This window comes from Ailuropoda melanoleuca, chromosome 1, assembly GCF_002007445.2.
Source record: "Ailuropoda melanoleuca isolate Jingjing chromosome 1, ASM200744v2, whole genome shotgun sequence".
In the NCBI taxonomy this organism is placed as follows: domain Eukaryota; kingdom Metazoa; phylum Chordata; class Mammalia; order Carnivora; family Ursidae; genus Ailuropoda; species Ailuropoda melanoleuca.
Window position 1 is genome coordinate 89,378,798 of NC_048218.1, and position 72,089 is coordinate 89,450,886.

Consider the following 72,089-nt stretch of genomic DNA (forward strand, 5'->3'; position numbering starts at 1 on the left):
ATGGCCCTTGCTTGCACGGTTCCTTCTGTATTTCCCACCACATCCTGTTTCCATCTACCCATCACATCTCACATTTTAGAGACAGCTTAGAGACCATCATCCATCAGAAGCGTTTGCCGGCCCCTCAGAATGGACCACTTCCTAGTACCTTATCCCACTACACAGCATGTACTTCTGAGGCAATGTCTATAAAATTGTATTACATTGTGTTTACTAATTGGTTTCTTTCAAATATGGTGAATTTTTAAAATATATAAAATGCAAAGAGGAGAATAACAAGCATTTATATTCCTTCCATCCACAATTAATCACTTAAAAATTTATTGATCTTAATCTTTTCGGTTTTTGTATTTTTAAAGAAAATCACTTCTGTTTAAAATGCATTATGCTTGGGGCATGTGGGTGGCCCAGTCGGTTAAGCCTCAGACTCTTGCTTTCCATGGTCGCTGGGCGTGGAGCCTTCTTGAGGTTCTCTCTCTCCCTTTGCCCCTTCCCCCAATAAATAAATAAATAAATAAATAAATAAATAAATAAATAAAATGAATTATGCTTATTTAAATAATTCAAAGTGTTAAGAATCAGGAAAATGAATGTTAAGAAAACTCAGAACCTGATCACTCAGAAATATACTTCATAATTATTATTCAAGTCATCATAAAAAAGCATATGTACAGATAGGATGAGGAAGCCAGTTTGGCTGAGATTTTATTAAAAGGAACCATACTGTAGATAAGAGTTAAGTGATTTTAGCAAGAGAAAAAGAAACTAAAGAACATCTGAAGGAACTATTTTACCAAGCAAGTTGGTCTTCATAGTAACAGCTATTATGTAAAAGACTACCAAGTTTGCAAAGTAAGTTTACAAAAGGCATTAATATGCTGGACTCAGACTGGTTTTCTTTCCCAAAACACATTAAGTTTCAGACAGTTTTCATTAACTTCCAGCTATGGAACATGAAAACTCTAATGCCTTTATAATTCTATCTTTTCCTTCTACCCTCCTATTCATTAACTATACTATTAATTTTATATTGTCCAGGTTTACATAATATTTTTAAAAACTTTTATTCTGGTATAATTTCAAACATACAGAAAAGAAGTAAAAGCAGTACAAAGAATTCTCATTTACCTTATACCTAGATTCCTCAAATATTGCATTTTACCATGTTTGCTTTATCATTCATTTTATATGTCTATATTTTTCTCCTGAAATGTTTGAAAGAAAGCTGGACATAATCTCTCTCTACCTCTAAATTCTTCAGTGTGCATTTCCTAAAAGTAGTGACATTCTCTTATATAAATGCAGTGCAACTATCAAAATCAAGAAATTAACATGGTTAAAGTAGTGTTATCTAATGTCCAGACTTGGTTCAGACATTATCAATTATTCCATTAATGTCTTTTATCTGATCCAGGACCAATCCAGGATCATTTATTGCCTTTAGTTGTTATGTCATTTTACTCTCCTTTAATCTTTAACAGACCTTCAGTCTTTGTCTTTCATGATCCTAATCTTTTTGAAGCTCACAGGCCATTTATTCTGCAGCCCATCCTACAGTGGTTGTGTGTGTTAATGGGTTACACACAAGATTTTCCAAGGCTTTGCCTTCCTGGGTTTTTTTTGCGGTTTAGGAATGGCTGGATTTCCCCACGTTCTTTCACCTGTGAGATAACACTTTGGCTCTTTGGGAGCTTGGGGGGAGGGGGGTTACGTTTTTTTCTCCTAGACCAGTGGTTCTCAATCCTGGCTGCACATTGGGATCACCTAGGTAGCTTTAGAGATGGGAAGTCGTCTTTGTAGCCTGACAGGAGTGGGGATAGAGCTCAGCTGAGGTAGACTGGAACTCTGTTGGAATGCCTGGGCTTCATATACTATATACCACAGCTCACTCTGTCTATTTGTGCCAGAGGGCGCCCTGTCCTTTGGACTCTTCCTCCAAGTGAGCGTGTAGTGCAGAGTCTTTATTTTCTTCAGAAGCATCCAGCCCAGCCTAGTGTCTCAATTCTACTTGTTTCTTCCCAAATGCTGTTTTTATTACCCTCCAGTAACAATAAAAAAAGGATATGGACAGTGAAAATAATAAAAGGATATGGACACACAGTTGCTTCTCCCAACTTTGAGGGTATCCATAATTCAGTACTTTGTTGGTCTACCTATATTGCTCAGAGCCTTAGTAAGTCTTCCTGTTCCATTCCAGAATCATATTTCTTTCCATGAGTGCCAATTTTATTGCATGAGTTTATGCTCATTTCCTTATCTGGTTACTGTTGATTATTTTATTGTTGAAGTTTACACTTTCCCGTATTGTAAGGTGTTGGGAAAGTAGAGTCTGCACTGCAATTTCAACCCATCATCTTAAAGCAGAACAGCACTTATTTATAATGTGTCTTTTCTAATGGACTACAAGTCCCAGAAAGGCAGGTCTGTTTTAGTTGACTTAGGGCATGGCAGAATGCCTGGTACATGATAAGCATTCAATGAATGTGCTGTGAGTGATTTTTCAAAATATAATAAGAAAACAAACAGGGGAGCATCAAAATGTTATTCATTTAATCAAAACCTGGACTTTTCATTCAAGGTGCTATTATTATGTGTTTGAACATCAAGTACACAGTACATAATTGTATGCATTATCTAATTATTTCTGACCTCATCTCAGCATATACTAAATATCAGTAAAATCTTACTCTTTCCAAACCTCTCTTCCAACTGTTTATTTCCCAGACCAATGGATACAAAGTAGGATTGAACAGACTCACTAATTTACCGAACATCCTTTTTCTCCCACTTTGTTGGTAATTATAGGCACATCCTCTTATTCTGACCAGAAAGATCCCTTAGAATTCACAATACCATCACCACTTTCTAAAACAAATCAAAACACCTTTCGTGCCTAAAGATTACATAAACAGCCAACTCCTTTATTTTTGTAAAAATTTCTTTCCCAGCAATGTAAAAAACAGGTATTTTTCTCCCTCTGTACCCCAGTGTCCCTTCGTAAAGCATTACTCATTGTTACGGGATGCTCCTCTACGAATAAACAAAACTACTTGTTCTTTTCCTATATAGTTCTGCAGGGAAAAAAAAAAAAAAGATGCTCTTTAGATTTTATTAATGGACATGCAGATGGCGTGAGCCCAGAGCGACACTCATCCATGATCAAAGCAGCTTATAGCACTTCTGTCCCTTGGTCTTGACAAGTTTGCCTGGCTAACAGTTATCCTACTGTTCTGTCATGTATTAACTAATTTTTTTTTCTTATTACTCAGCCCTGAAACTTTTATTTTTCTATCTGGCAGTTTTAAAAGATATTACTTTCTTATATGCATTCAGAATCTTTTAACAAGGAAGGCTTGTTAAAATTAAATAAATATATAAACATGAGGTTTCTAGAAAAAGAGAGATGGATGCCAAACAACTCGAGATAAGTATTTTAAACTATTTAAAAACTTTAAAAGGGGTTTATTCATCCAATCCCTGGCCATAGAAAATAGTTTCAAGGAGGATAAGACACCAAAGCGGAGGACACCTGTTAAACGTATTGAGCCATAATATTTGTGCACAAATGAATGAACAGACTTAACTGATGAATTAATTTACATTTCAAAAAACCTTTCTAATATTGCTTACAATGACACTATTCAACAGGTGAAAATGAAGGATGGAAAAAATTAGAACGGAGTAAAATAAAATATAAAAGATAGGTTAGGATTTGTGGAAAGCTAAATAATGGCCTGGCAAATATGCCCACACTCTAGAGCCCTGAGCCTGTGCGTATGCTACCTCATGTGGCAGATTCTGCAGATGTGATGAATCGCCAGAGTTTGAGATGAGAATATTCTGGATCATCCTGGTGTGCCCAGTATAATCACAAGGGTCCTTTTAGAGGGAGGCAAGAGGACAGTGTAATCAATGTCTAGGTTGGAGGGATGCAGCCATGAGTCAAAGAATGCCAAGAGTTTCTACAAGCTAGAAGCAGCAAAGAATGGATTCCCCTCCTAGGACCTGCAGTAGAACCAGTCCTGTCAACACCTTGACTTCAGGCTAGTGAGACGGATTTGGACTTCTGACCTCTGGAACTGTAAGATAACAAACTTGTGTTGTTGCTACAAAGTTTCTGGTAATTCGTTACAGCAGCAGTAGGAAAGTAATGCAGGATTTTTAAGCCATTCCATAAGGACCTATAAAATATCGTAGAAATAAGCTGCAAAGGTTGTATGATAAAGTCAAAAGTAGGATGCTTTCTTTGTTGCTTTCTTAAAATATGTGATGAAACAATTGCTCAGCATCATGCTGCAAGGTTTCAGTGGTGTCCAAGTTTTAGAACTGTTTCATGTTTCTGTTTAAAGTTCCGTGTGTTGATACACATGAGCGTGAAATTCTCCATAGCCCTCTGCAACATAAATTAATTTTGTGGTTGTTTTTTTCCTTCAATAGCAGCTCTGATGTAATTACATCTTATTGGCTTTATAAAATAAAGCTCCCTGATTGTGAAAGCAGAGACGTCATTGGACATGTTAGTCTCTGTGATCAAGATATCTGCTACATCAAGGAAAAGCCACCAAGTCCCAGAGAGTTTCCGCACCTGAAAATTAAACCAATTTGTTTTGCAAATCTGTGTTACGCAAATTACAAAATCAATCACTAAATAGAGGTGTCTTAACAAAGGATTTTCTAAAAGGATTAAGGATTCTCTACAGAGGTCAGTTCCTCAAACGTCCTCCAATACAAATGCATACATTTAACAGTCTATGGTGAGACTGGTTATTTAACTAATGCCATTCTATAGAATATATCTTGAAATATTTGACATGGGAGAATGTTCTAGACAATATCATAATATAATTTTCTTTCTTTCTTAAAAGAGTATAGATTTCATGTTTCTAGAATTTCCTGAGCGCATGTCACGGTTAAGTGCACACGCTCTGAAGCCAGACTGCCTGGATTGAATTCCAGCTCTGCCACTAGTGACCTGAGGTTAATTACATAATCTCTCTCTGTTTCATCAGGACAATGGGAAAAATAATAATACCCACTTCATTTGATTGTTTTGAGGGTTAAATAAGTTATATCATGTAAAATATTTATTGATAGAACAAGGTCTTGTGTTGGGGCCCCTGGGTGGCTCAGTCGGTTAAGGGTTAAGCGTCTTCCCTCCTCTCTGGTCCTGGGATCCCCACCCCCCTGCTCAGCAGGACAGTCTGCTTCTCCCTCTCCCTGTGCAATCCACTACCACCCCCCCTTCTCTTCCTCTCTCAAATGAATAAATAAAATATTTAAAAGGAAAAAATGAGGCTTTGTGGCAGTAAGCCCTCAGTTAGCTATTATTATTAAAGTCAGGAATATGAAGTAACTGTCAATCAATCTTATATATACAGATGTAGCTACCATTATGTAATCAGCAAATATTTATTAGGGTCCACTATTTTCTAGGCAGTAAAATGTCAGCATCATTTATTATAAAATGAATCTCTTTTAGCCAAACTTTTAGCAGCTATCTGCAGCAGAAATTTTAGCAGTCAGAAAAGGATATTTTTTTTTCTTTTTTACATACATTTTCTTTTCTTTTAGCCATCAAAGAAAAGTTAGCCAAAAAGTCAACTCTTCAGCCACATTCACCTGCAAAGGATACAGCATGTTCAACAAGAACATCACATTCAAATGTAGGCATATGATCAGCTTCCTAGAGAAAACCTGCACCATTGTAGTGGGTATTTATTTGCAACTGGGTTGCAAGGAAAAGTCTGGAAGTTGAAACAAAATGTGTAATGGTTAATTTTCTTTATATCAACCTAAATTTGATTCTATCACCCCAGCTGGGTTTCATTATCTGTCATTCTGAGACACATACCCCCATATTGGTCATGACAGGGTGCCAGGGTCTTATACTCCACTCCACACTATTTGCTATGAATTACTCATGGTCTAAACCAGAACAGTCCACTGATGTCCTCTGGCTCTGCTGTTTCCTCGACATGCTTGGGCTGCAGGGACTTCTACCCAAAAAACCCGCAGGCTATATAGACCTGTATAGACAGGTATATCCATTCCTTTCTGAATTTTACACACACACCCCCATCATACTGCAATCAGGTGGAGAACAATAAAACAATACAACAATGCGGGAATGAGATGATGACTGGGACGGAGACTTCTCTCTTCTAATATAAACTGTCTTCTCTTCCTTTCAGTGCTAGAATTCTCCATATTTAGCTAACATGCACACAACTAACCAGACAATACATGTGCTAGGTTCTTCAGAGTTGGTATGACTGTGTTACATCCTGACCAATGGGAAGTGAAGGAGAAGTTATAAAACTAATAAAACTTGATCAAGATTTTCAAAGAATAAAAAAAAAGATGTAAATTACCAATATTATAAATGAAAAGGGAAATCATTACTTACTCCCACACATTAAAGGGGCTTAAATAATTTCATGCATATAAATTTAATCACTTAAATAAAATGGATCAATTCCTTGAAAACCCAAAACTCAAATGTCACCCAAGATGAAATAGATAACACAAAATATCCTATAACTGTTAAAACAATTGATGTCTTAACAATTAAAAGTCTTCCAAAAAAGAAATCTCCAGGCCCAGCTAGTTTCACTGGTGAATCTGTGTTCTGACTATGGTGGTGTTTTCACAAATCTATACAAATACTAAAATTCACAAAGCTATAGATGTTTAAAATTCATGGAGATGAATACAGTGGCTCACATACAAGTTAGAAATTTATTTATCTCATTTCTCTGCAGAGCATGTAAGCATCTTGTCTCTATGTTATCCAGGGACCAAATTCTCTTTTTTGTTGCTCTGTGAAACCCTAGGATTTGGGAATATACGATCACTTCCTGCTCGTGAGGTTTTGGAAACTAAAGATTAGTAGTAAAGGGTCAGTTTGGCTATGGGTGAAGAGGTAGAGAAATGGAAAAGGATATTTCAGCTGGGAAAATACTGAGCCAGGATACAGAAATAAGACAGGGGCTAACAACAACAACAAAAAAAATCCAAGAAATTAATATAATGTTTTTAGTATATGCAGATTTTCATAATAAGACAGTTTCTCTTCATGGATTCTAAAACTGACTTTTTACTATTCACTTACATAGCAAAAGGTTCATAATCAAAATCCCAAGTGTGGACATATACACAATTACCTATTAGCTTTTATAATTTGCAGTTTCCGTATATTTGGAACAGTTTTAGAACAAGATGATTGGCCTTAAATAAAATCTGGGTATAATTTATCTTTGATGCCTCTGACCTCCTTTTTTCAAACCATTGTTCTCCCCTTCCACCTCCAAAGTCTATCCTGTGTCTCATTTCTTCTCTCACCTTATAGTTAGCTAATTTTGCTAAGCATCAGTAGACTACATTTTAAGATGTTATTTCTCCGAGGAATATTTGCATTTCAGTAAGTTTCTCTTGTAGGTTAAATCCTCAAGACCCAAAGGAATAAATTTTTAAAGATGGAAATGACAGGTCAAGGGGGTAAAGAATTCAGGGACCTGGTTTAGCCTTGTAAGCTTTCATGTCTACATGCTTTTTCAGGGAAATCCTTTCATTAGTTTCACATAGGAATGAAGTAAAGGAGACAAATAAGGAAATACCCAAAGCCGAAACTAGTTATATAAGCTATTTCTTGATATTTTTCCTAAAAGTTATTACTCAAGCAGTTTTACTTTCCCATTAGTAGGGGGAAAGGTGAAACAATTTGCATATAATCTGTATTACTTCATTAACTATAACTGCAAGGTTTGAATTGTAAACTAAGTGTGAACATTGTGAAAGAGTACTTAAAGTATAAAAGAGTGCATCTACATGTTTCTATCTACATTTATCATAATGACATTCATATAATCAACAAATTCTGTTTAATGTAAATATATTATATAATTTTCCTGTATAGCAATTGGATGATTAAATTCAGTTATGACCTTTTTACTGAAAAAATTATAGGACCTTGTAAAACTAGAACCAAATTAGATATATATATCTGCTACAGTGTATTATATATTTAAAAATCATGTGTTCATGACATTTGAAATTCCATGTAATAAGAGTCTGTATATATTTTTTATATACACACACACATGCACACATATGTGTACGTGTGTGTGTGGGTATATATGTATCTATCCTCCCTAAAATGTAAAAGACTATACAAATACACTGCAGTGCTTTTATTACAATTAAGATATTTATCATAATTTTAATTTATGGGATTAATAAAGGGATAAAAATTCACAAAGTAAAATCTTGGAAAACAATTTAACCTTATGGTAAATTTTAGGTTTTCCTCTATCAAAACAAGGTCATGAGCCTATCTGCAATATATTGACCCGCTTACCTACACTGACATGAACCAACCTCTCCACCTTTAATCACTGAACCATTCATATCAGTAATCCTCACACTAGTGATTTCATTTTGTTCTCAGCCCTATCTCCATGTCCTACCCCCTCAGAACTTCTTCCACTGAGTTACATTTGGAGTGGTATCTTTACTTGATACTCGCGTTCAGGAGAACCTAGAGCAGTGGAAGGAATGCCCTGTGGCAGAGTCCCAAGTCCTTGAAGGGCAATGATTGGAGACCTGAGCTGGGGCAAGGACAAACATAAATAAGCTACACATTAAAAGTCCAGCAGTACAACATCCTGACCTTGTGGCTTCCAAGACCTTGGGGCTGACAGATAAAGAGCCTCAGGGGTGAAGCATGCCCCTCCTCTTCCACTTCTGGCCCAGGGTAAACCCTAAACTCAATATAATGCATCTGCTTTGCAGTTACAGCTCCCTGCCCCTTTCCCCAACACACGCACCCCCGTGGAGAAAGGCTGCCATGACAGTTGGGCACAAACCTTGTACAGTCAAAAACTTCCCCTCCCAACTCATAGGGGGCAGTTTCCCAAAAGATTGAAAGCAGTCACCATTAGAGACCACCCCACTGTCACGGCATCTTCCAGCCCACAGAGACCCAATAATATCCCTTCTAAAACAACAGAGGGCCCAATTCCACCTTGCGGAAACTGCCTGCTCTCCCACCCTGAGTGTAGTTTTTGCTTTGATAAGTTGCTTTGTGCTTCCTACTTTCCTTCTGGCTGTCTTTATTAGAGCCTGGATCCTCATGTATATCTTTTCATGGGGAATCTAAGAACGACACCTCCATTCACACAACAAGCAAATTCTCCCACTGGTAAGACTTTTAAACTAGGGACTTTGCCCTTTCTTTTGATTATACAATGGAAAGAAGAGGCATTAATGCTTGCTTGGGATTTATCCTCATCCATGATTCTGGGTTTTTTTTGTATGAGCACATTTATTTAAAGGGAAAATAATTTGCTTCTGTATCGACTTCTGAAACTAGAACCAAAGTCCTTAACTGGGCTAAATTGCTTCATACACAGGGTTAGGCACACTGACTCATGTAAGCCTCTTAGGCAGGGGCATACTATGGTACTCCATCAAACTGAGAGTCTTTAAATATCCATCGACATGTATTTACAGATAAGACAGCACCAGAGCAAAGGATGGAGAAGAAAGAGCACCTTCTTAGTGCTTAGCCTCTCCCGTATTTTCCTGAAAAACTTAGCTTTGGTGAAAAATTCTCACACCATTATTCAGCAAATTAAAACCTTTCTGGTTACCCAGGTTCATCTTCCTCAGAGGCAGTGTATTATCTACTGTAATTCAAGCACACAGCTTGGCTCTCACCTTCAGCGGCAAGCAGCTCATCAAAATATTTTCGCATGTTTGCATTCTCCCTGTCCAGACCACTTCCAATAAACAGAATTGTGTCCATTTCATAAGATTTCCATCGGAGTCGTTTCCATTCTTGTAACACCCCTGGAAGCTGCTCAAGAACGTTAGATAGTACCTGTACTTATCAGCACCTCCTCTGCCTTCTCCGTTAACTTCTCTGTGTTGTGTGGTTTGCGGAATACAACCTCAAATCATTGCATTCCGCATATATGTATATAAAACATACATTGTAATACACAAAATATCAATTTAATCTATGAAATATAATTTACTGTTTAGCATCTCTCATTCAGGTCTGTGATTTAGGAGACACAAAATAACAATAAAACCTGGTTATTGCCTTCAATATAGAGTCCACCGTATGTGCTCTTCCAAAAGTAAATTATATTGGGGAAATTTATTCTTTAAAAGTAACAGTGGATATGCTTTAAATCCACCATGTTCTAGAATATGTTTTGAACTTCTGGGTCTCAGAGGAACTGTGAGTTTTGTCCCTAGTTATACACAGAGAGTGAGAGAACCGGGGCAATGAAATGGGCTGCATAGATGAAAAAGGACTGTCCCTCTTCAATATATTTACATAAGGGAGAAATATTTTTTTATTAGTCCCTCTTCAATATATTTAGATAAGGAGGAATAACAAAATAAAACAAACAATTGAAATAGCACAAAGGCCCTCAGCTTATTAGTTTTTCAGAAGCTTGTTTTTGTAGATGACATGGTATTCTGTTTGGAATACAGCCCCGAACCACCACATTCCATTATAATTAACTGGGCTGCATGTGACTATTCTACTGATGGGCTGATTTTGAGATGAAAATTTTGGAGGAATCACATCAAATGCTAGAGAATGCACACACATTTAGTATAAAAGAATTGTAATTAAACTTCAGTCATCCTCTCCTACAGAGAACTTTGAATTAGAGTCAAAATTGGTTTCTATTATGTTTAAGTCTATCAGAGACACCGGGGGAAGATCATTAAGACACTAGAGCAAAATGAAATCTGTGGGCAAATGTTCTATTTATTATAAAGTGTGGGTGAATTCAAAGCTGTCCATAGGGTGGGTGCTGAGGGCAACCGCCAGGAAGGGTGCACATGTAGTCTACAGTGATTCTCACCAACATAACCCTGCCATAAGAGTAGAGACTCTGGGACATTTAGATAAGAAGTTCCTCCGTGGAGGGCACAGGTACTGTAGAAGTACCTATGAAGAATCAAGAAAAACACGGAGTCTCTTTGGAGTTAAACTTAAGTTTGCTCTACCTCTCTCCCTTTTTCCCACTTAGATTCAGATTAAGTTATCAAAGTCACCCATATCTTTACAAAAAGTTCCTTCCCTCTTATCCTCTCTGAAGCAGTTTCATGGAGGAAAAGGAAGGAAGCACCTACCTCTCTCATGCTAAGTTGGGATGAATGAGCCAATCTTCCTATCACTACGATTCACTCTTGTCAAACACCATGAGCAGAGCAGAAGGATATCTGATGAAAAATGCCAAATTAAGAGTCAAGTTCAACTGAGCACAAGCAGAATAAATAAAAGAAAATAATAACAGACACATCATAATTAAATTGCTCAAAGTTTTTCCTCTTCTCTGTCCTATGCACTTATAGATGAAATTATCTATAAAAGTTTTTTGTTGTCATAGTTGTCATTTTGTTGCTAAGCAAATACAACTTAGATGACATCCAAGACTGACCCACCCTTTCTTAACTATTCTGTAAACCACACTTTCTCATTATGAAAGCAAAACGTGCAGGCAATCTCTAACTTGCCATTCAGTTGTATTTTAAAACATATTTTTAGGTGACTAAATGAATGCATTTTGTCAGATTCATATCTATTTCCATGGTGATATATTCTCAGGTTAATTAGAGAAATACACATTTAACTCATAATTTACAAGAATTATAGAAAAATTATAGGACATATATGTAACAAGAATTCCCTAGAAACTACAGTTACTGATTTTTCAAGAAATGCCTGAAACATGTCCCATGTTTGCTGTAGTGGGATAGGAAGTTTTCCTTCCAACTCCACCCCTACTTCTTTGGCTTTTAGAACAGAGACTCCATCAGCTTCAAGCCAGTGCAGAAATTCTGAGAGCTGGAATTGAGGAAAGGTTGGAACTGAAGCCCATCGGTGCTACAGTTTCTTGGAAACATTTCAATTGCCATTTGACACACATCTTCTTTGTTTTTTCTTGTCAGCCACAAAGATGGCTTAGCCTATAAGATTTCCGATAACATTGCCTTTGGATTCTGACTCAAGTCTACTTAGAGTACCACACAGTTTTGCGTCTTTCTTCCTATTTGACTTTTTGTAAAACAGATTCAAAAGGACTTCCTAAGGTGTTTTGTTTCCTTTGAGTTTTGTCTACTTAAATCAATTTTTACTGCAACTTATAATGCAGAAACAAGCAGAATTTCCTCTTACGAGTCTCTCTGATTTTTTCTTTTCCTGTAGACTCAGTTGTCTTTACACACAGTATTACAGCAGCTTGCTTAATCAGCTCTGAGTGATGGGGCAAATATTTTTGATTAATGATAATTTAATTACCAATGTTCTTACATAATTTTTAAAATGAAGTATAATAAACTTAAGTTTCATCCTCTAATAAATGTATTTCCTTACATTCTGATGTGTTTCTGTAAAGTGGGAAAGAATGTGATGGGATTGCATATATATAAATTGGGAACTGAACAGTATCTATAGTCTACCTTATCAGTGCAAACACGGGTCATATGATCTCAGTGACAATGTGTAAAATTGTTAAGAAACACCTCTGTGCATGGTGCACTGGGTGTTATACGCAAGTAACGAATCATGGAACTTTACATCAAAAACTGGGGATGCACTGTATGGTGACTACCATAATATAATAAAAATATAATAATAAAAAAGAAAAAAAAAAGAAACACCTCTGTGGAAAATATGGAATCTTTATAGACAGAACGAACTAACATCCTTTGAGTTTAATAGAAATACCAGGTCTCGTGCGCTCTTGGGCATCTGACAAGACATCTTAAGGTAAAGTCTGAGGTAATACATTAAGTGGCATGTGCCTGGGCTCAGTATTGAGGTAGGAATGGAGGAGAAATGGAAAAACATGTTTTCTTCTTTCACCACTTCACTCTGAAATCCTGCCTTCTTACAGTTTGTCTTAGTATCAGAAGCAAGAGAAGAAGTTGGATCCATCCATTTTCCCATAGTAGTAGGGGTGAAGTTGGTTCATCAAATAAATACAGAAAGGGAGAAAGAACACAAAGAGTAGGAACATGAAGTGAAGTTAAAGGATTTTCCTATGTTCCTAGAAATATGGGAGGGATGTAAAGTTTAGAGCCTACCTTTTTATCATCTCCCGTATTCAGGGTTACCATGAGGACTAGATGGAAGCAATGCGCAGATCAGTCAGCTTTTTTTGGAAAGAGCCACATAGTAAATATTTTAAGGTTTACAGGTCATATGGCCCCTGTCACAGCTACTTGACTTGAGGGTCATAGTTTGTTGATGCTTGCTACAATGGACAAAGCACTGGATTTAGTTTACTGCTAACTAATGTAATCTAACCTCCTGAGTAAGTTTACTTAATCCTCCTCAAAGTTTTTTTTCCCTCAGCTTCGTCATATATAAAATGGGCATTAAACTAGCTCCATAATAATGTATGTATGCCTGTTACACATATATGCATTTATAGCATACATATGATAGATTTATATTGTATTTATCAGGGTAAATATTGTAATAGACAAACCTTGATGCTTAGTGGCATAACAAAATTTCTCACTCCCGCGAAATCCAAAACTGATGCTCTTTGTGGGTGGTTTGTTGGGACAGCCCACCTACAAGCTGTGATTCAGGAACCCATTTCCATTGTTCGGCTCCACCATTCAAAGACACATCAGTGTCATGCAGCCAGCAGTTCTTAGGGAAGAGAATACCGGGGATCAAATGTCCTACACTTACCTATCTCAGCCTGGAGGTGCACACATTCTATTGGTCATGAGGATGCAAAGGAAAGTGCCAGAAAAATGAAGTCCCCTAAGGGGCAGCCATTGTCCAGCAACAACTGCACACTATGGCAGCGATGAACAAATCGTTAGAAGTCAGCCAGCAATATCTGGCACAATTACAAACACAAAATATGAAAAAAAAAATGTGTGTATGTGTTGGGGGGGGTGGTCCTACAAAAGTATTGGTTATAGGCATTTGCAGATGTTTTCCAGAACAATTAAGTCAGACTGCTCTGGAAACTGGATAAGAATGAATAAATATGTTTATTAATGAAGTAACAGACACATCAAAAATTTGAGCACCTGCTTAAATTTTCTACAGTAAATCAGTAGTAGAATTCAGGTTCAGGGCTTTGGGCTTAAGCCACGGATTCAGTTTTCTTTTCTTTTTTTATGAACTCACATATATAATAAATTCAAATTTCCACAAGCAGCTGGTGCTTCACACCTACAAACGTATAACAATGAGGGTTTCCTCCCAAAGTCCAAATGCAATTCTAGTTAGGCGAAGAAAGTTTCAGAGTCTGGAGATGAGCCAAAGCAAAAGAATTAAGCATAGTTAAGCAGATTTTCAAACATAGAAAGCAGTTGAATTTCTTCTTAGGGATTCATAAGTATAAGGAGATCATTAGAAGAAGATTTAAAACAGTATTGCCGCCTCGCCTTTGATGCTGTGGAACCACCTATCTTTGATGCTTATGCTGGCCCTTATGCTCAGTCACTACAATTAGCTTTAAGCACTATTACAAACCAAGGGAAGCTGTTCGTTTGTTTATTCTTTCTGAATACTGAACACAGCACACACTCAGTTCTCAACAAAGTAATTATTTAAAAGTGAGATTATCATCAAGGAAGCCTACCAAACAAATAAAACAACTCTTTGAAGAGGACTCTTTCACTCAATATATATAGTGTTTCCATGTGCCAAAAATGGCGTTGGGACAACATATGCCATGGCAACCAGATCCAATAACCAGAAGCCCTACCGTTACAGAGCTTGGAGTCCAGTAGGGAAGTGGAACATGAACAAGGAGAGAGAGATACAGGTATAATCCAAAATAGTAAGAGTGAGAAGGAAACAGGCAGAAAATACTACATAAAGGGAATATCCACTTCTAAAGGGTACACAGGAAAGTCTGAAAGACATTTAACCTGAGACTTAAGGAAAAGAAAGAACCAGCCAAGTTAAGCCCCAGGGGAACAGAATTCCAGGGGAGGAAAAAAAGAAAAAGAAAAAAGAAACTCATAAAAAATAGCAGTGAGAAAGATCTACAGCAGGAAAAACCTGGCTTGTATGAAAACAGAGATGAAGCCAGAGCGACTCCATTTGATGAACTAAAGGAGAGAGGCACCACAGGAGATAAGCAGGGGCCGAATCGTGGAAGGCCTTCAAGCTGAGGCATGCACTTGGAATTTTATTCTAAACTGCATGGGAGAAACCATAACCATGGCGGGTTTTAAAGCAGAACAAAGATCTCTCTCTCTCTCTCTCTCTCTTTTTAAGATTTATTTACTCATCCTAGAGAGAGGGAGAGACAGAAAGAGAGAGAGGGAGAGTGCCTAGGTGCACAAGTACGTGTGGGGGGAGAGGCAGAAGGAGAGGGAAAGAGAAACCTCAGCAGACTTCCCTCTCAGAGGGCCTTCAGCCCCCACACAGGGCTCCATCTCAGGACCCGAGGTCAGGGCTCCATCTCAGGACACGACCCCAGCCCAAACCAAGAGTCCTACATCCCTAACTGACTGCACCACCCAGGCAACCCAAGCAGAACCAAGACCTTCATCTGATTTCCTAAGAGAGAATTCTGGCTGTTGAGTAGAGAACATATTAGGGTCCGGGCAGAAGGAGAGGAGAAGGTAAAAATAGAGGCCCAAGAGAAGAAATTAATGAAACAAAATTCAGAATGAACTTTAATTTTGTTTTATTTAAAATGGGCAAATCTTGGGGCACCTGGGTGGCACAGCAGTTAAGCGTCTGCCTTCGGCTCAAGGGAGTGATCCCGGCGTGATGGGATCGAGCCCCACATCAGGCTCCTCTGCTATGAGCCTGCTTCTTCCTCTCCCACTCCCCCTGCTTGTGTTCCCTCTCTCGCTGGCTGTCTCTATGTGTCAAATAAATAAATAAAATCTTTTAAAAAAATAAAATAAAATGGGCAAATCTTAATTTTTTCCTGATGTGGGACTGAATAGCTATTTAAATACAAACCAATCAATATGGTCTGAAAGTTGAAGAAAATTTTTATGTAAATTATAGTATCCATAAAACTTGGAGAGTGTTGCTCTAGCTCTGTAAGGGTATTTTACACACACACGTATGTGTGCTATAAGCTTTTGATATCTTATATTCCTATGTACACACACTTCACAAATATGCAAACATATATGCATGCACAGTTTAAAACAGTATACAATGTATTTGAAGATATTTCTTTAGAACGGTTTTCCCAGAGTTGGTGAACAGGAACTATATTGGTGGTAGGGACATGGCTTTGGATAATATTAGAGATGTCATTTGATAATAAGACATAGTAAAAATAATATTCATTTAAATAGCAAGGGCATAATTTCCTTTCCTTTTGACCTAACAATGCCAAAGAGGAAGACTGAGTTTAAGGTTAAATTTTATTTAGCATCTTTCTAATGTGAATTAATCTTTTCCATTTAAAAAGTCAGATCTCAAGCTCCCATACTTTAGCAGACAGTGATACCTAGCTAGAATTTAATTATTTTTCCTTGCTTCTGTTGTATTTGTGGTTATAGTAAGCTATGCATGAAAAGATATACTGTTTTTACATTTCACTAAGAGGATACAGTTTTTAGTATTTAAATAAAATGCATTTCAATAAAAATGTAAATTAATTTTAAGAAAAAAATAGTAAAGATATAGTGGTTTCCAAGACTTTGCAAAAATTATAAAGGTAGTTTACAAATGACTGAAGTTTGGGAAACACTGCTTTAGAATAAAGTTTGTTTCAAAGATGAGAAATGACCCTTAAAGTAATAAAAATTATGAAACTATCTATAAAAGAGACTAGAAAAACTTTCCAGAACATTGCTGACATCTCAGCAGGTCTTATAATTGTTAACAAGCCTAGTGAGGATCAAATTAAAGTGGCAATTGTCCAAAAGCCATTCAAGTCAATATCTAGCCTTCGCTTTCATATAGGAGTTATTAAAATGATGAAGAAGATGATAATCTTATTCAATTTTCTATGACCTTTGTAGAAAGAATAAGGAATAAATAAGCAACACATATATAGGATTTATAAATGGGCAACTGCTTTGCAGATCTTTCTTTCCAATCAAGAAAAAACAATTTCAAAAATGCCAACCAAATATAATAGCCTCATGAAGGTATGGATGATTAAATCTTTATATGATATCAGATATTTGATTGACTTGGAAATAAAAAGTAAATGCATTTCCTCAAGGTACTTCAAAATCTTCAGGATTATGACATGAGAAATCGATCTGGATTCTTCTGCAAGATTTTGCTATTTATTAAACATAGTTATCCCAGAAGAAAATGTAATTTTATGTGAAACAAAACATGTCAAACTTTGTATTGCATTAAGTATTTATTTTGGTCCTCTATTACCCTTACTGAGACATTTATTTTCCTTAAAATACAGCAGAATCAGATCATCTCCTAGGAGCCCATCTAGCTCTGTTATTCAATCACTTTATTAGTCCATTCATTCGTTCATTCATTCATTTTTTCAGCAAACATTTATTAAGTGCTTATTTTATACCCATCACAGTGCTTCATGTTGGAAATAAATGGCAAATAAAACATGTCCTTGCCCCCAAAGCATTTAGAGTCTAGTAGAGGGAGAGAACCATGTAAACTGTCATGATGCAGAATCAGTAGCTTTATAAGATGGTTCTTAACATGCTTTCTCTCCCCTTGGAGCATGCTCTGCAATGACTGCCTTAAATACAGCCATAGAAGGCCATAAATAGGGAAGGTCCTTTTAAGACTAGACCAGGGGCACATGGCTGGCTCAGTCAGTAAAGCATGTGGCTCTTGATCTTAGGGTTATACATTAGAGCCCCAGGTGGGGTGTAGGGTGCAGAAATTATTTAAAAATTAAATTAAAAAAAAAAAAAAAGGAATAGACCAAACTAATTGATCCAGTCCTCTTCCAGGGCAGCGGTTCTTTGTTATGCCTTTCTAGAAGGGTGCTGCCTATTATGACCTCTGTGTTTTGTTTCCCATTCACACTTTTATTGCAACAATCACACTAATTTTCCATCATTTTATGGGGACTATTTGGAGAATAAATACCTTTACCAATTATCCATGTGTAGGAAACCATAAGGATCCAAAATTAGAATTGACTTGGAAGACTTACATATTATTCAGAGATTTTTAATTTAGCACTGGATAAGACTTCAGTTGTCTGCTTTTTTGGACAGGATGAGGACATTCGATATAGACATGAACATTTTGAGCACATAAATTAAGATAGATGGATATATATAGTAAACATGGAATAGTCAACTAGTCAGGTAGTAGTGGAAATATATAATTTTCAGATATCAGAAAACTTTCTATATTTTAATCTCTGTCACTCTCAGTCCACGTTCTCCTGTTGGAGGTAAGTCTGCCCCATCCACTGGTTGGAATACATCACTTGGTCCTAATTTGTTATCACATTTGCTTAATCCTTATGACCGGATGAGAATGGGACCTAAGTGAGGCCAACCAGGATGAATCTCAGAATGAAAGCTATTGAAAGAGACTTGCATTCTTTTCCACTGGCCCTGAAATTATGGAAAACTGTAAGAAATAGCAGCCATTTTGTGACAATGAGGAAAAATCATGTCAGAGAATTAAGTCAACACAAATACAGTAAAAGAGCTAAGCCATATGAAGAAATGGAGAGAACTGAGACCCAGTGAAAAACAAAGTTATCTTAAAATCAGCTGGGAACTAAATTAATACTGTCTTCAATATTCTCCTCTCACTACTGATTTTATAGGGTCTCCAAAATATAGAGCAATATTTTCTAAAACTCCTTCTGATCTATGGTTCCTCCTTTTTTTTTTTTTTTAATTAACTGGCTATAGTTAGCTCCTAAAGATTAAGATGTCAGTCACTTAAACTTAAAAAATTATTATTTGAAACACCCATTTTTCTGTCACATTTAGCCACCCAGTAAATATTAGTTTTTTCTCTCTCCTTCCAATCAGGTGTGATAAAATAATTCATGTTTCAGTGAAAATTTCTTACTGAAGCCTTTGAAAAATACTAGTGGACTTTGTAAACAATGTAGTAGACTAAATAACCTGAAAGAATTTCCAATACAAAATGTCTAAGAATGTTGGATTTAATGGAACAAACATCTTTTAAATTCATAACTGAGCAAACAAGAAAGCAATGGAATTTTAAGAGTCAAAAAACTGGTGGTTGGGGAGATTATGAAAACTAGAATGATCAACTATATTAGTTGATGTCAATAACTGAGAGGCCTTACAGAGACAGGAAATATGACATAGGGTCCACACAAGTTGGGTTATTGGAACTAAAGCCCTCACATACAGCTTAATCCTCGAAGGCCACACCCTCAAGAAGAGTGACCTAAAAATAAATAAAAATAAATAAAAATCCATCTGTCAACAAAGGTTTCCAAAAAAGAAAAGAAGAGAAAAGGAAAAAAAAACTTCTCTATCTTTACCTAGGATCTGCATAAGGTGAAAAATATTGTTTCCCCTTGCATAGGTCTGAATTTAACTACTTATGTGATCCAGATAACCTCATAATATAAAGAAGTTCCAAGTTAGTAGAAATCAATTGCATCTGGGGGGAAAAAAAGACACATGTTTTCTTTTTAGGACACATCTTAGAATAACCCTCAGAGGATTCTCATGGATAACTCACCAAATGTGAACTTTCCTTTAAAATTCCATAACTTATGAAGAAATAAGCAATTTTGAGTAAGAATCCACAAAACTGAAAAACAGCTGAAATAGGCCTCTAAGAATAGCAGATCATAGAATTCTCAGATTTAAAATATGCTATAGGTTTGTTTAAAATGCATAAAGTATTTAAAATGTTATGAAAAGATTATAAAAGAGCATGATACCATTAAAAATAATACATAGCAGATTTGAAGGAAATAAAACAGAAATTTCAGAAATGAAAAATATTACATTGAACATAAAAACTCAACTAGCAGGTTAAACAGAAGAACAGACAGAGGTGAAAAGAGAAATAGCAAGTTGGCAGATAGCTCTAAAGAGGTTAACCAGAATGTAGCAGAAAAAATAAAGAGATGGAAAATACGAACAAAAGTAAGAGATCTGGAAAACAGAATAACAGGGTTCAACACTCATCTAAATGATATTAAAGTAAAGGAATAGGAAGAATGGATAAAAGGCAAAATTAGAAGAAATCATGAGATAGAATTTTTCAAAATGATAAAGTTACGAATCATCTACTCATAAAATACATTATTAATGTAGATAAAAATAAATATAAACCTAGAGGTATAATGATAAACTTCAGGATACCAAGGAGAAAAGAGAAGATCCTAGTGGTTGTAGTTAAAAAACAGGAAACAGTGNGGGCGCCTGGGTGGCACAGCGGTTAAGCGTCTGCCTTCGGCTCAGGGCGTGATCCCGGCGTTATGGGATCGAGCCCCACATCAGGCTCCTCTGCTATGAGCCTGCTTCTTCCTCTCCCACTCCCCCTGCTTGTGTTCCCTCTCTCGCTGGCTGTCTCTATCTCTGTCGAATAAATAAATAAAATCTTTAAAAAAAATAAAAATAAAAAACAGGAAACATATAAAGGAATGACAGGTAGATCAAAAACCAAGAAAAATAGAAGACAGTTGAATGGTATCTTGAAAGTGTTGAGTGAATATAATTATCAACCTAGAATTTTATATCTGATGAAATTGTCTTGGCAAACAATTGTAAAATAAAGATATTTCCAGGTAGAAAAAAAAATCTTGGAAAAATTTAGATACAACAGACCTTCGACAATTTAACATCTATACAACACATTGCAGAAAGAAGGAAACTGAATCAAGGGCTAAAATTACAAAAATTAACTGGTAAACGTAAATAAACATGCAAAAAATGGACTGAATTAAACAAAAATAATAATAGTAATTACTTTAAGTGTTATGAACCAAGATAGAACTAAAAAATGGCACCAGTCATATGTAAGATAGAGAAATCAGAAATGAAGTGTTGTAAGATCCCCGAACAATTTTAGAAGTAGAGAAGTAGAGATTAACTGGTTAACTGAATAACTTTGAGTCTGTTAAGTATCATTTAAAATATTAAGGATAGTCACTAAAGGACTAAAAAGAAAGTATAAAAATATGAAACCCTGTACAGGGAAGGAAATGGGATAAAAACAAGACAAACATGATATATCAAAAGATAAGAAAGTAAAGCAACTCACAGAAAAAGAAAGATAAACAGAAAACCCACAATACGTCACGACTGACATTACATGGCAGAAACTGCAAGAACATATTTTTAAAAATTGCCTACAAAACATACCTGTAAAACTTAATGGCAAATAGGCTGCAATTAAAATGTTGAAAATTATATATACAAGGAAATTCCTAGTCAAAAATAAGCTTTTGTGGGAAAAAAAAGTAAGTTTTTGTGTAAGCTAGTGTGGCTTTATAGATGTTAAAGATTCTGAGATCAAAATAATTTTTATGAATATAGAGATTTACTTCATAATTTAAAAAAATGCATCTTGCCAGGAATATCTTAGAATTCTAAATATGAATGCAATTTATTTCTCAAAACTATTAAAACAAAATGACAGAATTTTACAGAAGACAAATCCACAATCACGTATGAAAGTCTGGAACTCTTCTTTTGGAAAATGAGAGCTCAAGCAAAAAAAAAAAAAAAATAGAGAGAGATTTGAACAATTGATAAGCCTGATATATTAGTCTGCCTGCTCAGGTCACCGTAACAAAATACCGTAGTCTGAGTAGCTTAAACAGAAATTTATTTCTCACGGTTCTGAGGACTGGCAAATCAAAGGTCAAAGCGCCAGCAGCTATGCTTCATTCTGAGACCTTTACTCGTTTCTGTGGTCGGCCACCATCTCACTATGGGCTCACATGACTTCTTTGTGCACATGTGGAGAGAGAGAGAGAAAGAGAGAAGCATCTCTTCCTTTTCTCATAAGGCCAGTAGTTCTATGGAATTAGGCCCCACCCTTATGACCTCACATAACCTTAATTACCTCCTAAGGACCCTATCTCCAAATATAGTCACATTGGGGGGGGGGTTAAACCTTCAACATAAGAATTTTGGAAGGGCAAAACTTAGTCTACAGCACTTGATATATAGAACCTTGAATTCAGCAATTAGAGAATACACAAGAACATAGAAAACAGTTATAAAAAATATCCAACACATTAGGCTATTAAACAATGCTCAATAAATTTAACAAATCTGTATTATTCATACCACATTCTCTAATCAAAGTGCAATTAAGTTAGAAATCAGTAATAAAAAGAAAAATAAAATAAAAATTTCTATACCTTCTTGGCATTAGAGAACAAATTTTTAAATTACTCCTGGGTCAAAATATTAATAATTACAAAGGAAATTAGGAAAACTTTGAATTTGAAAGAGTATGAAAACATAGGTGTTCTGTGTGTGATATGATATAAATATCTCCTCTGAAACTTCGATTTCTGCAAAATCACCCACTAAAAATAACGGTGTGTCAGGAGAAAGATAGATCTAGAAATAAAACACCTAAAATTTATACATTTTGTAAAATAACAACCTTAATAAAATAATAAATTACACAGTTAAAAAGATAGGCTTAGCCTCAAATAAATACTATATGAAACCTTATTTTTTAAAATAGGCAAATATATGATGATATAAGGAAACATGAGCTAAATTATAGCAAAGGGGAAATGCACAAAAATGAGGAAAAATCACACAATACGTAATTCCAAGAGGAAACATTTGACTAAAGTAAGCCCAGGGGAGGAACATGAAATGAACAGGTAGCATGTACAGTACCGTGTTCACCCACAGCTGGCAACAGTCAGCAGTATGAATGCACTTTCCATTTTAGTACTTTCTGTTTTACTGCTATTACTTTTGGTGAGATAAAATGTTAGCATGTTGACATTTTAAAAATGTATAATCAAAGCAACGTGTGCATTATGCTGTCATCATTCTCTTATTTGCAAATCACACATGAATTCTTTTTTTTTTAGGTTTATTTATTTGAGAGAGAGAGAGAAAAAGAGAGAGAGGTCATGGGAGCAAGGGAAGGGGCAGAGGGAAAGGGAGAGAAAGAATCCTCAAGCAGACTCCCTGCTTGCTCAGAGCCCAACTCGGGGCTCGTTCCAGGACCCTGAGATCATGAGCCAAAGGTAGACACTTAACCGACTGAGCCACCCAGGCACCCCATGAACTAATTCTTACTATAGAAACCTTTGTTAGACAGAAGAGTCTTATCTAAAGCACAACTTCACTCTTAGAGGGGAATTAATAGGCTTAGCTATTTTTATTAGAAAACATGCTGAAATTTAGTCATTATCTTTACAAGCAGGGTCCAATCAGGAGAAAAAAAATCAGAGGAAGTTTTATACCATTTTGATTTAAAGAATTATTAATTATGATAGGAGAGTTACTGTAAAGATAGAGAACCCTAAAGGAGAACAATCCTATTCCTAAGGGAGAGTGTCCAATGAAAGACAAATTTGAAAGTGTGGTTCAAATCTTATTAAAGGAGGTGTGGTTGTAACCAATTAGATAACAAAGAAATTTGCCAGATTGCAGAGCCAGAGCTGGTCCCCACTTGCCAGAAAAGCAGGAACACCCCTTTGGAACACAGACAAATTGAGCAGGTGGCAGATTGAGCTCGGTTACCACTGCGGATTTGAGAGATAGAGTGTTGTGCTCACATCAGGAGGGGTACAGGAAATAAACCTCTAAGATGTAAGCAAGCTGGGATGACAGGCAGGCAATGGGAGATTGGTGGAGAGTGGAAAGGGTACACGTAGGAAGTGGGGACTGCTTATGTTGCTACTGAACAAGGAGCTGGGTAGGCCTCTCTTTGTAGGAACTTAGTGCTCTTCTTGCATGCAGCTTGAACTGAATGATTCTGGGCCAGCTCCTGGGGATGAAGGTTGGGTAGCCGTTCCACTAAATGGCAAGCCCATAGAGACCCCCAGCACAGTGCCAGCAGGATGAAGGAGAGGGTACAGGGAGCAGGAATCTTGGCTGAGGCACCATGTTGTCATGGTGTCCAGTCCAAGCTGTATTTTTGCTGCCCAAATTAAGTGCTACAGAAAGAGCACAGCAGGCAAATGCTGGAGAAAGCTGATCCCTACAAGTACCTAGCACTAGGTACTTGCAGACCAAGCAGCAGGGAGGGGGAAAAAAAACAGAAACAAACAAACAAAAAACAAAAACAAAACACAACTTCCAGGAATCTGATGAACAAGCCATTTTGGAAGCAGGAATGCCCCTTAAGATTTTTCTGGCAGGCAAAGGAGAAATATTTATAAGGCCAAGCTCCTTTTTTAAAAAGCATGAATTTGGAGTTGAGAGGCAATAAATGAATGACCATCATATCACCCATCTTGCAAAACTAAAACAAAGAGAGAGAAATAAATCCAAAGAACATAGAAGAAAGAAAACAATCACGAAAGAAGGCAAATTTAAAGAAATAAAAAATTCAATGAAAGAATCAATACACCAAAAGAACAGACTCTTGAAAAGACAAGTAAAAGAGACAAAACTGTCAGGATTGATCAAGAAAAAAATTTGTGAAGTCTCATAAAAAAGTTAGGATTAATAAGGAATATGTAGGTAGAATTACAGCAGAGGCATACAAATAAAATAGCACTGTAACTAAATTTAAGCCAATAAATTTGAAAACTTGGGGGGGAACCCTACCATCTAAACTAATTTGAGAAAAAAGAAAAAAATTCTAAAAACAACGATGATCATTAAATTGAATCAGTAGATACATATCTACCTTCCAACCCACACAAATAACAAAAAAACAATATCAAAAGGGCACAGACTAGTAATTCTATTGGCATGTCTACCAAACTCACAAAAAAAAAAAGAAAGAAAAGAAAACCACCCAAGTAATTTTATAAAATTAATATAAGTAGGAGTCAAAATCAGTAAAAAACAGTATAAGAAACAGTTATAAGCCAATTTCACTTTTGATACAGAGTGAGGTTAGGACAAGATGGCTTGATTTCAGCTTAAAGACTGCCAAGAGTGACGACCAAAATCTAATACATGCTGACCTTCATTTCAGTTTCCTGTTGACCCAGCGAACAAGTAAAACACAAAATATTTGAGACAAAGACACAAGTGAGAAAGATGATACAGCTTTCCAGTTCTTGGCTAGTTTCTTAGCAAGGTTCTTCCTAAGTTTTGTTTTCAATGAAGAGAGGCAGGAAGAGAAACCCACAACATCAAAGGAGCCCAAGTCATTAGCTCCCTTCCATTTATGCACTTAAAAAAATGAGAGGGGTCATATCATCATTCAAGAGTCTATCTACTTAACTATATTAAGCAGTTCTTTTTTACATGACAGTGATACAATTTTGTGTCAATGCATTGTGTTTTCATTGACTTATTGGGTCCAAAAAGGCTTGACCATAGCCTATTACAAATATGCACAAAACTCCTAAAAATATATATCTGCACATTGAAATTTGCAATGTATTTAAAAAATAAATCATGACCAGGATGGGTATATCTTAAAAGTGTTAGGGATGATGCAACATTAAAAGCTCTCATAATGCAATACGATACACTAATAAAGGACAAAAAGTATATTTTTTTGTCCATGCAAAAACAACCACATCCTTTTAAATCAACTCCAATTTAAGATTTCTTAAAAACCTTATCAATCAGAAATAGAAGAGAATTTCCATTACCCAAGTAAAAATGAATGTGCAAAGACTATGGTTTGGTTAATCTAATACAAAATTCCAACCCCTTTTCCAATGCTGTCTTTCGTTATATAAGCTGGAAAGCTTAACACTTACCTTCCCAGTCTGCCTTGAGAGAGTTTTAACGTAGGTAGCTGAACTTACAGAAAGCATTTTGAGAGCATGAGGAAAAGGTCTACAACTAGGTTTATTTTTACATAAGAAAAGATAACTTCTATGTGTTTGAGATACTAGATTCTTGTCACATTTTCTGTCACCTTACAAATGAACACATTCACAAGAGATCCAGATTATCTGACAAAAACCTATAATGATTTCCATAATTAATGTTGAAATTCTAGAAACATTGCCTTTAAAAATTAAAATTAAGACAAAGATGCCTGCCATTACTGCTTCTATTTAGCAGCATATTGACTGTTCTTGTCAGTCCAGGATGACAAGAACAAGAGCTAAGATCTATGAGATTTGGGAGAAAAAAAAATTAAAACTGTAATTACCACAGAAAAACACTGATGGGATACACAGGCAAATTATTACAATTAATGAGGGGTGTTAGACCAGAATACTGGATAGAAGATTCATACACAAAATTCAGTTGAATTTCTATAATCCAGCAACAGTAAAATGAGATTTTTAAAAGTAACAGTAACGGGATGCCTGGGTGGCTCAGTCAGGTAAGCGTCTGCCTTCGGTTCAGGTCGTGATCCTGGGGTCCTGGGATCCAGTCCAGCATCGGGCTCCTTGCTCAGCAGGGAGCCTGCTTCTCCCTCTGCTTGTGCTCCCTCTCTTCTCTGGCAAATGAATAAATAAAATCTTAAAAAAATAAAATTAAAATAAACGTAACAGAAACTCTCAGTAAACTAGGAATAGAGGGGAACTTCCTAAACTTGATTAAGTACACCTGCAAAAAACGTATAGCTAACATCATACTAAATGGTGAGAAATTTGAAACTTTCCCATTAAGATCAGGAATAAAGCAAGTATGTCTCCTCTCATGATACTTTTGAGCATTATAATGAATGACCTAGCTAATGCAATAAGATAAGAAAGGGAAACAAAAGGTATACAGATGGAGAAGAGAAAACAAACCTGTCTTGGTTGATGACAGAACTGTCTATGTAGAGAACCCAAAAGAACCAAGAGAGAAACTACTGAAATTAATGAGTGATTACATCAAGGCTGTAAGATACAAGGTCAATTTACGAAAGTCAATCACTTGCCTACATACCAGCAATGAACAAGTGGAATTTGAAATTTAAAACATGATACCATGCACATTACCCCCCGCAAAATGAAATAGTTATAAATCTAACAAAATTTGTATATATGAGAAAAGCTATAAAACTGTGAAGATATTAAAGAAGAACTAAATAAGTGGAGAGATATTGCATGTTCATAGATAAGAAGACTCAATATTGTAAAGATGTTGGTTCTCTTCAACTTGATCTTCAGAGTCAATGAAATCTGACTCAAATCCCATTGGTTATTTTATGGATATTGAAAACTGAGATTGAAGTTTATGTGGAAAGGCGAAAACCCATAATAGCCAACACAGTATTGAAGGAAAAGAATGATGTTGGAGGACTGACATTACCTGACTTCAACACTTACTATAAAGCTATAGGAATCAGGACAGTGTAGTAGTGGTTAAAAAAAAAAAATGACAAATAAGTCATTGAAACAGAATAGATAGCTGAGGAAAAGATCCACATAAATATAGTCAACTGATCTTTGACAAAGGATCAAAAGTAATACAACGGAGCAAAGAGTCTTTTCAACAAATGTTGCTGGAACAATTGGACGTTCACATGTAAAAAAAAAAAAAAGAATCTAAACATAGACCTTACATCCTTCATAAAAAATAAATTCAACATGGATCAGACCTAAATGTAAAACAAAAAGCTATAAAACTCATAAATGATAGCATAAGGAAAAAAAACTAGGTGACATTGGGCATGGTGATGACTTAGTAGATACAACAAAGTCATGATCTATGAAGGAAATAATTGATAAGCTGGACTTTATTAAAACAAAAAAATTGTGCTGTGCAAAAGACAACATCAAAAGAGTGAGAAGACAAGCCACAGACTGGGAAAAAAAATATTTGCAAAAGACACATCTTCTGAAGGTCTGTTATACAAAATATACAAAGAACTCTTAAAACTCAATAATAAGAAAACAAACAACGTGATTTAAAAATGACCCAAAAATCTGAAAGGACATCTCACTAGATAATATATACACATGGAAAAAAAATCACAGGAAAAAAAATCCTCAGACCAAATACAAATGAAAACAACAAGACACTAGACATCTATTAGAATGACCAATAACCGCAACAGTGACAGCAAGTACTCGTGAGTTTGTGAAGCAACAAGAACTCACATTTATTGCTGGTTGCTGGTAGGAATGCAAAATTGCCTCTTTGGAGACCATTTGACAGTTTTTTACAAAACTAAACATACTCATAGCATATAATCCAGCAATCATACTCCTTGATACTTATCAAAAGGAGTTAAAAATGTATGTCCACACCAAAAACTGCACATGGATGTTGCTAGCAACTTTATGTATAATTGCCAGCGGCACCTGGGTGGCACAGCGGTTGAGTGTCTGCCTTCGGCTCAGGGCGTGATCCCGGCATTCTGGGATCGAGCCCCACATCAGGCTCCTCTGCTATGAGCCTGCTTCTTCCTCTCCCACTCCCCCTGCTTGTGTTCCCTCTCTCGCTGGCTGTCTCTATCTCTGTTGAATGAATAAAAAACTTTAAAAAAAAATTTATAGTTGCCAAAACTTGGAAGCAACCAAGATGCCCTTCATTCAGTAAGTGAATGGCTAAATAAATTGTGATGCATCCAGACGATGGAGTCTTATTTAGCCCTAAAAAGAAATGAGGGGTGCCTGGGTGGCACAGCGGTTAAGCGTCTGCCCTCAGCTCAGGGCGTGATCCCGGCATTACAGGATCGAGCCCCACATCAGGCTCCTCTGCTGAGCCTGCTTCTTCCTCTCCCACTCCCCCTGCTTGTATTCCCTTTCTCACTGGCTGTCTCTATCTCTGTCGAATAAATAAAATCTTTAAAAATATATATATATAAAATATAAATAAAAAGAAATGAGCTATCAAGCCATGAAGACATGCATAAAATAAATGTGCATTACTAAATGAAAGAGACCAATCTAAAAAGGCTATACACTATATAGTTCCAAATATTTGACATTCTGGAGAAGGTAAAACTACAGAGACAGTAAAAGGATCAGTAGTTGCCAGGGACTTATGGGAGAGGGAGGGATAAATAGTTGGAACAAAGGATCTTTAGGGCAGTGAAACTACTCTGTCGGATACATGGTAGATACACGGTGGATACATGGCGGATACATACCCACAGAACGTTCAACACCAAGAGTGAATCTTAATGTAAACCATGGACTTTGAGTGATAAGGATGTATCAACGTAGGTTCATCAATCGTAGCTAATGTACCACTCTGGTGGGGAATGTTGATAATGGGGGAGGCTGTGCATGTGTGGGGGTGGAAGGTAGATGGGAAATCTCAGTACCTTCTACTAAATTTTGCTGTGAACCTAAAACTGTTCAAAAAATAGTTTATTTTTTAAAAAATTAAACATTTAAAGTCTTGTGCTTCCAGCCATGATGGAGTAACAGGACTTAATCCAGACTTAACATCCTACAGGAAACAACTAGAAAACTGGACAAAAAAGAGCCCAAACCTGTTCTTAGATATTGGAAGATACACAGGGTAAAACCACAATCTCTGAAAAAAAGGGAAATGAGAGAAAGGAACCACACAAACAAAATGTCTCTCCTCCTGGAGAAACAACATGGATTGTGTGGATTATATGGAATAAAGAAAATCAGTCATGGCAGGTATCACTTACTGAAGAGAAAAATATTTTCAGTTCAGTGAGCCTAAGGCAACTAGAAGGTACCAGGCAGAATTCTAGAGAGTGAGAGAAACTAGTTAAACAGACACAAACAACTCCAGGAATCTGTATAAAAATCCCTTTGAGCCAATGGCTAAGCACTAAATTGTACATGCGTACAATACAACTCCATGAGGTCAGGTAATAATGGCCAGGGTGCTGTTAAGTTGCAGAATTCCCAGAGCTCACACAGGAAAGAAAGTCATTCCTTGATGAGCACCTGGACAGTCAGTGGAGACTAATTTATTCCTGGAGTAAAGACCACTCAATATTTACTCTATCAGGGGGTTTTTTTGGGCGGAGAGGGGGCTACATACATACTGTTTTCTATTGCGGCTGCACCACATTCCTGGAATTATTGCATTCCTAATTTAAGACAGAACAGTGTGGTAGCAGTTTGCATAATGACTTGAAGGGACTTAAGAGACAGTAAGATTTTTTTTTTTAAGATTTTATTTATTTGACAGAGAGAGAGCGCAAGCTCAAGAGGGGGTGCTGCAGAGGGAGAGGAAGAAGCAGACTCCCTGCTGAGCAGGGAGCCTGATGTGGTACTCGATCCCAGGACCCTGGGATCATGATCTGGGCCGAAGTCAGATGCTTAACTGACTGAGCCACCCAGGCGCCCCAGTACCACCTCTTTTTTATCCATTCATCTATTGATAGACACTTGGGCTGTTTCCATGATTTGGCTGTTGTAAATAATGCTGCAATAAACATAGGGACCCATGTATCCTTTCGATTTAGTAGTTTTGTATTTTTTGAGTAAATAGTAGTGCAATTACTGGATTGTAGAGTAGTTCTATTTTTAATTTTTTGAGGAAACTCCATATGTTTTCCACAGTGGCTGCACCAGTTTGCATTCCCACCAACATTGCAAGAGGGTTCCTTTTTCTCCACATCCTCAGCAACACTTGTTTATTGTGTTGTTGATTTCAGCCATTCTGACAGGTGTGAGGTGATATCTCATTGTAGTTTTGATTTGTATTTCCCTGATGCCTAGTGATGTTGATTATCTTTTCATATGTCTTTTGGCCATCTGGATGTCTTCTTTGGAGAAATATCTGTTCATGTCCTCTGCCAATTTTTAATTGGATTATTTGTTTTGGGGGAGTTGAGTTGTATCAGTTCTTTATATATAACTTTGAATACTAACCCTTTAACAGATAAGTCATTTGCAAATAGCTTCACCCATTCTATAGGTTGTCTTTTAGTTTTGTGGATTGTTTCCTTCACTGTGCAGAAACTTTTTATTTTGATGTAGTTCCAATAGTTTATTTTTGCTTTTATTTCCCTTGCCTCAGGAGACATACCTAGAAAAATGTTGCCATGGCCAATGTCAGAGAGATTACTGCCCACACTCTTTTCAAGGATTTTTATGTTTTCAGGTTTCACATTTAGGTCTTCGATCTATTTTGGTTTATTTTTATGTATGCTGAAAGAAAGTGGTCCAGTTTCCTCCTTTTACATGTAGCTGTCCCAAAACCATTTGTTGAAGAGACTTTGTCACGTTTTAAGAAAACTTGTTTTTTGTGCTTAGAGAAAAAGTTAGTTTGACAAGAAATATGCAATTATACTTTAGAAGGTGAAATTTAGCTACATTAAAGTGATGATCTAATACAAAATTCCTACCACATAGTTTCACACATACATACATACACATCATATAGTTGTAATTATAAAGTAATATATCTGATAGTAAAGTCACACATGAAAAAATGTGTGTATATAAGAAGGTAGAAAAGAGAAGATACATGAACTGTCTACTTTGATCCAACCTGCAGAACTGTGCATGACAAGACGATTTCAGGATTTCTACTTCCTAAAACTGCTTAGGTGATATATGATCTAAAAACAACCTACACAATTAACTCCCACTCACTCTTCAGAAATGAAGCTTAGGGGCGCCTGGGTGGTGCGGCGGTTGGGCGTCTGCCTTCAGCTCAGGGCGTGATCCCGGTGTTATGGGATCGAGCCCCATATAGGGCTCCTCTGCTGTGAGCCTGCTTCTTCCTCTCCCACTCCCCCTGCTTGTGTTCCCTCTCTCGCTGGCTGTCTCTATCTCTGTCGCATAAGTAAATAAAATCTTAAAAAAAAAAAAAAAGAAATGAAGCTTAGGTAAACACTGCCTTGGAAAGCTGTTCCTGGCACCTCCTTCTTTCGAGAGGCTGAATTAGGCACCTCTTTCAGCAGCTTCATTGTCCCCAGACATGCCTCTATCATGTCAGTACCACCAGTGCTCGCAACAATCCTGGTGTGTCTGTCTCCCTGGTAGAGAGTGACCACCTGGGATCTGCTTATCTCAAGGTCCTCAACTTAGCCTCATGTCTGGCACTTAGTATTTGCTCAAACAAATGTTTCTTAATCTAGCCTCTTTGTATATACTTTAGATCTGCATTCCTATGAATATACACCAAATTAATGTTTTACCTGGAAAGACAAAATATTTCAACCAAAAAACATGCTCATTTCCCAACAAAGTGTTACCGTTTTATGTTCCCATTTTCTTTTCTTCTGCTTCTCTAGCAGAGGAATCCCTATGGCATAACCAGAAACCAACTGACATTCCTCTAATAGAAACAGTAGTTACTTTTCTACTTTCCAGAACATTGGGTTTAAAATATACTTTAAATGAAATTGGTGAAAGATACCAATGATATAAGCTTACCTTGACGCAAATCTTAGCAACAGAGAAAATACTTGATTCCACATGCATTATAAATTTTATCTTGCATCATATTTGATATAACTTTTATAATACACCTGGATTCTTGTCGCAGTAGGTACAGACATGCAAGAACTCTGCATCTTGAAAAATGTAATAAGGGATACATTAAATTATGTATTGTATGAAAAGGAGTGACAGATGGTATTATAGAGCACGCTGAAACACTGGTATTTATACAATAAGCATTAAATACATTTCTCTAGATAAATGAGGTTATTTGCAGGTATGACGCACCTAACCCTCAAATTATGGTTTATTTTAGGTGTGAGTGCATCACATAGCTTATTTTAGAGGCTGCATCTGTCAGAATGAAACTGATGTGATACAGAAATTTGAAAGATATCAGAAACCACTCCGAGTAAACCTAGAAATGTGGGAATACAAAAAGAACATAAAACTAAAGCGTAGATTTCTGTGGTGGTAGAAGAAGAATAAAATAAAATAACAATGATCTTCAAAGAGAACTAAGGAAAAAGGATGTAAAGTCATGGATGTAAGTTACATAAAAAGCATTCCATGGATAAGGAACTCCACCCAAGTACAAGATGTCTAAATGACAGTTGGTAATTTACGGTAAACCATGGAATCAATATAATTTACTCTAAGTATTAGAGAGGAGCCTAAATCTCTTGAGGATGCAAATGACTGACTCTACACACAAAATGCAAAATCACTTTTTGCTTTGTATTTTGAAAACTCATCCTTTAAAAAGCTAAGGGAAATGAATGAAATTTGTTCATTTTAACTTGTGTTATTCCATTTATTTCTTTTCCCTGCTTTCAATTTTTCTCTTCACAGAGCAACTGAGTTCTTATTTCTTCAAAATACTGTTTTTCCAGCACCTAGCTGTGAAAAGGATTACCTCCAACTTAGACCAAATAACAACTTTCTTCTTGAAACCACCAAATTTTTACTTGAGAATTCATGATTTGTTCATGTAGACAGGAAAAAATAATACATTATAAATATCTTTGATCATACTCTTTAACATTTCTGCCTTTTAAAAACAGTTCTCATCAACATAAGGCTCGTTTGGGACCCAGCCTGGTGCTTCCCTGGCCCTCTCGGCAGCTGTGCATTGGACCGCATTTCCAGGCTGAACTTCAGAGTAGGATACTCTCTCCCATTCAAAAATCACTTCCTGGTACAGTAAAATTTACCCACTCCTTTAAAAAAATATAAAATACTAAACTGAAAGGAAAATACTTATTTTTCATTTGTGAAAAATTTTGATGATGCAGATTTACAAACACCACTGCTTCCTTTTAAATATTAATTTAAGCTCTATAAAATGTTTTCAAATGTATCATTATGACAAATACCTTCAGAACTTTTAAAATAATTATACAAAAATCAACTAGCATGTTGCCGAAGAACAGAAAGCTTTTGTGCATTCTCTCTGGTTATCCTATTTAAATATATGCTAAATGCTACTTCTGAATACCAGGAACAACAAATATAATATAGAGAAGACATGGGAAATGACAAACATACAATAAAATCTAAGTATATTGAACTTAAAAAAAAATTATTAACGCACTGACCAAGCTTCCTCATTTTAACATGTTTCTATTCTTGCCCATAATTTTTCACATAAACAGCTGAAATCCTAATTAGGTACACAGGAGTTATTTTCCACTTCTGATGTGTACTATTTCCTTCTTTGAATAAAAATGAAGCATTACTTCCACTGAGCAAAAGATATATCACAAGAATCTTTTTTTTTTTTTCTGTTCACAACCATTGTTTTGTTTTGTTTTAAAAAAGAAAAAGGTAAAGTATGTGAAAACAGTTCATGGTCCAACTGATGTGTTGTAAACCTACTAGAATCATTGATATGGGACCAATTATAACAAATTGATAATCATAAAGGAGCTGATGACTAAGTACGAAAGGTAGAGTAATTTTGGAGGACTCCTTCAATAGAAATACAAACTGAGGCAGATGTAAGTGGCAGGAAAATTACAAACCATAAAACATTTATGTCTAAATTTTCAAGGGATATAGACACATTACATATTGCCCTAAAACATAATTGATTTGGGCTGCCCAGCATTTTCAAAAATTGGATATTATGGGGGAGCCTGGGTGGCTTAGTCAGCTGAGTGTCTGACTCTTGGTTTCGGCTCAGGTCATGATCTCAGGGTTGTGAGATCAAGCCCCAAGTCCGTCTTGTGCGCAGCACAAAGTCGGCTTGAGATTCTCTCTCTCCCTCTCCTTCTGCCCCTCGTCCCGCTCTCTCTCACTTTCTAAGATAAATAAAACTTTTTTTAATTGGATATTTTGTATAAGAGTCCATAATTCTGATTGTTCTTGAAAAATCAGAACAGTAATTATACTGGGCCTAAATCCCCAAAGGCAGTTGTTTTCAGAGTGTTGTCTAGACCAGTGGTATCAGCATCACCTGTGAAGCTGTTAGAAACAAAGATTCTCTGACCCCATGCCAGATCTACTGAGTCAGAAATGTGAGGGATGGGACAAAGCAATCTGTTTTTTAGCAGGCCCTCTAGATAATTTGGATTTATGCTGAAGTTTGACAACTACTGATCTATGACAATAAAAGACAGGATTTTGCTTTGTTATGTTTTATTTTTTAATGACAAAAAAGTGTTGTTTTATCCAATCCTTTTATTTCTACATTTATTGAGATGTTCACAGGGTTCCTCTTCTTTAATCTGTGAAGAGTGTGAACTATTTTATTGTTTTCTACTATTAAACTATTCTTTCATATCTACTTGGTTATTTGTATAGTTTTCTATTTTGGTTTGCTAATAATATTTTATTTGAATATTTCCTCTATGTTATTAAGTGACTTATCTGGTAATTTTCTTCCTTATCTAGTTTTGTTTTCAAGACTCTAAATAAGGTAAGATTTCCATTTCTTCTTTTTCCTAGAATAGTTTGTATAAGATAAAGATTATGAATTTGTTGGAAGTTTTATATAATCTTCCTATGAAGAAAAATTTGGCCTTATAATTTTTTGGATATACAGTCAATCTCCATTGCGAGTGAATGTTGTGTCTTTGAAATTACCTAATCATTAAAATGTATTTTTAAGCCCAAAATGAATATTTGGTATTTTTACAGTTAAAAAAATTTTGGTCACCCAATGCAAATGTTCCTACCTAAGGTCAAACAAGGTGACACTGTGCTTTCTTGTTCCCGAGCTCATCTTTTACACGTGTCTTTTTTGTCGTCTCTTTGGTGGCGTGCTTTTAACATTTTTGTACTTTTAGTTGATGACTGTGTTGTTTAAAATGGCCCCCAAATGTAATGCTGAAATGCTGCCTTAGTGTTTCTAAGTGAAAGAAGGCTGTGATGGACCTAAGAGAACATGTGGGTTAGATAAACTTTGTTCAGGCATGTTATAACATTCGTGGACGTTGCTAATGAATCAACAATATATATTATATTATAAATGGCATCTTTAAGAAATAAGACTGTATTCATCGGTTGGTGAAACAGCTATGACCAGGGGCTTGCAGGAATCTAACCTCGTATTTTTCTCTGGGAGCAATGGTTCGTATTTCCTCATTCAGTGTTCACAGTGACTTTATAGAATAAACTCTCTAATGTGAATAATGAGAGAATTGACCACTTTAAACTACCAATTCAGTTTCTTTAACAGCTATACATCTAGGACATTTTCTCTTTCTTTTTTGAGTCAATTTAACTGATTTAAATTTATTCTAAAAATTATTCATTTTATAAATCCATTTTGCTACTGTAAAGATTTTTTTAATCTGCGATTATGTCTTTTTTTTCTAATATTGTTTAATTTTACTAGTTTTATTTTCTTCTTGACCGATATTATCAGATTGTTTGCCTATTTTATTTTAAACCTTTTTGGTTTGGTTTTGTAGAACCTCCATTTTCCTCTATTTTATACTTTTCTTCTTTTGTTTATTTAATGATTTTTTATTATATTATGTTAGTCACCATACCGTACATCCCCGGATTCCGATGTCAAGATTGATGCTTCATTAGTTGCATATAACACCCAGTGCACCATGCAATACGTGCCCTCCTTACTACACATCACTGGTCTATCCCAATCCCCCACCCCCCTCCCCTCTGAGGCCCTCAGTTTGTTTCTCATAGTCCATAGTCTCTCATGTTTCCATTCCCCCTTCTGATTACCCCCCCTTTCTTTATCCCTTTCTTCCCCTACCGATCATCCTAGTTCTTATGTTCCATAGATGAGAGAAATCATATGATAATTGTCTTTCTCTGCTTGACTTATTTCACTTAGCATTATCTCCTCCAGTGCCGTCCATGTTGCAGCAAATGTTGAGAATTCGTTCTTTCTGATAGCTGAGTAATATTCCATTGTATATATGGACCACAGCTTCTTAATCCAGTCATCTGTTGAAGGGCATCTCGGCTCCTTCCATGATTTGGCTATTGTGGACAATGCAGCTATGAACATTGGGGTGCATATGGCCCTTCTCTTTACTACGTCTGTATCTTTGGGGTAAACACCCAGTAGTGCAATGGCTGGGTCATAGGGTAGTTCAATTTTTAACTTTTTAAGGGACCTCCACACTGTTTTCCAGAGTGGCTGTACCAACTTGCATTCCCACCAACAATGTAGGAGGGATCCCCTTTCTCCACATCCTCTCCAACAATTGTTGTTTCTTGCCTTGTCTATCTTTGCCATTCTAACTGGCGTAAGGTGGTATCTCAGTGTGGTTTTGATTTGAATTTCCCTGATGGCTAATGATTTTGAACATTTTTTCATGTGTCTGTTAGCCATTTGTATGTCTTCATTGGAAAAGTGTCTGTTCATATCTTCTGCCCATTTTATGATTTGTTTATTTGTTTCTCGTGTATTGAGTTTGAGAAGTTCTTTGTAGATCTTGGATACCAGTCCTTTATCTGTGGTGTCCTTTGCAAATATATTCTCCCATTCCGTGGGCTGTCTCTTAGTTTTTTTGACTGTTTCCTTGGCTGTGCAGAAGCTCTTTATCCTGATAAAGTCCCATAAGTTCATTTTATCTTTTATTTCTCTTGCCTTTGGAGATGTGTCGTGAAAAAGGTTGCTCTGGCCGATGTCATAGAAGTTGTTGCCTATGTTCTCCTCTAGAATTTTGATGGATTCCTGTCTCACATTGAGGTCTTTCATCCATTTGGAGTTTATTTTTGTGTATGGTGTGAGAGAGTGGTCAAGTTTCATTCTTTTGCATGTAGCTGTCCAATTTTCCCANGTGTTGGCTTGTGTATCTTGCTGCTCCCCTGTTGGCATATATATTTATAATTTTCATATCCACTTGTTGAATAATACTTCCTTTAAGAATAATATAGTGCCCTTCTGTATCTCTCTCTATGGCCTCTAGTTTAAAATCCAGTCTATCTGATATGAGAATTGCTATCCCAGCTTTCTTTTGAGGACCATTTGCGTGAAAGAAGGTACTCCATCCCTTTACTCTCAGTCTGAATGCATCTTTGGGTTCAAAATGAATCTCTTGTAGAGAGCAAATAGATGGGTCATTTCTTTTTATCCAATCTGCAACTGTGTGGCCTTCTATGGGAGCATTTAAACCATTTACATTGACACTGAGAACTGAGAGATAGAATTTTAATGATGCCATGTTCCCAGTAGAGTCTTTTTTGTATCCGTTGTGACTTTCTGTTCTGTATCACTCTTGGGGCCTTTTTAACTTTATAGAACCCCCCTTAATATCTCCTATAGGGCTGGTTTCGTGGTTACGAAATTGGTTAATGAGTGGCGATTCTGGAACGTCTTTATTTCTCCATCAATTCTGAATGACAGCTTTGCTGGATAAAGGATCCTTGGCTGCATGTTTTTCTCTGAAAGAGCTTTAAAAATGCCCCCCCAAGCCTTTCTCTCATTCCAGGTCTCTGTAGACAGGTCTGACGTAATCCTGATACCTTTGCCTTGGTACGTGAGAAATTTCTTTGCCCTGGCCGCTTTCAATACTGTATCCTTGGATCTAATATTTGCGAATTGCACTATGACGTGACGTGGCGTAGGTTTGTCCTGGTTGAGCTTGGATGGGGTCCTCTCTGCCTCTTGGACACGAATGCTTGTTTCCCTTGCTAGATTAGGGAAGTTTTCAGCTACAATTTGTTCAAATATCTCTTCTAGACCTCTGTTTTTCTCCACCCCTTCAGGGATGCCGATGATTCTGACATTGGATCGTTTCATAGAGTCAGTAATCTCCCGTAATCTACATTCGTGGGCGTGGATTTTTTTAAGACCAGCTNGTTTATGTTCAGCTTCTATTTTCGTTTTTTCTTCTACTAACCCATCCTCCAGTTCGCTAATACGTTCCTCTGCTTCGGTGACCCTGGCCGTCAGAGCCTCTAGTTTTGCCTGCATCTGGCTCATAGAATTTTTAATTTCTGTCAGATTCGCTCTCATTTCCGTCCTTAGGGATTCTATATTCTCAGTAACGTTTTCGTTAATACTTTTTTCAAGTCTACGCATCATTTTGACCATTGTTACTCTGAATTCCAATTCTGATAATTTGGTTACATCCATATCCATTATTTCTGTGGCAGAGGCCACAGACTCACTGTCTTTTCTTTGCTGGGGAGGGGGGGACTTCTCCTTCTTGTCATTCTGATGAGGAGAGGTTGCGGGGTTGTCCAGAGCCCAAATTATTGACTGGGACCCAGGCTGTGCGCCCTTGTTTTATAGGGATCTTAGGGATGTGGGCTTCTTTTTTAAAGATTTTATTTATGTGGCAGACAGCCAACCAGCAAGAGAGGGAACACAAGCAGGGGAGTGGGAAAGGAAAAAGCAGGCTCCCAGCGGAGGAGCCCGATGCGGGACTCAATCCCGGAACGCCGGGATCATGCCCTGAACCAAAGACAGAGGCTTAATGACTGCGTCACCCAGGTGCCCCAGGTTGTGGGCTTCTTGATTTTTCAGCCTGACTTCTGGGGGAGGGGCCTGCCACACAGATACTCAGGCAACCCGGTTTGGGTAGAGTCTCCGTGTCCCCTGCAAGGGGGGGTGGGGATGGGCACACTGTGCGCCGGTATTTCCAGGCTTTTCTTCTCTGGTGGCTTTCCCTGGCGGTCTGCTGTGCTTCTTCTGAGAGCCAGAGCAGTAGCGGCCGAAATTCAGCCTCTGTCACAGAACGGAGGGATTGCGGCCCATTCTCCACTGATGTTCTGGACACTTTAACTCTGTTTCTGTTCGTGCTGCTCAACCCTGTAGCATCCCGGGCTGTGCGCCCCACACCCGGAGTCCCAGCCCTCACTTCCAGGGCCGGTGCGTCTCTGTCCTTTGTGCTTCTAATGCCGCCAGCCGCCCCCACGCTCCCGGTCTCAGTCTGGATTATAAGCACACCGGGATTCTGGAGTTCTGTGAGATGCCTGGTGGCGCGCACTCCCAGCTCACGGTCTCAGTCTGCTCTCTCGTGGGTGCCGTCCGGGAGCCCACCTGCTCACCCATCCAGGTGGCTCCCGCTTGCCAGAGCCCGAACGCGGTGGCTCCCTCCCCCTTCTGTTTATCTTCCAACATCTGTGCGCAGTTTCATGGCTCCCCGCTTCGTACCTCAATACTCAGCGCTGGAGATGTTCATTTGTAGAGATCCAGATGTATCTTCCTGCGTCTCAGGCTGATTCCGTGGATGTTCAAGCTGGTCTGGTACCTATCCAGCTCGACTCAGGGGACCGGCTGAAAAAGGGGTCCCCTACTCCTCCGGCATCTTAACTCCCACCTCCCTATTTTATTCTTTTCTTTTACCCGTTTCCTTCTACATATTTTGATTCTCATGATTTTTCATTTTCTAAGCTTGTGAGTTGAATATTATATTTTTTTATTTGTCTTTTTTAACATATGAATTTAATTAAGTGTAAAATGTGTGTGTTCTTTATTTTGTAAATTTTTACTTTCTTTGTCATTCAATTACAATTATTTCATAATTCGCATTACAATTTCCTTTTTTGGAGAATGAATTTCTTAGAAAAGGTGTTTTTTGCTTGTTTTAAATTCTAAAAATATAGGAATTGCAGGGTTTTTCTTCCAATTTCTAAATTCATTGTTTTGAGATTATAAAATAAGGAATGCATAATTATGATTTTGCAGATACTTATTTTGGGTTCTATTGTTTGCTCAGTTTTTGTAAATGTTCCTTATGTCCTGGAAACGAGTGAGCATTTCTTATGGATGCAAGTTCATTATATATCATCAAATTAGCTTATTAATTATGCTGTTTGAATTTCTAATGTTCCCAATAATCGGTTTTGTCTGCTTGATCATTCCTTGTCAGAAAGAAATGTGTCAAAATCAACCATTAAGATTATGGATCTGTCCATTAAATATATATCTTTTCAATTAATTTAATTTTGTTTACAATCATTGTGTTGCTTTTGTAAATGGAATATTTCTTTTATTATGTTTCCTAACTAGCTCTAATTTTAGTTCTATAATTGAACTTTATTGATATCCATATAGTAAATTTATACATAGGCATCTATTAAATTTTTACTTGTCATAGTGTTTCAACTTATTCTTTTAGGTTTTCTAGATAAACACTCACTTTTCTCTGATAGCAATGATCTTTTTTACATTCATTTTTATACCTCCTGCTTTGTTCTCTTGTCTAATCACATTGGCCACTACCCCTATAACAATGTTAAATAATAAAGATGATTGCAGATATCCTTATCTTATTCCTGCCTTTAGTGCTAAAGCATGGTCCCCGCTTTTGGTTAACCCATTCTATCACAACTATGAAAATGTCACATATTCTAATTTGAAAGCATTACAGAAATGTGTGTCACTATTTTATCATAGTGTGAATTTGTTTATTCATATATTATTATATTGTAGAAGTATGTACTGATTCTTATTTAGATATTAAATGTTATCTAATATCTTTCAGAATCTATGGAGATAATCACATTACTTTTATCTTTTGATGTATTAATTTTAAAGATTTAATAGAGTTCCTTTAACACTACCTAAAAAATGGGGGGCTGTGGAAGGTAGGTGGATGTGTACAATTTGCTTTCTGAAAGTTCCTTTGTTTTTACAAAACATAGCAAATAGTCTGTTTGTGTTATGGAACTTTATTTGGATTAGTTTTGTAATTTTTATGAATAATCCATATGCATGTGAAAAGGTAGTGGTTTCAGGGCCCAGATTTTTACATATACCTTGTCATTATGTTATTTAGCTTGTATGTGGACGGTAACATGTAAAGTAAAGCATCTCATTACTAATGTGATCTTGTTTTGCTCTGTATTTGTAGCAGGTTTTTTAAACTGTTTTATTTTCCTTCTTAAAATGTTTTTTGGAGTTATTTTTCCCAGAGACTATTTCACTCATAGCGGGAATGAATGTGACTATTGTAACTGTAGTATTCATGGAAATAAGACAAATTTGCTTTTAAAACCTCTGAATTCCTGACAAATGCAAAATCAAGATGCAGACTATACAGAAACCATTGTTTTATAATTGTTCAATAACTGATTTTTTAAAAGGCCTATAATGAATGTATTGGATTATTCCAAAAGGAAAGGAGGATTTCAAAGGCCAAGAAATAAAGAAGATACTATTTTGTTAGTTTTACACCCTAGAAATACAGATAATTCCTTTGGTGAGTTGTTCATTCTTCATATTCACCCTAGTTCTCTTCACTGACCAACCCAGAAACAGGATTAGAGTCAGCCAACGATAGTGTTTGTGTAAAAGAACCTTAGTTGGTTAGTACTTAACTGGAAAACATAGCCAACTAATTATGTGTCGATCTGAATCCAACAGAATTAGACAGGAAGGCAAAGAAATATTTGTTGGTAATAATCTGTATTCAATGTTGAACATAGGGGTGCCCGTGTGGCTCACTCAGTTAAGTGTCTGCCTTCGGCACAGGTCATGATCCCAGGGTCCTGGGATCAAGTCCAGGGTCAGGTATCTCCGCTCAGTGGGGAGCCTGCTTCTCCCTTTCACTCTCCCACTGTGTTCTCCCTCTCTCTCTCCTCTCAGCTAGATAAATAAATAAAATCTTTAAAAAATAATTAATAAAAAATATTGAACATAAATAGATTGGATTAATTTCCTAGATGGCTATACATATATTTATACTCAGTTTGGCCCAGAAATATGTCAGTTGGCATCATCACTAGGCTTCTTAGAATCACATCATCCATGTTCTGTGCTCTTATTTCTTTACAGTGAGGCTTTGTGTTTGATCTTAAATCCTCCCTGACTTTTGAGAATGAGAAGTCACTACCCTCTGTCAACTTCCTGCTACCTCCCTACAATTGCCACATTGTATGGGACCTTCCTCATCCTAGCCAGATAGCTATTACCCTTCTTTTCCTCAATGCCATTGTCTTCCCATAAATCAGTCAGCAGAAGGAACATGTGTGATAAAAATTATGTCTTCCCTAAAGCCCAACTGTATCAAATTGCTCTTGCATTTAATCACCACTGTATGAAAAACATGAAACCCAGAATTTCTTGTCTGTCTCCCTCAGCTATGCCATTGAGCTGCCTGTCAACCTATTTTCAGTCAGGAATTTACAGTATATCTTGTGAAGATTTCTTTACATAAATATTTTCTTTTCCAATTTTGTGCCATATTTTTCTCCTTATTTCCTTTTTTAAACCCTGTTTCTCAAACTGAAAAGCCCATTCTAGCTTGGCATATTAAAAACAATTCAACAGATGTTGCACCCATCACTGTATGTTTTCTGTTTCTACACAAGAATAGAAAGTTGACTAAGAAAGTGAGTCTCTGTTGATCTTCACTTAATCCCAGTACCATCAATGCCTTCCTCAGAGTGCACCTTCTTCCTCATCAGCCTCACTGTAAGCCAGCTATCATGAAGATATTAAATTACTTCATTCCATGTCACTTTTATACCCTTCCCCTATCTGGCCAAACTGTACAATTGCTGTTCTGTTTCTTTTCCAGTGTAACTGTCTAAAAATATTGTCACTGGCTTTTTTAACTTTTTTTTTTCTTCTATATTCTGTAGTATTTTCCTCTAGTGTCTTTCCTGGGCATCTGACTTTTCTGAAAGAGAAAACACAGTACCTGAAGAGAAATAATTCCTGATTAAGATTTCCCCACACAAATTTTTGCAAAAACTTGATAATAGTATTTATGATTCACAATACTTAGAATTTATATGATTATAATAAAAGCTTATTTCAATTTAAGAGTAAAAGCAGAGAAATGAAACATCTACATAAACATAAATTCAATTTTGCAGATGTTTCATCAGTTCAAGTCACTAAACATTCACATGATTACATGAATTATTTTACATCATTCAACACACATTTATTCATTTCCATTCCCACTTTACACTTCTGTTAGGCACTTGAGGAACACAGAAAAACTGTATGATTCCTGTTCTTCAAGTGCCTGGCTTCTAGTCAGTGGGACATAAATGAATATAGTGTAAACAACTGGAGAATAGCATTTATTTTTGAATATCCTCTATATAAGAAAGATTTTCATTACAAAGAAGCAAAAACTGTTAATTTAATTGTCCAAAGAGTCCATCATCTACCAGTTTTAAGGCTATTTGTCCTTCAATATAAACTGTGAAATGTAGTATAAAATCCCATTCTTCTTTGCCATTTTAGTACAATATTTCCACATAATCAATGCTCTATAAAAATTGAATGAATGAAAAACTGATTGAATTAGTACTGTTATGATTTAGATATCATTATTCTACTAATCTTCCATAAGAATTTATATAACTGCTATTTACAAAAACTGTTTTAAACATACTTGTTTTACTTTCATCTTTGTTTTGAACCATTCAATTAAGAACAGCATAATAGCTCCCTAATTTAAATATTTTATATAATTAGATGCATCATAATCAAAAGTTAGCCTTATCTTATGGCCAATTCAGTGACTTCAATTTAATAAAACTAGTCTTAAACTAGTCCTGAAAGTTTAATAACAATTATTCTCAGATAGAAATATAAGGAAATAGATCCCTTGATTTTCTTATGTGTAAACATATTGAAACTGCAAACCTGGAGAATTCATCTATCCTAGCCAAAGCTAAGAATGTTGGGAGGAAAAAAAATACATTCTTTAAACTTTCAAACTATGAAATATAATTTATTTGTATCATTAATAGAGGTTCCTTCATTTGTCTGCCTTAAATCATTTAAGAACTTATGATGCTGCTGTTGGTTATAAGAACGTAAAACAGAGCATTTTTCAGCAAACTATAAATAAACCTTGAAGAGTGGACAAGATTCTGGGTATGTTCTGGCTAAAGGCAAAGGTGGAAGGGGCTTTGTGTGGAAGAATTGCTGAGTTTCAGAACTTTTTGGGAATGAACTTTAAACACACAAATCTTGATTCTAATAAAACAAATTATAGTATCTTATTGTCATAATGCCTAGCTGGAACTATTGGGCAGGAAGACTCACACATTTTTTTCACTCAAAAAAAAAAAAAAAAAGATTATAATTGAATCCTAATAAGATGTAAAACAGAACCTGACATATTTCCAGGCCATGACTGGATGACCAGCTTCAGGGATGATGATCCCTACCTGGTCAGGCACTGGACTTCTTGGATGATTTCCAAGAGCCTGTGGTAGTTTGGTAGCTCTCCCTTTCATTAGAGTCATTTTTGCATAGCTTGAAAACACGTTAATTTGAACAATATCACTTAGTGTTTCAGCAGGTGAATGGTCTGACTCAGTCAGAAGAGTAAAGTGCCTTCATACTTAGAAATTTTGTTCCTGTTACAGTTCGTATCCTAACTTCAGAAACTAGCTTTCAAATGTCTTTAGCTAAGATGCCTCCACAAACTTACCTGTCTACATTAGTGAAAAGCACACTAGAGACACCTAGTGTGTCCCAGGACCACAAGTTGGCTAGTGTGTCTGGAACAAAGGTGTCAAAATGGCGAGCTGATCCTGGAGAGTGACAAATTCAGAGATGCGGCAGGGAATAAGGCTTGTAAGCTATTGAAAGAACTATTGTTTTTATACTGAGAGTATAGGGAAGCCACTGTAAGGTTTTGAAAAAGGGAATGACTTGATATGACTTACTTTTTAAAGGATCTCTCTGGCTGCTGCATGCAGAACCAGCTCAGTAAAATATCTGCTAATGGGAACCAGTACAAATTAAATCCAAAGTTCTCTGTCATCACCAAGCCGTCATTCTCCTCTATCTCTTCACATCACTAATCACATTTAAACATTGTCCAGGACTGGAAGGGCACATATAACAAACTCAACCTGCATTGGTAATTGATGGCCATGCATTTTGGAGTATTCACAAAGGTGTGGGCAAGATTAAATGAGGCTAACTAACAGACAGTGATGAAATCACCCAGAGTTAGAAATAGCAGGGAGCTGGGGTGCCTGGGTGATGCATTGCGTTAAGCATCTGACTCTTGGTTTCAGCTCAGGCCCTGATCTCAGGGTCATGAGATTGAGCTCCGTGTTGGATTCCATGCTCAGCATGGAGTCTGCTTGAGACTCTCTCTCTCTCACCTTCTGCCCCCACCCTCTGCTTTCTCTCTCACTCTCAAATAAATAAATCAATCTTTGAAAGAAAAAAAGAAAAGCAGGGAGCTGTTACCACCTCCATCTCAGAAGGGGAAGGGTGAATGGTGGTTACAAGAACCCAAAGTAATTTTTGTAGCTGTATGAGAGGATACCTACAAAAGCCACATCTCTAAGCAGAAATATAGACCATCTCCAGCAACCTGCAGCAAAACTCTTGTTTTGAGAATGCACATTCGTTCCAATGTGATTAATATATTAGGGAAATGGGGCGCCTGGGTGGCGCAGTCATTAAACGTCTGCCTTCAGCTCAGAGCGTCATCCCAGCATTCTGGGATCGAGCCCCACATCAGCTCCTCCGCTGGGAGCCTGCNGAAACATCTACATAAACATAAATTCAATTTTGCAGATGTTTCATCAGTTCAAGTCACTAAACATTCACATGATTACATGAATTATTTTACATCATTCAACACACATTTATTCATTTCCATTCCCACTTTACACTTCTGTTAGGCACTTGAGGAACACAGAAAAACTGTATGATTCCTGTTCTTCAAGTGCCTGGCTTCTAGTCAGTGGGACATAAATGAATATAGTGTAAACAACTGGAGAATAGCATTTATTTTTGAATATCCTCTATATAAGAAAGATTTTCATTACAAAGAAGCAAAAACTGTTAATTTAATTGTCCAAAGAGTCCATCATCTACCAGTTTTAAGGCTATTTGTCCTTCAATATAAACTGTGAAATGTAGTATAAAATCCCATTCTTCTTTGCCATTTTAGTACAATATTTCCACATAATCAATGCTCTATAAAAATTGAATGAATGAAAAACTGATTGAATTAGTACTGTTATGATTTAGATATCATTATTCTACTAATCTTCCATAAGAATTTATATAACTGCTATTTACAAAAACTGTTTTAAACATACTTGTTTTACTTTCATCTTTGTTTTGAACCATTCAATTAAGAACAGCATAATAGCTCCCTAATTTAAATATTTTATATAATTAGATGCATCATAATCAAAAGTTAGCCTTATCTTATGGCCAATTCAGTGACTTCAATTTAATAAAACTAGTCTTAAACTAGTCCTGAAAGTTTAATAACAATTATTCTCAGATAGAAATATAAGGAAATAGATCCCTTGATTTTCTTATGTGTAAACATATTGAAACTGCAAACCTGGAGAATTCATCTATCCTAGCCAAAGCTAAGAATGTTGGGAGGAAAAAAAATACATTCTTTAAACTTTCAAACTATGAAATATAATTTATTTGTATCATTAATAGAGGTTCCTTCATTTGTCTGCCTTAAATCATTTAAGAACTTACGATGCTGCTGTTGGTTATAAGAACGTAAAACAGAGCATTTTTCAGCAAACTATAAATAAACCTTGAAGAGTGGACAAGATTCTGGGTATGTTCTGGCTAAAGGCAAAGGTGGAAGGGGCTTTGTGTGGAAGAATTGCTGAGTTTCAGAACTTTTTGGGAATGAACTTTAAACACACAAATCTTGATTCTAATAAAACAAATTATAGTATCTTATTGTCATAATGCCTAGCTGGAACTATTGGGCAGGAAGACTCACACATTTTTTTCACTCAAAAAAAAAAAAAAAGATTATAATTGAATCCTAATAAGATGTAAAACAGAACCTGACATATTTCCAGGCCATGACTGGATGACCAGCTTCAGGGATGATGATCCCTACCTGGTCAGGCACTGGACTTCTTGGATGATTTCCAAGAGCCTGTGGTAGTTTGGTAGCTCTCCCTTTCATTAGAGTCATTTTTGCATAGCTTGAAAACACGTTAATTTGAACAATATCACTTAGTGTTTCAGCAGGTGAATGGTCTGACTCAGTCAGAAGAGTAAAGTGCCTTCATACTTAGAAATTTTGTTCCTGTTACAGTTCGTATCCTAACTTCAGAAACTAGCTTTCAAATGTCTTTAGCTAAGATGCCTCCACAAACTTACCTGTCTACATTAGTGAAAAGCACACTAGAGACACCTAGTGTGTCCCAGGACCACAAGTTGGCTAGTGTGTCTGGAACAAAGGTGTCAAAATGGCGAGCTGATCCTGGAGAGTGACAAATTCAGAGATGCGGCAGGGAATAAGGCTTGTAAGCTATTGAAAGAACTATTGTTTTTATACTGAGAGTATAGGGAAGCCACTGTAAGGTTTTGAAAAAGGGAATGACTTGATATGACTTACTTTTTAAAGGATCTCTCTGGCTGCTGCATGCAGAACCAGCTCAGTAAAATATCTGCTAATGGGAACCAGTACAAATTAAATCCAAAGTTCTCTGTCATCACCAAGCCGTCATTCTCCTCTATCTCTTCACATCACTAATCACATTTAAACATTGTCCAGGACTGGAAGGGCACATATAACAAACTCAACCTGCATTGGTAATTGATGGCCATGCATTTTGGAGTATTCACAAAGGTGTGGGCAAGATTAAATGAGGCTAACTAACAGACAGTGATGAAATCACCCAGAGTTAGAAATAGCAGGGAGCTGGGGTGCCTGGGTGATGCATTGCGTTAAGCATCTGACTCTTGGTTTCAGCTCAGGCCCTGATCTCAGGGTCATGAGATTGAGCTCCGTGTTGGATTCCATGCTCAGCATGGAGTCTGCTTGAGACTCTCTCTCTCTCACCTTCTGCCCCCACCCTCTGCTTTCTCTCTCACTCTCAAATAAATAAATCAATCTTTGAAAGAAAAAAAGAAAAGCAGGGAGCTGTTACCACCTCCATCTCAGAAGGGGAAGGGTGAATGGTGGTTACAAGAACCCAAAGTAATTTTTGTAGCTGTATGAGAGGATACCTACAAAAGCCACATCTCTAAGCAGAAATATAGACCATCTCCAGCAACCTGCAGCAAAACTCTTGTTTTGAGAATGCACATTCGTTCCAATGTGATTAATATATTAGGGAAATGGGGCGCCTGGGTGGCGCAGTCATTAAACGTCTGCCTTCAGCTCAGAGCGTCATCCCAGCATTCTGGGATCGAGCCCCACATCAGCTCCTCCGCTGGGAGCCTGCTTCTTCCTCTCCCACTCCCCCTGCTTGTGTTCCCTCTCTCGCTGGCTGTCTCTCTCTGTCAAATAAATAAATAAAATAAAATAAAATATTAGGGAACAATTTGAGCATTACTGAATTTGATGTTTGCTCTTGCACATTTCATCCATAAGAAATACCAAGGGAACAGAGAAAACTGCATAGCTGAACTGTGCTGAAAACACAAAATGTACACATGCACACACCTCAAATATCTACCAGATTCTTCAGTTCACTGTGTGTTATGAGGCTTGTCCATCCACATCTGGTGTTACAGCTTTCCTTCCAATTTCAGACAATCCTCCTTCCACCACCTCATGATAACTCACATTCTGCATTTTTTCCAATGCCCCTTCTATAAGCAAACTTCAGGTCCTTTTCAAGGTAAAATGCCATACATATTGCAAAGTGTGTGTGTGTGTGTGTTTAATCATTTAACATGTGTAAAACTGTGCTATAGTTTTTATTAGGTTCTTTCCCCCCTCTGTGTGAATGTGTGTGACTGACAAGGATTTTGAGTGCTCTGCCCCTGATTCCATTTTCCCCAAAGCCTTGTAGTTTTAATTGGATGATTTGCACAGTGTGGTGATTTTTAGGACCTCAAATGTTCTGTTATAGCAAAATGATTGTAAATACCCTGATCTCACTCACTTCCCTCCTTCCAGTTTCAACCAATTCCTCTTACTAACCAAACCCAACAGGAAACCAGAGCAAAAAAAAAAAAAAAAAAAGCTCACTGATGTACTCTGAAAAGGTCAGCCTCCAGAGGCACAGTGCCAGGTGGAGAAGGGTGGAGAGTGGATCTGAAAAGGCAAACTGAAAGTGTGCAGCACAGAAAGCTTCTTTAGTTTAAAAATCCTCTCTTTTGATTTCTAGTGCCTTGCTCAAAATGTGGTCTAGGGGTCAGCAACTTCAGCGTCTTCTGGAACGTGTTAGAAATGCAGAGTACCAAGCTTCTCCACAGATCTACAGACCTACCGAATCAAAGTCTGCATTTTAACAAAATCTCTGAGGTGATTTGTATGCACGTTAAAGTTTCAGAAACACTGTTCTCAAATCTTATGTTGGCTCTTCTCCTATCAACCTACCTCATCGGCCACTGCTTTGCTGTTTCTTTTTCTAGTATCTCTTCCTCTTCCAACTCTATAAAACTTTCAAAGGTGTGATGGACAACAACTGGCCCATAACCTGAAGAAATTTCTGTGATGGAGTAAACTTGGCCTTCAGTCAGATCCTTTCTATAACTAGAAATAACATCTGTCCCCAAGAAACCAGATCAAGATCACTAGAGTCAAGCTTAACTAATTCATGCTGACTCAAAACCAGATACTGTCTATCAGCTTGCAAGAAAAATAACATGAGACCCCTAGGGACCCTGAGGTTAATGAAAATTATGAATTGACGGTTGTTAATAGATACAGATTTTTTAAACTTTTTAAAATATCAAAGCCTAAGAACATAGCTGGCTGTGAATTCTTCATTGATTAAATTCAGTAAATAACTTTATCTTTATAATTCATTTTTAACACCTGCTGACTGAAAGCAATGTAATCTTTACCTTCCCTCTCCTCCATCAGCTCTCCCAAAAGATTCTCTTGGTCACCTATCTTTAAGTCCTTAGAATTATGTTTGACTTATCTCTTTTTCTTGATCTCATTCTTGGAAACCAAATAATCATTGAAACCTAGCACTGCTTCTCTCTCAGTACCTCTTCTATATTTATCAACTTTTCCATTCCTGTTTCTAATTTTCTGGTTTACAGCCTATCACCATTTATTTTGGGATACATGAATAACCTAAGAGGTCTTCGTAAATGTATTTTTTTCTTACAGTAGCTAGTTCTACCCAAATCTCCATAAGAATATCATTGTTTTCAGAGTAAAATTTATGCCTGCCCTAATATTTATGATTTCTGATAATTTGGTCCCAAACTAGCATTCTAACTTCATGTTGGAACCTGCATGGTGTTCTTCACGTCACCATCACCAACCATAGATGAGGTCACAAGTCTCAATAAGTGCATCCCTACTCTATGTAGGAGCACTTTGGAGAACTCCCCAACATTTGTCTATTGTGTGCCCACCTAAACTTGTTCCTTTCATCCTGCTCTCCAAAACACGGTCACTTTAATTCAGACATGATTTTCTGGGTTTTGATTTTCATTTGTTTTTGTCACTGGTGTTGTTTTTGGGCACCTCTTGATTCCATGCTTCAAAGTCATAGATCATGCCTGTACTTCCCTCAGGTCTCAATCCTGAGAAATCTCAGCTCAAGTCAGTGTACCTGGATCCTTTCCCCCCCACCCCCGAAAAAAGAGATCTAGAAGCCCTGTTTCTAGTCCTTTCTACTTCTCTATTCCCCTAACCAAATCAGTTTCCTGAACAGATCTTGCCCCATTTTACCCTCCATGAACAGAATATACTCCCCTTTCTTCTGTGAATCCACAAATTATATCTATCTCCCAAGGACCTGCTGCATTCCACTTTCTCCATCAAGGACTGAATTCCACACCTCTTCAACCACACCAGTTACCTCTCCTCCCTTTACTTTCAGCTACTTTTTAATTTTTTTATATCAGTCTTTATTTTCACTTAAGACTCCTGAGATTTTATGACATTGGCTGAAATTTTCCTGTATTGCTTAACTCACGCTTATGCCTTACCTCCCTAACAAGGCCAGAGACAAAGTACAATTTTCCTTTTATGCCTTACAAGTTTTGCATGTGTTCAATTATACTTGTTGATTGAAGCCATAGCATTTTCTCTTGTTTGTCTAATGGAAGAAGAGTTTTTTTCTTAATGGAAAAGATAGAGCCAGGACACTGTGAAGGGACATGCAAATACTACAGATACTACCCACATGCTGACAGATTAACAATGCTTTTAAAAGTTGCCAGTAAGGATCCAATTCGAGTCTACTTTTCATTAAATTTTAATCCCATAGCAATTTCCTCTTCCGGTGTCCATTTTCAGTTACATTGTCTCCATTATGCTTTTTAACTTTAACCATTAGAGAACAGATTAAAACAAACCCATAATTAAACTGACACTGAAAAGTTATTAACGCTGCTTTTTGGTGTAAAGCTTTCTATCTTAAATATATTCAATGTATGTACTGCTTATCTACTTTACCTAATTGTCCATAACTTTATTCCACTAAAGCTATTATTCAAATGTATATGCAGATATATGTGTGCTTTATATACATGTATATTTAATTTTATATGTATGGGTAAAATAGAAAACTAGGTACTTCTAATAAGTTGCAGTAAGCTTTAATATAAGAAAAATTTTAAAAGATTTTCCAATATTTAGAATATTTAGGTTTAAAACTTAAACTTGGAACGGGCCTCTAACGTTCATAAAGTTTGTAACAAAATATGATTGATTTTTATTTAATTAAGAAAATCTTATGTAATGTTTACTACGGGGCAGACACTAATTTACAAATATTAACTCATTTAATCCTTATAACAATGCCACAAACTAGGTATTATTATCATACCTACTTTACAGATGGGAAATTAGGCATAGCTAATTCACGGCAAAGACAGGCTTCACACCCCGGCTTTTGGCTCACCTGGGCTCTTAACCATTATGCACTGCTGCTTCTCTTGTGAAAGAGCAAATAATGTTACGGGATATTGTGTGTGTATATGTTTGAAATATTCCTCTGTCTATATCCAAAGCCATTTTTCTACATACAGGGAAACATGTATTAGACTATGTAAACTGGATGCTCATTAGAGCTACATACAACCTTTATCAACCTAGTGAATCATGTTTGTCCTGATAGACTCCTCATCAGTCCTTTCAGTGAATTTTTATTTTGATTTTAAAAGTTGTTCTAACAAGAGTCTCTTCTGTATGAATCTGAGGACATTTTAATAATGCTTCTTTAAATTTAATGTTTTGTGTATTAAAGTGAGACACATGTGTAATTATAAAAGTCAAATATTTCTATAAATATTTTAAATTACCCCAACCCTTCTCATCCTTGATTTCTATTTCCCAGAGACAGCCATCTTTAATTCATTTTAACTTTTTCCTTGAGCATTTACCTCATTTTTAAGAAACCTAATTAAACTATTATTTCTTTTTCTTTGTTTGCTATTGGTATTAACTATTGATTGGTATTAACTATTGGTATTAACTATTGGTATTAACTCTTATGATAGATGAGGAGTCTTTGTGGTTGTGGGCAGGCTTGGGGAGTGGCAGGCCTCACTCTAGGGTAGTGGTGTAAACTCAGACATCTAATGGGAGATCATGATATTTAGTATCTACAATATTGTCACTTTTCTATTTTACTTATCCAAAGAAAATCTCCTAATATTTTCTTGGTGGGGAAAGTAGGGAGTAAAATGAGTATGTATGTAAGCATGGATGGCCACGGGGGAATGGCAGTTGGTCAGTTGCGTTTTTTACTAAGTAGATTTTTATTTTCAGTACAGTACCAAAATACTCATCTGGCCTAATGTCAAAAACCCAGACTCCATCTTTTCTAACCCATCTGGAGCATAAATCTCCAGTCTACTGCCAATGTTGAAGGAAGTATGATCACCTAGTTATGTTGAGAACCTAAGTGTCTTTGGAAAAGAAAGAAAGTTCCAGCACATTTGGAATAAAATCTAAACTTCTCTTTATCAAGGTGATTTTCTAACCACCCAATCTATAACAGTATATCTGAATCTACCATAGATCTTATCCCTTCCTCTCTTCCTGCCTTCCTCTCTTCCTGCTTTCCTTTGTTCCCTCTCTACTATTGATATGTAAACTTACTATGGTCTTATAAAGCAGTCCAGTACCTAGAATAATACTTGATACATAGTTGCCACTCAATAAAAACATTTTGAACGCATGTTGGTAGAAAGAAAACTCACAAATTGAACTCAAACTTCCTTTAACAAGGCTTTGCAGATAATCTTCATCCCTAGCTGGAGGAATCGGCACATTTAACGGGTGGTAGTAGGGTCTTTAGATCCAAGGTTTCTTGCCACAACCCCGAATCATGACTTACTGCCATGTGAACCCCTTTTCTATAACATAAGGATGATAGCAATTATACTAGCCTCACAGAGCTGTGGGAGGATTAAATGGCCTCCATTCAGAATGCATTCCTCAAATGTCAGCATCCTTCCTTATCCCCCCTGGCGAGGAGAAACTTAATTTCGACTTCCTCCTCCTGTGTATGTTGAAGTGGGTGCGTTCTCAATCTTTTCTCTCTCTCTTTGCAGGAGGGTTGTGGCTTCACCTGCCCAGTTCTGGATCCCCTCCAGCCCTCTAAGGGAAGTTTCTGCTGTTGCCACATTAGTTTTTTGGATTTCAGTATTGCAGAACTGGCAGAAAAGGTCAAAACACAGAAAAGTTAAAACTGTGCTGGTAGATCGTAGAGAGAAATACAGTGGGAGTAAAAGAGCAGCCGTGCTCTGCAGCGGGCTGTGGTGCTAACAGAGGAAGATGAGGACAAACTGGCTCCAGAGGAATTAGTTTGGGAGGGGAAGTGTGTATTTAGGGGCAGAGGAGGAAAGACATGGAAGGGAGAAGACAGTCAGAAGAGCAAAAGTGTCTTCTAAGCTAATTTACTAAAAATAGCTATTGTTTTTTAGGTGCGTACAATAGACTAGTTCAACAAATCTCATTTATTCCTCATAATAGGAATAGTAGGAGGTAAGTACCATATAGGCAAAGGGTTTTTGAGAATAGGAGACAACTTGGAATTTTCACGAGCTTTTCTGTGAAATATTACTCCTTCTTTATAATCTTCTACAGAAATAAAGAAACAATGAAATTCTTGTTTAGACTATACATCTCTGAAAGAGAGATTACTCTGAGATTGACTCATACAGTTCACTTCAAAGGATGACACATGTAGTCAATTTTACATCGATTTCTCATTCCTTGGTATTAGCTATGGATACAACAGACCTTCCCTTTGCTATTCGATATTGGAAATTCCTTTACTCTATAGGAGTGAAGGGCCTAATTTTAAAAAGCTCAAAAGACAAAAACACCCAGAAGATCGTCTCAAGTAAATTTTAAGAATTAAGCCAGTCATTCTCTGTGGGTATAAAGTACGCAAAAAGAAAAGTTGATGCTTTTCTTCCCAGTAACTTGGGAATGTAATTATTAAACATAAATGAAAGACCCCATATTTTAAAAGAAAAAGAAACCACACAATTCAAATTCAAATTTTATTTCAAATTATAATTTTTTAAGATCTACACAATTGGTATTCAATTAATTTCCCTCTTATTGTATTTTCCTTGACCCTGAGGAAATCAAAACTTCATTGATAATAATGATATTACTTTTAGGAATCCTGTGGCTGGATAATAGCATTGGTAAGTGGGTTTGCAATTCCATAAACAGATTTATACTCCATCAGAGAACATACTCTAAAATACTCTATACTTGTCTAACTTGTCTAGTGAGGAGTTCCTTTGTGCTTTGGCTACCCACAGGTAGTCTTGTTCACAACCTTCATTTTCTTGCTTTTTTTAAATTGAGGAGTAAAAAGCCTTAGGAATTTTAAACGCACAACTATCATTCAGGCCCATATGTTATCTTATTAGGCTTGGCTCTTAAGTGTGTTTAATTTTCATTTTCATTGCAAAGGCAAACTTCTATCTCCTTGGATCTTTAAAATCATGTGTCTGCATTATTTTAATTTATATAAGCATAAAATAGCTTTTTTTATTGCTCCATTTTCAGATTATTGAGTATTTTTCTACAAGTTGCCTTTTCAAAACAATAACAAAAACAAAGGCATAGATTTGCATAACACTCAGTTTCAAATCAATTTCATATCCCTGGTCTCATTTTTTTCCTTTCAAAGCTTTATGAGGTATGGAGGCTGATATTATTTTCCACACTTTATAGATAATGAAACTGAGGTACAGAGAGTTTAAAGCACTTGCCCTAGGGCATATAGCTAATAAATGGCAAAACAGAACTACCACCCAGGTCTTCTCTTTTCTGAGCCACAAAATAATAAATCATGTGTGCTTTTTCAAGCCTTAATTTCTATTCTAACCAGGCTTTTACTATGAGATTGGACCAAATGTTTATCTGTTATTATTATAACTAACAGTATATTCTACTGGTGAGCCAAACTTTGGAGATAGAGTTGCCTCAATTTTCTTGCTTGTCAAAGGGAGGTAATGACAGACTCTAACTCACTGCGTTGTTGTGAAAATAAAATGAGTTAACACAAGTAAAGGGGTGAAGCAGCCTTCACATAGACTGAGCAGGGTTGAAAGCCTGGCTCTTTTGTACTAGCTGTGCAAAGCTGGGCCAGTTTCCTCCCCTCCCTGCATCTATAAAATAAGAAGACTAGCCTAGCTCACAGATTCTTGAGAGAATTAACTGATATCAAATATGCAAAGCTCCAGTACAGCTCAGCTATCGATGAGTGGGAGCTGCCACTGCTGTTGTTTTCCTAAGTATTAGTCCTTGTCAATGTCACCACTTGTTTGCTTCACTCTGCTTGTTATTAAGTGCTGTGATTCAGGATTTCACTCCATCATTCACTTCATTAATCAACATGATTACTTACTTTGGGGATAGCTGTCCAACTAGATCAAAAAAAAGCACCTCACTTTTTTTCACCCATCTTTTCCCCCACCTTGCCCACTGCAGGTAGTGAGGTATTTTTCAGAGACCCTAATAAAAATAAACCTAGTCGTCTGCTCCATCCACTGGGTTCCCACAGCACTTCATTTGTACCTCCATAATAGCACTTGCTTTTTTACAACAAGTTTCTGTTTTTACTTCTATCACCTTGAAGTCAGATGCCAGCAAGCTGAGTGGAATTATGGATCTAGCCAGCTGTGTTCCAGGGATAGGGCTCTGCCCAGAATTTCAGGACCTTGTGCCCATGCTGGCAGCTAGCGATCCAAGAAGCAGCTACTAGAAGCAGCCCTTTATGTGGGTACACAGTCTACTGTCTGAAAAATGGTGACTTAATCCAAAGAGAATAAAAGTCAAATGGCGGATATCAAGATCTTAGTCTGTATATGGGAGGAACTGCTGAATCAAGCATGGAGGCAATATAATATTGATGAATGAGAAAATTTCAGCCCTGCATCAGGCTCCTCCGTGGGAAGCCTGCTTCTTCCTCTCCCACTCCCCCTGCTTGTGTTCCCTCTCTCGCTGCCTGTCTCTCTCTCTAATAATTAAATAAAATCTTTAAAACAAAAAAAGAAAATTTCAGGTTTATGAAAGGAAGGCAAAACTGGAGAAAGTGAGCTAGAATTCAGAGGGTATCTGATTAGACTTTTATGCGCCTGCTGGGGACAGTTACAAGAACAGATGCAACGAGGGAGTAACTGTGTCCCACTTCATTCTGGTTTTTCCCGCGTTAAACATGAAATGAAAATCCTCCTTCACAGACTTGTCAAGCCCACCTGCAGCTGCCTCTTAACCCATCACAGGAGGTTTGTCATATTAAGTCTTTTCCTCCCAGGTTATTAACAAGATTCTTCCCAGTTGGCGGAGCCAGTGATTCTCCTGTGTATGTGAGAACAGGGCACGGTTTCTTCAAGCAGTCCCACACACGGAAATAAGAAAATCCTCTTAACTGGGATAAAATTCCCATGGTGGAGAGGTTTTCTGTTTGTGCATTCTATTGCTGTTACTGTTTCCCTCCACTTTTTACTCTGAGTTACAAACGTCCATTCACACACCTGTCATTGATTTCCTGTTCTATGCCTATCTGACTTATTTCCTCCAACCTGTCTGGGAACAATTCACCCTTTTAATAAAAGAACATTTGCCAAAGATTTCCTTTCACCTTCTCCTCCAGCATGGACATGAACTTGCATTTGCAGCATACATAGCCAATGATCATCCAAAGCAAAAATGCATGCATAGCACATAGCCATAGATCACTGGAACAGGTGCCCTCATGCTCAAATGCAATGGGTCTCAGGAGTAATTCTTTAGCTCCCCTGATGTATTTCTCCCCATAAATTGTGTGGGAATTGCCTCTTTGCAGCGCCTGTTCCCAGAGGGAAAAGCTATTTATTACTTACTTACGACTCATCCTCTCCTACTTGTTAACTTGCAAACCTGCTGCGGGTTAGCTTTAAACAAGATTTTAGCCCTATCTCCAGGTACCCTCGCCCACAGAGAATATCCAACAGAACCTTGCAACAGATTTTACCCTCTCTCACAGGCTTTTGGTATGCACGGTAACACATAATGCCTTGCTTTCTTGCCTTGATAGCATTTCCTGCTTCTCCGATGATGTACGGAACTTGAGACTGGAAAAGACTGTCAGCATGAGATAAATAGGTACGGTTTTCTTGAGTAATTGCAGAGAAATGGGTATGATGCAAGTGTCTTCTATGTACTGGAATGTGAGGTTGAGAGAATGGTACTGAACGTAACTCCAAGGTTTTAACTCAGAAAGAGCAAGAGGATACAGCTCACATAATACTAAAATTGTAGACTATTCTGAATTATTCTAGTCATCCCAGAGCTCTGGAGCCTCTGATACTAGCAGAGAAGTATAATGTTTTATGCAGGAAGTCCTGGAGTCTCACTCAGTGGACATCCAAAATGGGCAGCTTAACCCAGTATAATTTTTCTAAGAGTATTTGGAGCACTTTTTTTGTTCAGCTAATATTATGTCATGCTACAGAAAAACCACAAAAACTACTGACTTATCAATTGGAATGTTGATTAATTGGCTTGTGAATATGAATATATACATGTATTTGTGTGTTTGTGTAATCTACCATCTCTGGTTCTGGCTCTACGATCTCTCTCTATATATATGCATATACTTACATATATTCCTATCTCACATACTAAAATGATTTATATAGTTTGATGACTTTAAATATTTTAAAAATCTGAAGATTTCTTCTATGGTCTGCCATTTTTAAGAGCCAAGAGCTAGTATTTCTTCCTTTCAATTGTTCTCTTATTCTCTCTTCCTCTTTTCTTTTTTCCCATCAAACCTCATCCCTCTTCCGCTACTACCAACCACCCCAGTTCAACAAGACAATGATGTCTTCTCGGCCACAAGCATCCAATTTGAGAATCCCAGCATTTTTGAGCTTCACCATCTCCAAACCAGAGATGCTCACCCTCCTTTCGAGAACTTACATTAGGGAGAAAGAAAAGACGCACTTCCAACTAAAGCTACAATTAACTGAGTGCCTGGAGAAAAAAATAAATGCTTTATAAACATTGCCAATAATCTATTTCTGTTAACTAAGAGAGACAACCACTTTCATATCTAAATAGTTTTATAATCCAACTAATGCCTGCTGATGCTATTAAGTTGTTAGTGTCTTATTGAGTGCGTGTTCTATGTCAAGCGTTGAGTTAAGCAAAATATGTTATTTTATTTAATCCTCGGTATGATGCTATGAGATCAGTGTTAGTAGTATTACTGTCATTTCTAAAATGAGAAAATAGAGATTTAGGATGGATAAACAACTTACCCACAGTCAAAAAGCTAGTAAAAATGGAATTGAAATTCAAGTCAAACGCATTTTAAAATACAAGGTTTTTTTTGTTTGTTTGTTTGTTTGTTTTAAAGATTTTATTTATTTATTTGACAGGGACAGCCAGTGAGAGAGGGAACACAAGCAGGGGGAGTGAGAGAGGAAGAAGCAGGCTTCCAGCGGAGGAGCCTGATGTGGGGCTCGATCCCAGAACGCTGGGATCACGCCCTGAGCCGAAGACAGATGCCCAACGACTGTGCCACCCAGGCGCCCCTAAAATACAAGGTTTTAACCCCTGTACTCTAGTACCTCCAGGGCTTTTTAAAGACTTCCAAAATATATTCTGAGATAAAGATGAAAATAAAATTCTTGATCAAATAAGATAATGGACTTTTTTTTTTTTTTTTTTTTTACCAAACTCTAATTCACAAATGGAGCATGTACGTACTCCTTTTCTTTTCAACAGAGTTTGGCGAAGATAATAAAAACAAAGAAAATTATAGAGATTTGTTTGTGCGTATTTTAAAGCAACTTCTGACATCATGTCGTTTCAACTGTTAAATAATTCTGTAAGTATATCTGCAGAACATCGACATTTAATTGCATACTATTATCATACCCAAAAAATTAATAATTTTTAACATATAATGGCTGGTCCACATTTAGTTTTTTTTGGAATTAGGGGCAGTTCTACCCCTAACATTAGCAGAACATAGACACACGTACCATATTTAAATATTTAAAATTTTATACTAAATACTTAACCACTAATAATTTTTAAACTATATATCAAATTGATAAATTATTAGATATATGATGTTTATCCTTCTACCTTAACAAATACACCTTTTTATAATATCAAAACCTGAAAAATATGTGCACAGTTATAGTTTTTATATGGCTGAAACTTTAAAAAATATCAAAAGATGACTAAATTTAACTATTACTACATATGCCTGGGTGTTCCTTGGTTAGCTAATAATGTTTGGATATGTAATAAAATACAGATATACATAATACATAAGTAAGATATTTATTACATAAATTCTATTTTTCTTTATTTCACTAGCAGAAACACTGTTTATCATTTTCATCATGTTTTAACATAATTTTGTTCTACCGATGGGAATAATTTAAATGAACAAAAGTAATGTCATTTTCAAAAGTATACAAAATTTATATATACTTCATCAAAGGCTGCCAAGTTTTTTTTTTTAATTATTTATTTATTTTAGAGAGAGAGAGAGCGCAAGCATGCGCATGAGAGGCGGAAGGGCACAGGAAGAAGGAGAGAGAAAGAATCCCAAGCAGACTTCCCACTGAATGGGGAGACTGAAACAGGGCTCGGTCCCATGACCCTGACATCATGACCAGAACCGAAATCAAGAGTCAGTTGCTCACAGACTAAGCCACCCAGGTGTCCCAAATGTTGCCAAATTTTTAATTTAAAATTATTTTTATGTCTTCTAAAAAAGTTTTTTCTTATAAAATATTTTGTCAACTATTACACTTACAAAATATATATTAAAATTAATGAATATTTAAATTAATGAATATTAAAATGTAAATCCATTGCTTAAGTCTGATATTTAATTTTTTGAAAATCTAATTAAGTCATTACTTTTTCATAAAACGGCAGCTATTCTCAAGTCTTGCATTCAATGTCTTCTTACTTCCAATGTAAAAATCTGGGGTCACAATTCACCTCAATTACCTCTACATCTATGTATTTGCAAGTTTCAGAGTAAATACCAATGGTTTCCTATTGTAAAAATTCCTCAGTCATCATGTGCAAGTGTTGTAAATTTTGCACTGTTTCATCAGCACATCCAAAACCATGAATTAAAACAGGAAAATAAGTAAAATAAGGAACTCTCATCACTATTGGGGAACAATACTTCATTATATTGCAAAATCTATTGCAGTCAAGATATCTGGAAGAAAACATTTGACAAGTTAATTAATGTGTCTTTTCTGCCAATAAAGCACTTCTGCCTCTCAAATCCTTCCTGTACTATAAAGCAGTGTCATTCTCTGATGTTCAAAGGCATAATCCTTAAATCTTCACCACATTTGGAGGCTGTCTCTTATGATATCTAGGACATGAGACTAAAGACACGGAGAAGCTTTTCCCTGGGGCCTGAATAGAATTGGACACAAGAATAGATGTTTAGGACATTAGGCCATGTTGTACAGTGCTTAGTGCCAGATCTCAGGTGACAGAGGTATTTTTCTGTTTTGTTTTTGTCTGTGGGTTTTTTTTTTTTAAGATTTTGTTTATTTATTTGAGGGGGAGAGAGAGAGAGAGAGAGCATGAGCAGGGGAGGGGCAGAGGGAGAAGCAGACTCCCTGCTGAGCAGGGAGCCAGAGGCAGCTCCATCCCAGGACCCTGGGATCATGACCTGAGCCAATGGCAGACACTTAGCCAACTGAGTCACCCAGGCATCCCTGCTTTTGTCTGTGTTTTGTGTTTTTAGGTACGTATGCAAAAATATCTAAACTTGTCAGCCCAGGAAGGGGGCCTTTTGTCCAGGTCAAGAGTTTAGGGTTCATAGGTTATTTTCAATGTCAGAGGAGCATCTGTTGAAGAAGCATCCAATTCCAAAAGCTTGAAAAAGTTCCTCCATGTTGTTTCAAATTTAATTAAATCTGGGCTTCTATATATGATTTACTTTTGCCCAATTTGTTTGGCAATGGTATGTAATATTTCAAACCTATCTGTACTTAGCTAACCCAGAAGAGTAAATCAGCTGTGTAGAGTGTCCATTGGGTCCCATCTAACACTGGACAATCAGACTAAAATACACTTAAAGTATAAAAAAAGAAAAGAAAGCTGTTCATCACTGTTTCTGTGCAATTTTGTTTTCCATTATACCAAGAAAACTCAAAAATACAAAACCAATAAAAGAGATTTTAGGAATAGGAACTACTCTGAAAATTTTGCAAACAAGTACTAAAAAAATAAATTTAAAGAAGACACCCATTCTCCATTCCAAGAATGGAAGATTTATATTTACCAAAGGAAAACAAATGTGTGTCAAATTGCCAGTTAATCCTTGTCCAGGCAGAATTCAATCAGGGCAAGGTGCCTGATCAGATTGCTATGATGATCTATTGAGGCTATAAATATGACAATTCCCATAACAGAAAGAAAAATGGGATATCAATATATATAAGAATATATGGATATTGAGTGAAAGAAACAAGTTACAGATTTTCAGAATCTAGATCATATTAATATAACAGGAAAAGCTTTATGTTGATACAGAAGTTCTGTTAAAATGTGTGCATGTGTATTAGTATATATGTATAGATTATGTATACATATATATAGTACATACACATAACACACACACATACACACATGTACACACACACAAGATAAATATGTTTGGGTATGCCTGGATAAGTCCACCAGAAATTTTATATAAACAATCTGAATTGTATTCAAGAAACAGTGAAAGTAATTAAACAGATAAGGGCACTGATTTATAAGGAAAGACAAAAATAAATGAATATATGAAGTTTGGAAATAAAAAGAGTAATAGCATAATTACATTATGCAATATCTGAGAGAATTTGCAGCCATGACTATGAAAGATGTCTTAATTTGTAAAGGAAAATAAGAACAGTATATGAAATTACAGGTCTTCCTTAAGTATCAAAAATATTTCTTGGAAGTTCGAGAAGTAGGAAATAGAATGCAGGAAAAAAATCTTTTGTGAAATGAGTCACTGACAATTAGGGACCTATATACACCATCACCAGTTCAGAGCACCAAAATATTTCTGCTAAATGTTTCCAAATTTGAATTTCAAGAAACCAGAAGGAAAGTGTGAGTCATTGAGATGCCCTGCTCCAGAATTCCCTCATGTTCTAACTACTACAAATCCAGTTTGCTAAACTCAGAGGAGAATAAAAACATCTAATTTTCTATAAGCATTTTTTTAGTGGAAACAGGGAGTTGTAATTGTTTGACTCCTCTGTATTATGCATCATTTGCACCTATACCAGACATTCCCATGCATACTGAGGGCATTTCAAATTAAAAATAATGGTAATATAATAAATGGAGTTTCTTTTCTAATCAGATAAGAAAGCTATGAATGAGACAGTTACTCCCACCCGATCAATAACAAAATAAAGTGAGATAAGTGACAAAAATCATAGTTCTTAAAGCTCATTGAAGAGTTGGAGACACAATGAAACTTAAAAAAATTCATATCCAGAAAGTGCCAAGTCCTTCATAGAAGAGAAGAGACCCATGGCTGCTGAGAAAGAAAATGCCATGAAAGTGAGATGGGGGTTGGGGGGATAGGGAGAAATAGTTACAGATTTAAAGAACCGTTAACAGTAACATGTAGGCTGGCATGGCAGATTAGAACTTGGAGGAACACCACCCACAGATCAAATATGCACCCACCTTCCAATTCTTGCTCATGAGTATTCACCAAGTATAAGGAATAATACCCTAAAAGTAGGGGAGCGTGGTGTCAAAGAATGAGAGCTAAGAGATAGTCCCATTGGAATGTTCAGGGCTTTTTCAAGTGCCCATTTCCCTCAGAGGAGGGTAACTGGGGAAGGAAGCAGAGACAAATTTATCATCTAAAAAAGGCTGGAGAGTTCAGAGAGCTGAGAGAAACACACACACACACACACACACACACACACACACACGACAATTAAAGTTCAGCTTTCAATTACCAAAACTAAAGAGAAACCTCTTCAAGGCATTCTACATCTTCATGGAGTACAGGGCCACAGTTCTCCAAAGGCTGGGAGAGGGGTAACAGGAGTAATGGATCTCTAAAGAGATCACCCACTGATTCAGAAACCATTGGGCAAGATTGGGAAGAAAAGGTAAGTCTCTAGGGACCTAACAATCTGGCAACCAGGTTGTAAACTATGGAGCTATCCCACAGTTTCAAAAACTGGTGGCTCCCACTTTGAAGCATAGGTAGATCTCTGGAGTCTGGGTAGTGCTTTGGACTCAAGCTCAGCAAAAAGGAAAGTCCTTATTCCATCCTCAAACTTTTGAAGACAATAAGAAACAAAATTAAACTAATGTTGAAAGAAAACACAAACCCCGCTCAACTAGATCATATTGACTCAGTCCCTGCTCTAGTAGTCTGATCAAAAACTGTGCCTTTTCTAGGCAAGAAACAACAATTGTTGGAAAGGATGTGGAGAAAGGGGATCCCTCCTACATTGTTGGTGGGAATGCAAGTTGGTACAGCCACTCTGGAAAACAGTGTGGAGGTCCCTTAAAAAGTTAAAAATTGAGCTACCCTATGACCCAGCCATTGCACTACTGGGTGTTTACCCCAAAGATACAGACGTAGTAAAGAGAAGGGCCATATGCACCCCAATGTTCATAGCTGCATTGTCCACAATAGCCAAATCATGGAAGGAGCCGAGATGCCCTTCAACAGATGACTGGATTAAGAAGCTGTGGTCCATATATACAATGGAATATTACTCAGCTATCAGAAAGAACGAATTCTCAACATTTGCTGCAACATGGACGGCACTGGAGGAGATAATGCTAAGTGAAATAAGTCAAGCAGAGAAAGACAATTATCATATGATTTCTCTCATCTATGGAACATAAGAACTAGGATGATCGGTAGGGGAAGAAAGGGATAAAGAAAAGGGGGGTAATCAGAAGGGGGAATGAAACATGAGAGACTATGGACTATGAGAAACAAACTGAAGACTTCAGAGGGGAGGGGGTGGGGGAATGGGATAGACTGGTGATGGGTAGTAAGGAGGGCACGTATTGCATGGTGCACTGGGTGTTATACGCAACTAATGAAGCATCAAACTTTACATCGGAATCTGGGGATGTACTGTATGGTGATTAACATAATATAATAAAATAAAATTAAAAAAAAAAAAACTAATGATGTACTGTATGGTGACTAACATAATATAATAAAAAAATCATTAAAAAATAATAATAAAAATAAAAATAAATAAATAAATAAATAAATAAAAACTGTGCCTTTTCTAGAAGCAAATATAACTTAACATCAGTTTCTTCTACTCTATTATACAAAATGTCTGGCAAACAATGAAAGATTACAAAACAAACAAAAGACAGAATAAATGAACAATGGACAAGAGAGGAAATAGTCCATAGAAGTAGACCAGAGATAGCTCAAACATTGGGATTATCAGAGAGTTTAACATAACCATGATTTTTAAAAAGTTAAGCAATATAGTGAAAATGGTGGAAAACAGGCATGAAGAATTGGCAAGTGTCAGCAAAGACATGAATTATAAAATAATAACTATAAAAAAGATCAAAAAAAAATGTTACATGTGAAAAATATGATACAAGATGGATTTATAGGCTTCCAGTTATGTAATGAATAAATCTCAGGGATTAAGCATGCAGCATAGGGAATATAGTCAATGGTTTTGCAGTAGTGTTGTATGGCAATGGATGGTAGCACAATTTGTAGTGAGCGTAGCATAAGGTAAAGAGTTGTGGAATCATTGTGTTGTACACTTGAAATTAATGTAACATTGTGTGTCAACTGTACGTCAATAAAAAAAAAAGATGAATTTAACAGCAGACTGGACAAAGCAGAGGGCAGTAGCAGTGAACTAAAGGCAGATCAAAAAAAGTTCCCCAACAGACACAAAGAGGGAAAAAAAGTACAAATAGGAATTAAAAAGCACAGAGTATCTGACATATGAGGAATAATATCCAACAGTAAAACATATAAATTATACTGCCAAAAAAAAGATGAAAGAAAGAATGGAACAAACTACTAGAAGAGATAATGACTGTTGTAATATGGGTATGTAAGATGATACCATTATTATGGGGAACTTTTTTGGATTTTTATAATTGATATACCCTATGATCCAGATATTTTACTCCTAAATACTAGTTAGAAGAAATGAAAATATCTGACCACCAAGATATTTCTATAAGAATTATTATAGGCACCTTGCTTATAAGAGCCCAAAACTGGAAACAAACCAACAGAATGAATAAACAAACACTGGTATAGTCATAGAATGGAATACCACTCAGAAAAAAAAATGATTATGATGATATATTGCTGATACATGTAAAAACATGGATGAATCTTAAAATCATTATATTGGGCAAAGAATCCAGACACAAAATAGTACACGTTGAATACCTGCATTTATAAGGAAAGCCAGAAGGCAAAACTAACAAGAGGTAATAAAATCAGAAAGTGACTTGTCAAAGAAAGGAGGATGGGAGATAGAATTGGCTGAAAACAGGTCCATGGAAACTTTCCACAAGTGATGGAAATGTTCCATACCTTGTTTTCACAGGTGGTTACAATGGTGAACCCAACTGTCAAAGTAATCGAGTTGAACAATTAAGATATGTGCATTCAATAATATAATTATACCACAATAGAAAAAAAAGATAAATAAAAAGAAATTTCTTCAGGAACATTATTATTATCAGTGGGAAACTGTAATTCTTGCAGAAGACCGAAGAAGTAATTTGACTGATGAATAAAAGGCTTTCAATTAGAATATCCTAAAATTGTCTTTGATTGCTGTTTGCTTAATCCCCAACCACCTTCATATTCCTATCTCCAGCACTGCAATAAAATTTAAAATAGGTTTAGCAGACACCCCAAATTTGTGAATGTTCCATCATTCCTAGGGGCTGGCACACATTATTTATTCAATAAAAGCTCATTAAGGGCATTTACACTAAAATAAGGAAGTACAGGCCCTACACTAAAATACCTGGGGTTAAAAATAATTCCAGCCCTCAGTAGGTTCTAAAACCACATTTTTTCCAGCACTAAATTTTAACTTCTACATTTTCTATTATGTCCCATTTTCTTTTTTCACCATGTATTTTTAATGACTCTTTGCAAAGCATGCAAACAAAATTCTTATTTGAGTATCAATTTCTGTTGATTTCTCTGTCTCATAATTCAGGAAACAAAATGAGAGAACATACAAAATAGCAATCCAATACATTTTTTATTGGTCCTATCAACAGACTTACAGACACTTGCATACTAGTGATTGAAGAGCACTCCCTCATAGCTGGAAAATTATCCTTTCTCACCTATAGTTAATCTTTAGAAGAGTCATTTGTGGAGCAGTGAGGAAAAGAAGAAAAGCCATTATACACAGCTAGAAAAGTGGAAAGAACTCTGTTGTCTTCACATTCAATAAATACTTCTTGACTAATTGGAAAACCATCTATGTAGTACTACTCACTGAAAATCTGAACCAATATACTCTTATTTTCCATTTACAACAGAAATTCAAATATCTCAAAGACTGAAATAAGAATGGCAAATCTCTTCCTTTGCCATGCGTATAGAAGACATCAATATTAATCACCATACTCTATCTTGCTGAGCCAGTTAAGGCCTCAGAATCTCTCACCGCAGCACCTGAACAGCCACTACCATCATGGCTGGTGAGATGAAATTATTTGCCATTCTTGTTCTGAATTTCCATTGAGTGTGACCTTGCTTGATCCAGATTCTACAGCTATAACATGAAGAGAGTAATATTTATGATTTAAATCAAGGAGTCAGGAGTGCAACACTAAAACCATCACAGCATCTTCTAGCCACAAATGACACAGAGATCATATGAGTTAAAATGAATTACTATTTGCTGGCCTTTTTAGTACATTTGGTGAAACAGGCTGAACATGAACAGTGATGCATTACTACTTTCAAAACGTATTTATTTGCCCACCTCTAGAAAACTGGAAAAAAAACAAAACAAAACCGCAAGTTTTCTAAAATGATACATAATTCTGAGGTTCTTTCAAAACTCTGGAATTAAATTAAAACAAATCTACTTGTTTATGATATCAAAGAATTCCGTTTTCTAATAATTACTTCTTAAGCACTATTTCCTCCTTGGAGACCTTAATCATGTCCACCCCAAATTCACAATGTTAATATGTACTGCTAATATAGAAAATCAACTTTTTGAATAGTTTTTGATATATGTGTAGCTGATTAATCATCTCTAGTCTAATTCCCTGCCATTTTAAAACCTAAATTCTTTCATCTCTAAGGTGACCTATTTACTAGATTATAATAGCCCTCAGGTCTTCTCCACTAGAAATGAACCCTTGTTGCAGATCAGTTTACTAATGCCAATAATTGTTAAATAAAAATGCAGTGGTCATCTGAGTAAAGTAGAAAAATGAAATGAGAGTGATACAGAGTCAGAGAAAGCAATAGTCAGAGGAAAGAAAAATATAATCTGCCATTTTTATACTTTAAAAAATTGTTGCAATGGGGGCACCTGGGTGGCACAGCGGTTAAGCGTCTGCCTTCGGCTCAGGGCGTGATCCCGGCGTTATGGGATCGAGCCCCACATCAGGCTCCTCTGCTGAGAGCCTGCTTCTTCCTCTCCCACTCCCTCTGCTTGTGTTCCCTCTCTCGCTGGCTGTCTCTATCTCTGTCGAATGAATAAATAAATAAAATCTTTAAAAAAAAAATTGTTGCAATGAACATCCAGGGAAGAGATTGAAGGAATTTTCCTTCTTAGCTTCTCCAACAAATATTAACAGAAGCCTTTTTGTTAGCTGAAAGTAAACAACCACTGAGATTTCAGCTATAGAATCTAAAATTTAAGACACTGAGATGTACTAAGATTAGAGAAATTAGTATTTCTGGACTTGTTTTGCCCCACTCACTACAAACTGAATCTTTACATAATTAATTCAACTCAAATGGAAACCTTTTGCATTTTTGATAGCCCACGATTTTCTGCAAAACTACTAAGCTTATTAAAAAGATACGAGAAATCTGCCAAGTTTATTTTAAATGCAAGAGACGTTAAACTCTGCTGATTTGGGCAGACTAAATCATATATTCAGAAACTATCAACAGTGGACTTGGTACCTTTTAAAAAGGATTTGCCAACTGATTTTAGAAGTCCTCAACCTCTCCCCTTAATTTGGGTATTCCTAGCTCATCAACATTAGTATTCTCTAGGCACATAGGCTATATTCTCTAGCATCCTTGTAGTAAGTTGGGCCAAGGTGTCCATCTGTGACCTGTTTGCTCAGAGATCGTCCCCTTTCCCTGATCAGCTCTGCATTGCAGAACGCTGACCCTCACAGCCAGCCTGTGTTTCTCAGGCTTGCAGGAGTGGCTTCCAGCTGGATTTCAGAAGTGAGAGATACCAGGGGAATATTAGGGGGTGGGAGGAAGGGAAAGACCAGGATGGCATTTACATGTGTGGCTATATCCCCTGCAGAGCGCTAGACTCTGTAGACAGCCCCACCAGACAGCCCCACCATTGTTTCCACTTCCAATATGTAACTGACCTAGATTCTGGTAACACAACCTTCTCCAGCTAGAGGAGGTAACAGCTTCCTGCTCCTGAGATGCCTATTGTCCCTTGTTAGAATTCTCAGCTCTTTTATTACCTGTGTAATTTCCTGTATTAAATTTCTTAAAACAGCACCTTATTTTGGATCCTTAAAGTGGTTTCTACCTAGTAGGACTCTACCTGATAACATGCTATTTCTAAGTTCTGATCAAGGTAATATGAGCAAAAGAGATAAATGTCATATTTAAAGATTTTTTTTTTATTTGAGAGAGAGCATTGAGAGGGGCACAAGGAGAGGAAGAAAAACCCTGAGATCATGACCTGAGCCAAAGGCGGATGCTTAACTCACTGAGCCACCCAGATGCCCTGAGATGAATGTCATTTTGATTATAACTTCCCATGTATGATTCTCACTCCTTTTCCCCTTCTCCTGCTGAATAAAAAGGGCTTTGAGGACTTGCAAGGAAAGAGTCCTTACTCCCTGGAACACCATATATTTTCACATTAGCAAGAAATTAAACATTTATTAAGTTTCTGAGCCTTCAGGGTATATCTAATATAGTAGCTAGCATTGACCTTAATGAATGCAGGTGTCTTCCAGCTTTTCTTATACCATATAGTTTTGGGTTTCCATACTCACACGTGGAATAATTATTTTCGTACATTTTTTCCTAATATCCAAAATTAGAGTTCAATAACATTTACCAGATAATGAAATTTTTGAATTAATCTTCAATAACAATCTCCAGGAAAATTATTAAAAAGATGGAGTTAGACCTTGACATATTTTGTCCATTTTTTAAGGTTAATCCTTCAAACTATTGTGATTCTACCTCATGCTAACATAGCAATCCTACTGTCTCTTAAAATACATGGACTTAAACAAAATAAAAATTTATTTTTTTCTCTAGGTCAGTACGCACAGATGATCCAATGCTAGCAGGACGACTCAGTGATGTTAGAACCTTTTTTTATCTTATTTTGTAATTCCTGTTTTTTTTTATTCTTGGGTTCATTGTCAAAGATGGCTCCTGCCATATTTACCTTCCAGCCTCAGCAAAGAGGGAAAGTAAGAAGAAGGTAAGGGGAAAGGTGGAGGAAAAGTTCCTTTTATTCTTTATACACAAGCCAGAAATTGTATATATCACTTCCATTTGCATCACATGAGCAGAACATAGTCACACTATCATAGCGGCAAGGGAAATTGAAAATGTGTCCAGCCAAAACTTCTGTTACTCTAGAAAGGGGTAATATATGCAGGGACCAAAGAGAGAGAACACCTGTTGCTTCTGTCGATGCCTGCAAAGCACATTCAATCAGGTTTTTAGAAGGTTTTGCACAAAAATCAAGAGGAGAGTGATTCACTATAACAAATAGTAAAATAAGGAGGCTGAAAGATTTTACTGAGAAGTAAGGGCATATTATAATACACACATTTTTAAATCATATTTCATTGACTTTAAAGAGCTATCAGTACAATAATTATTAGATGTACCACTATCATAACCACTAAGAAAAAAGTTCCTATTAAACTACAGCACAATGCTTTCTTTTATTTTATACTCATTGCATTAACTTGTCTAGATTTATTTATACATACATTTTAGCAAATATGCGCTGCTCTGTTTCCTGTCTTTTATGCATATAACTCTTTGTATTTTTATTGAATTATAGTGTACTCTTCCTGATGATATTTTAAATGGCAATTGAATCTAAAGCGTGTAGTACCAACAATGTGAATCATTCAATTAAAATGATGATTGTAAGTAGCTGTGGTCAAGTTTTCACATGAGCAAGCAGTAACTACTAGATCACCACTACTGCCTGGCCAACAATAACTATAAGATGCACCCCAAACTTAGAGGTGTTCAAATGTTAAGAGCAAAAGGATCATCTTCAAATAAATAAAATTCAGTAATTATATTGTACTACATGTACTTTCCCACCACCCTCCTGAACTCCACGCACTCCTGTTAGCTCTGTTTCTTTTTGATTGAACAGCACAGATTACGTGAAGTAGGAGCAAAGCATCTTCTTTTAAAAGGTTCAAATTCACTTTGGTTTTGTGGTGAACATTTACACGGTTCTAATTTTACATATGTTGGCCATTGTTTCTGTTTTCACATGCCACCTATAAGCATTAAAGAGGAAGACTGATATGTGGGGATAGAAGAGAAGGTAAAAAATTACAGTAAAAATGTAAAGATGTGGCAATAGGTAATTGAGAATTGGAGGAGACAAGAAAGGATGAAAGAATATATAAAGGCCTTAAATTTTTCAATTTACATTATGAAAATGCAAGCAATGTTGTCTAACATTAACAGATGATAAAGGATGAATATATTAAATAAATCTTTAAATTAAACTAAGAGACGTTAAAGGAAAAG